Source organism: Cervus canadensis, chromosome 22, assembly GCF_019320065.1.
Source record: "Cervus canadensis isolate Bull #8, Minnesota chromosome 22, ASM1932006v1, whole genome shotgun sequence".
Taxonomy (NCBI): Eukaryota; Metazoa; Chordata; class Mammalia; order Artiodactyla; family Cervidae; genus Cervus; species Cervus canadensis.
The window spans coordinates 41,035,768-41,107,856 of NC_057407.1; positions in this window are offsets into that span (position 1 = coordinate 41,035,768).

Genomic DNA, 72,089 nt, shown 5'->3' on the forward strand with positions numbered 1-72,089 from the left:
GTGGGGCTGGCAAACACCATTTTGGAGTCCTCACACTAGTCTATTAGCACTGGATGCTCACCCACCCAACAGCCAGTCAGCACCAATCCCAGGACACCAAGGCCAAGCAGCCAGCAGCACAGGGACCACATCCCCCAACACACCTGGGGACTGGCACCAGGCCTGGGCCAATACCACTGATGAACACAGATGCAAAGATTCTCAAAGAAATATTATCAACCTGAATTCAACAATATATTGAAAGGATCATTCACCATGATTAAGTGGAATTCATCCCAAGGATGCAAGGATGGTTCAATATTTGTAAGACTGTCAATGTGATGCAAAACATTAGCAAATTGAAGAATAAAATATCTTCTCAATCATATCAATAGATGATGCAGAAGCATTTGACAAAATTCAATATCTACTTATGATTTTTAAAAACCCTCAATAAAGTGGTTACTGAAGGAACATACAGCAACATAATAAAGGCCGTATATGAGAGGCCCATAACTAACATCATATTCAATGGCAAAAAATTGAAAGCATTTCCTCTAAGATCAGGAACAAGACAAGAACACCTACTCTCATCATAAATACTCAACATAGTGTTGGAAATTCTAGTTATAGCAATCAGACAAGGAAAAGGATAATAGGGATCCAAACTAGAAAGATGGAGGTAAAACAGTCATTGTTGCCAAATGACATGACACTATATAGAGAAAATCCTAAAGACACCACCAAAAACCATTAGAATTAATAAATGAATTCAGTAAAGTTGCAGGATATAAAATTAATCAACAGATGTACTGCATTTCTAAACACCAACAACAAGCTGCCAGGAAGAAAAATTAAGAACACAATATCATTTACCACTGCATCGAAAAGAATAAGATACCAAGACATAAATCTAACCAAGGAGATAAAAGCCTTATACTTGAAAAACTATAAAACACTGATGAAAGAAGTCAAAGATGACACAAACAAATGGAAAAATATGCCATGCTCATGAGTTGGAAGAAATGATATTGGTACAGTGACCATACTACCCAAGGCGATCTATAGATTCAATGCAATTGCTATCAAAACACCAAAGGCATTTTTCAGAGAACTAGAAAAAATAACTTTAAAATATGTATAAAAACACAAAAGACTGAAGATAGCCAAAATGATCTTTAAAAAGAACAAAGCTCGAGGTGTGGTGCTTCCTAATTTCAAACTATACTTTAAAGCTACAGTAATCAAAAGAATATGGTATTTACACAAAGATAAACACATATATCAATGGAACAAAATAACCCACATTTATTTACTGTGTAGTTAAACTATGACAAAGGAGGTAAGAATGTGCAGTGAGGAGAAGACAGCCTATTCAATAAACAGTGTCAAGAAAACTAGACAACTACATGCAAAAGTAACAAACTGGACTTTCTTATACCATATAAAAATATTAACTGGATTAAACACTTAAATGTAAACCTGAAACCATAAAACTCCTAGAAGAAATCATAGGCAGTATTATCTCAGCAATATTTTTTTTTTTGCCTATGTCTTAGACAAGAGAAACAAAAGCAAAAATAAATAAGACGAATACAGATTAAAAGTATTTTGCACAGGGAAGAAACTATCAACAAAATAAACAGATCACATATTGAAAGGGAGAAGATTTTTGCAAATGATATATCTGATAACAGGCTAACATCCAAATTACGCAAATGACTCAGACAACTCAACATCAAAAAGAGAAAAATCAGATTTAAAAAAACACATATTTTTCCAAAGAAGACATACAGAGGGTCAACAGATATATGGGAAGATGTCATCACTAATTATCAGGAAAATGCAAATCAAAACCACAAAGATATCACCTCACATCTGTCAGAATGGCTATTATCAAAAAGATAAATGTTGGCAAGTATGTGGAGAAAATTGAACACTTGTTCACTGTTATGGGGACTATAAACTGGTGCAGCCACAATGGAAAAGAGCATAGAAGTTCCTCCAAAAATTAAAAATAGAGCTATCATATAACTAGCTATATCACTTCTGGGTATTTTTTTTGAAGAAAAAAATGCAAATTTAGAAAGATATATTAATCTTATGTTAGTTGAAGCATTACTTACAATAGCCAAGTTATGAAAGCAACAGTAGAGCCTAGGTATGCATCAATACATGAATGGAAAAAAATGTCACACACACACACACACACACACAAAGATGGACCTAGAGGGTAATATACTAAGTGAAATACATCTGGAAGAGAAAGACAAACACTGTATGATTTCACTAAATGTGGAATCTAAGAAATAAAACAAAAACAAACAAAGCAAAACAAAAACAGACTCACAGATACGGTGAACAGGTGGTTGCTAGAGAGGAGGAGGTATGGTATGAGAAAAATAGATGAGAGAAATTAAGTACAAACTTGCAGTTACAAAATAAATGAGTCACAGTGATTAAATCTACAGACAATGATAATATAAAAACTTTGCATAGTAATAGATGGTAACTAGACTTACGGTAGTGATCATTTTGTAATGTACGGAAATATCAAATCACTATGATGCACACCTAGAGCTAACATAGTATTGTGGGTAAATTAGACTTCAATTAAAAACAATAAAATAAAAATTCAAAAAGTAGAAATAGAAAAAATTCATGGCTGATTGCACAAATTTATGTCACAACAGTCACACATTAAACCCCAGCTTTGCCACTTAAAAGTTAATGGGTAACATCTACCGTCAATTAATCTATGACAAAGGAGGCAAAAATATACAATGGAGAAAAGATAGTCTCTTCAATAAATGGTGGCAGGAAAGCTGGACAACTACATGTAAATTAATGAAATTAGAAGTCACTCATACTGTAGATAAAAATGAACCCAAAATGGCTTAAAGACCCAAATATAAGACATGACACCAGAAGAGAACATAGGCAAAATATTCTTGAGTATAAACTGTAGAAATAGTTTCTTAGATCAGTCTCCCAAGGCAAAAGAAATAAAAGCAAAAGCAAACAAATGGGACCTAGTCAAACTTAAAAACTTTTTTACAGCATAGGAAACCATTAACAAAATGAAAAGACAATCCACAGAATGGTAGAAAATACTGTCAAACAAATGTTACTGACAAGGGGTTAGTAACCAAAATATACAAAATCTCATGCAACTCAGTACTGGAAAAAAAAACAAACTGAATCTAAATAGTCAGAAAACCTAAAGAGATATTTCTTCAAAGAAGACACACAGATGGTTAACAGGCACATGACAGGATGTTCAACTTTGCTAATTATTAGAGAAATGCAAATCAAAACCACAATGAGGTATCACCTCCTACCTGTCACAATGGCTATCAAGAGTAGTGAGAGATAAAATGCTACCTTAGAGTAAAACATAACCATACATAGTAGTAGATCAATAAAGAGTTTGTTGAGTTTATTCTCACCATGGCAGGTTAATCACCACGAGGCTTTGAGCTCATTCATAGTCTAAGAAAAGTGAAAGTCGCTCAGTTGTGTCTGACTCTCTGTGACCCTATGGACTGTAACCCACCAGGGTCCTGCGTCCACGGAATTCTCGAGACAAGAATACTGGAGTGGGTTGCCATTTCCTTCTCCAGGGGATCTTCCCAACCCAGGGATCAAACCCCAGTCTCCCACATTCCAGGCAGATTCTTTACCATCTGAGCCATCAGGGAAGCCCCTGTAGCCTAAGAGAGAGAATTTAACTTTCCAAAACAATAATATGTCATGTGCTTAGTTGCTCAGTTGTGTCTGACTCTTTGAGACCCCATGGGCTGTAGCCCGCCAGACACCTCTGTCCATGGAGATTCTCCAGGCAAGAATACCAGAGTGGGTTGCCATTTCCTTTTCCAGTATGTCACAGATTATAATAACAAATACATCTTCTAATAATAACTATGTTTTTTTTTTTTTAAAGTTTGTTTGGTAAAAGGTTACACCCCTTGGTAGCAGCACAAAAACTTTATAATTAAACAATGAATATTTAAGGAGAAAAACAAAGCATGTAAAGATTTAAACTTCTGTAGGACTGTTACAGTTAGATCTAGACATGGAACAATGGACTGGTTCCAAATTGGGAAAGGAGTACATCAAAGCTATATATTGTCACCCTGCTTATTTAACTTATATGCAGAGTACATCATGCAAAATGCTGGGCTGGATGAAGTACAAGCTGGAATCAAGATTGCTGGGAGAAATATCAATAACCTCAGATATGCAGATGACACCACCCTTATGGTAGAAAACAAAGAAGAACTAAAGAGCCTCTTGATGAAAGTGAAAGAGGAGAGTGAAAAAGTTGGGTTGAAGTTCAACATTACATAAACTCAGATCATGACATCTGGTCCCATCACTTCATGGCAAATAGATGGAAACAGTGACAGATTATTTTTTGGGGCTCCAAAATCACTGTAGATGGTGACTGCCGCCATGAAATTAAAAGACGCTTGCTCCTCAGAAGGAAATCTATGACCAACCTAGACAGCATATTAAAAAGCAGAGACATTAATTTGCCAACAAATGTTCATCTAGTCAAAGCTATGGTTTTTCCAGTAGTCAGGTATGGATGTGAGAGTTGGACTATAAAGACAGCTGACTGCCGAAGAATTGATGCTTTTGAACTGTGGTGTTGGAGAAGATTCTTGAGAGTCCCTTGGACTGCAAGGAGATCAAATCAGTCAATCCTAAAAGAAATCAGTCCTGAATATTCACTGGAATGACTGATGCTGAAGCTCCAATACTTTGGCCACCTGATGCGAAGAACTGACTCATTTGAAAAGACCTTGATGCTGGAAAAGATTGAAGGCAGGAGGAGGAGACAATAGAGGATGAGATGGTTGGATGGCATCACCAACTCAATGGACAAGAGTTTGAGTAAGCTCCAGGAGTTGGTGACGGACAGGGAAGCCTGGCATGCTGCAGTCCATGTGGTCACAAAGAGTTGGAGAGGACTGAGTGACTGAACTGAACTGAACTGAGGACTGTTACACCTCTCGACAGTCTGTTGATAGTATTCCCCTTTCCTTCTTGCCAAGGATGGCAAGATTAACAGCATTTGATTATGTTGTTAGTAAGTTTATTGTCAAGTTGTCCTATCAAATACAATTATAATTCTTTAATGAGTCAGTCAAAGAATTTACGTTCTATAATCCTTAGCTTCCATAAGTCATCTGACGAATTCATTCACACTAAGGCATAATGAAGGGCTTCCCTGGTGGCTCAGCTGGTAAAGAATTCGCCTGCAATGCGGGAGACCTGGGTTTGATCCCTGGGTCAGGAAGATCCCCTGGAGAAGGGAAAGGCTGCCCACTCTGGTAATCTGGCCTGGAGAATTCCATGGGCTGTATATTCCATGGGGTTGCAAAGAGTTGGAAATGACTGAGCAACTTTCAGTTTCACTTTCAAGGCATAATGATGCAACTCCACCAGAGCATATTCGACTTTGAACAGCAAGAAGAAAATGCCTAATCTCACGTTGGAGTTTACCACTGGAGGAATTTCTGAGATCATTTCTAAGACAAGCATGAGTAGATCAGTGTCCGTGGAACCTGCCAAGTTACTTTGGTAATTCCTGCTTTGACCATTAAGACACCTCACGGGAAAAAAAAAAAAAAAGACACCTCACGGGAACATTTTGCTTGCTTGAATTTGTGAATATACGTGTAAAATGGGGAAGAAGTAAAGAGGAAAATAAAAGTAAGCTCCCTCCAGAGAGGCTAGAAATCAAATTGTAAGATTATTGGATGAAGGGAGTGTTCCATTCTCATGGCAATACTGTGTCACTCTAAAAGGCTCTAATAGAAGGTATGCAATGAATAAACAGCACTACCTCCACTGCCATAGCATGTTCTGGAGTGCCATTTTTCACCATTGATTACTTTGCTCTCCTATGTAAGTACACTGCTGATGGAAATACACACACAGATGGTATGTGGCATCTTGAGGGAATGATGGGAAGTGAAGATGGCAAGGGGAACATCCTCACATTTCTCTATTCCCTACTGTGTTTGTATACCAGCCTCTGAGCCCTTCCCAGCTCTTCTTCCTCCCCTGACAGTCTGGTCCCCACTAATAGCCACATCAATAATAACCCTTTGGAGATTCCATTCTTCTACCCTACAACCTTCTGCTGTGTCCTTCTCTTGCCAATCCTCACCTGAATCCATCCTGTATATATGTATGTATATATATATATATTTTTTTTTTTCTCTGAAAATTCTCCCAGGATGTCCACAAAATGCTAGAAAAATCAAAACGAAGCCATCTTGGCTGTATCACATTTTCTGCTTTGACAATGTTCTCAAGTCTTCTCCTTAACCTCTATTCACATTTCATTGTCCAATGGGGGCTGCTCCAAAACTTACTCATCTAGTCAAGTATCCAGTATCCACCTGTACAGACAACTTATTGTTTGCCACAGAGGAAATTCAGGCCAGGATGCCACCACCTCCAACTTTAGCATTCTCCTATGTGTTTTTATTTTCCTCCCTCCTGACCCAGGGAAGATGGTCTCCTCCCCCATCAACAAACAATTTCTCTACTTGCAGTTTTCAATCTACTCTTCTCTAAGCTCTGCAGGCATCTGCCCTCTCTTTTCAACCCCTCTTTCTTAACCAAACCTCTTTAAAAGCTTTGGAGCATCCCAATCTTTTTAAGTTATTTAACTTCCAATTCACACTGCCCCAAACTTACTTTTGCCTCTTCATCCCTTAGTCCCCAGCTCCTTGAAGAGTTGTACACACTCACTACTTCATTTCCTTTCCGTCTCCCCCTCGCCCTTTTTTTTTTTCAGCTGTAATCTAGGACTCCACTCAAACTGCTCTAATTAGACCATCAATGAACCACTAATTGCTTCAATTTCTTGGCCTCTTTTCAAGTCTCAGCCAACCTGGCATCCCAGTGGTATCTGACAATGCTAACCCACCCCATCCTCCCAGAAACATCCTTTTTCCTTGTCTTCATGAAGCCTGATCTCGCTCCCTCGCTCTGATCCTAGACCTGTGGTGGCTGCCCTGCTATCTCTTTCATTAGTTTCAGTGCTTATTTTGCTGGCATTTCTGAAATATGGGGTTCCCTAAGTCTTTATCATTGATTCTGTACATTTATTTGTGGGAGCCCTTCTCCCACCCCCCTGGTGTCAACTGCCATTCAAACCCAGTGGTCTCCTAATATGGATTTCTAGACACAAGCCCCTCAATAGTCTCCCTGCCTCGGAACTCCTTCCCTCCCCCATCCAGTGTCACCCCAGCAGATGTGACCGTCACCATATAAATGCCAAAGGGTCCTGTTGCCTTCAGGTTGAGGTTACTTTCTTCACTCAGGTTGTCAGTTCTTTTCAAGCTTGTTCCAGTCTTCTGCTTTAAACTCCATCTCTTCCCATTTCCCAATACTTGTCAGATGAATCTGGTCTATTAAACATCATCCACATATACATGATGGTCTTGCACATCTTCATGTCTTTGTCACTCTGCCTGCAGTTCCCTTTCCCATCCCCACCTCTAACCATAACCACTCCCGTTTACCCCACCCCAAATGAGACTCCAAGGAAAATAACCAAAAATAGCTGATATTTATTGAGTGCTCACTATATGTCACAGACTATATCAGTGTTCCACATGTATCGTCTCAACTAATCCTCAAAACAATTTGATTGATAGGCATGATTATTATTCTCCTTTTTGTATATAGGAAAACATAAGCTTATAGGGTGAGGGAACTTCTTTAAGGTCACATTCTCTCCAGGGGATCTTCCTGATCCAGGGGTCCGACACAAGTCTCCCTCATTGCGGGCATATTATTTACCCTCTGAGCCACTAGGAAGCCCTTAGTGTCACATAGATAGTAAAGAAATTTGATCTGACTCCAGAGGCTTCTCTCCCTACATGTCCCCAAGACCTGTGCTTCTCCTACACATTTCTGTTTCTATTCAAGTCACATTCCTCCTTGACTACTCATTCAGCTCTCTGTCCTCTGGTACCATACTGAGAACTTCTGGAGCGAAGTTGGTTTTCATCTATTCCCTATTCCTACCCCTGCAAAATGCCTGACAAATTCTGGTGGTTCAACGAATGCCTTTACGTCTGAATTTGAAACACATGCACTATACATGTAGACTAAGGGATGGAGCCCGGAGAAGGAAATGGCAACCCACTCCAGTATTCTTGCCTGGAAAATCCTATGGACAGAGGAGTCTGGTGGGCTATAGTCCAAGGGGTCATAAACAGCCAAACACAACTGAGTGACTGAGCAACTGAGTGGAGACAAACTTCAAGGCCAAAGATCTAATTAGTCTGAATGACTGCCAGCATTCTGAATGATCCACTTTTCACTGCACCCCGGAAGAGGGCAAATATCTACAGCTCATCTTCTGTCTCTAAAGCTCTTGAAATAGACTGTCTATGCAGAACTGTTCAAATCACAGTGACTTTACTTGAAAGAATGTTCTGTTTCTAAAAAGTGTGTTTTTCAATTTTCTACAGAATGAACACTTGAGCTAGTGACTTAGCAGTCCTGTGATAATGAGATGTTAAGACCAAGTGATCACCCATTCAAAATATTGCAAAGGTAGAAATGCAATTCTGACAGATTATAGTACCAATAACAGTTTCCTGTTCTCCCTAAACTATTCTGCAACAACTTAAGTTTACACTGGAATGAGAAGCCTGTGTACTATAAACGTAAAAGAAGAGAAGGGGTGGTTAAGTAAGCAGAGGCCATAAAATAGAGGCATCACCTTGCTCTCATTGCATCCATCTGTCTTCCTCAAACATAAAACCTGTAAGTCTCTCTATGGCTATCTTTGTAACAGGATGCTTTATATTTAGCTGATTTCTAATGCTAAGCACTAGCTTTCCAAAATCTGCTGAAGCTTGACTTCAGAAATTGGTGACATGCAGTTGTATTTTACTTGAGATGCAAACAGGCTGATTCCTTCATTTGGATGTAAAAAAATGTGACCTATTTTTAAAGCACTGGGAGATATTCCTGAGAAAGGCAAGCAAGGAGCCAAGGTGTTATAACAGCATGCCAGTCTGAACCCTCACTCTTGTCTTATGGAAGTTCGGTCCTCCATCATCCCTCCTCCTCACTCACATCACCCCAACCGAGTGGGAGAATGGAAAGCATCATATGTCTGCTTAAAGAGTGTCATAGTTGAGAGAGAGAATATGGAAATCAATAGTCTAGATCTTCAATCTATAGATAGGGGAGAATTAAAATCAGATAGCAGACTGACTTCCTCTGGATTCTCACCGACTTGACAAAGTCCTGCTGGATCTGGCAAGAGCCAGTACTGTGCATCTCTTCCCAACTCTGCATTCAATGATAATGTGTTTGTAGTTTGAAACTGGTCACAGTGGGAGTATTTACACCATGGAAACTGACAAATGCTACAAATCAGAGCAGTTTCTCCCCCTTTCAGAGAACTCAGTTCAGTTCAGTTGCTCAGTCATGTCCTACTCTTTGTGACCCCCATGGACTGCAGCACGCCAGGCTTCCTTGTCCATCATCAACTCCCAGAGCTTGCTCAAACTCCTGTTCATTGAGTTGGTGAGGCCATTCAACCATCTCATCCTCTGTTGTCCCCTTATTCTCCTGCCTTCAATATTTCCCAGCATTAGGGTCTTTTCCAATAAGTCAGTTCTTGCAGAGAACTGGTTCACCAGAAACCACTGTTATATATTTTCAAATATGAAACCCAATTATGTTTTCATATTCTTGTGAGTTGTGTCTTCTTTCTTTCACTCTCTTTCTTGCCAGTTTGCTTTCATTAATTCACTCAACAAGTAGTTGGTGACCACTTTTTATACACCAGGCACAATGCAGAGAGTTGTGGACAAAGTGATGAAGAAAACAAGGCCCTGCCTTGACTGAATCGAGTGGGGAGCATAGGCCTTAAACATATGACAGTTACAGCTATAAATAAAAGACTTCATATGTGCTACAAAAGCATGTAACAGAGGGGCATAATCTAAGATGGAAAAGTGACATATTGAAAGGAGGTCTTCCTACCATATTAGTACTGAATGGCCTATGTGATTCCAGAGTGTGATTTGCAGCCAGACAAAACTGAGTTTGAATCCCAGCTTTAAATAGTCTTATTGGTTGACTTTGGACATGCTCTCAAAGCCTTGGTTTACTCTTAAGTAAAGTGAAGATAATCTTTGCAGTTACTCCATACAGATGATGTGAGAGTTGACATAATAACATAGGGAATGTCTAGCCTCCAAGCCTGCCATGTAATTGATGTTGATAAAGAGTGCATATCTTTTCTTCCCACTGCATGCCTAGAATGCTTACTCTGTCCATGCCTTTAAAGGACATGTTTTTTGCCTTCATGTATAATTTCTCTGAGAAAGCAGGAGACTTGTGGAGGCCATCTGGTAACGGTGGACACTAGCCAAATCATCACTAATTGCCTAAGTGCGCTGGCTCTCCTTGGTGATGGGTTTGGCGGGTCTAATTACTGGAGACCACATGACATTTTTGAGCTGCTTCTGTTGGGAGCTTGAGCCCAGGCCAGCAGCTCCAGGTTCCTTCTGAGTTTGGAGAGGAGCTTTCAGAGAATCACGTTTAACAAAGAGCTGGCAAAGAGGGGTCCTGTCTGCTCCCATGTCCCCCAGAGGTGGGAGCTTGCTGTGACTGAAAAAAGCACAGGGTCTGTGATTAGAGTGACAGATGGAAAATGGAAACACTCACTTAGCAGCATTTAGTGACCTCTGAGGATTCATCTTCAAGCAGCTCCAAGCCTTTGGCCTGGGTTTTGATTTGCAAAATGAAGGCCAGGGCTCCCTAGCCGAGAGTAGGAAACAGATGCTTTTTCCAGGATTTACCTACCATATCGCCTCACAGCTGCCTCTCTGAGCACGGCCATATGTCATCATACCTCAGTCTCAATAACAAACATGAAGATACATGCTATGCAGGACAGTGTCTGGCACATAATAGGGACTCCACAAATATTAGTGGAATAAATGAGTGCTATGTCAGCCTCATCCACCTTCACTGTGGTTGACTTTGTCATTGTTTCTCATTCCATCCCCCTCCCCGTTGCTTATGCTGATAGAATACATGAGGAATGTATAGAAAACTCTTAGCATAGAACCTGACACATGGAAAATGACCAAACAACTTTACTATCATGAGTTATTTCCCAAAGACAAGAAAAAAGACATCATTTCTCGCCACTCTCTGGGTTTAGCCTTGGGTAATGTGGGCACACACCTGGATGATATAAGTCTCTTCTCCCACATTATAATGGCCTTGACTGAGTTACAACAGAAATTCACACCCTTAGCTTTTCTTTTGTTGAAGGTCAAAGAGAAAAAATGTTATCATTTGCCGAATCTCAGACAGCATGGCACTTAACAGTTTACAAGGCACTTAACAGTTTACAAGGCCTTTTCCAATGCACTTGCCTCACTCTGCCCTCCCAGAGCCCCTGAGAGTGGGGTGGAGATTATCAACTCTGTTTAACATTTGTAATCAGTGGAGTTTTTCAGTCTCAGCAACCTACCCAAGGTCACAGAGCCCACAGAAGAGATGAGAAAAACACAATAGAGGACAACACGAAATTCTGCCAACTCTTCCTTCCACAGCACTCCAGAGTGGCACTTTTCTTCCAGACAATTCTCAGGTTGCTAATATTTACCTAAACCAAAGCAGGAGCAAGAGGCAGTTACCAACGTTGCTTGATTTCTTATTGTCAAAGCAACCTGGCCAAGGACAACCACATGAGGCTTTTCCAATGGAGCATGAAAAGGATGCTTAGACTTATAAATATAACCAGAGAAGAGAAGCCACAGGAACATATGTGTATATAATCTGCCTCAAAGGTATGCCACAGAAATGAATAATCAGGAGTGAACGCATTCCCTGGCCTAACCTGTAAGTCCCCGGAGAGGAATAATTAAGGATTCAATGGTCCTCCAAGCACCCACCTCATCCACCCCAGCTCAACTGCACAAAAATTCAGAAAGACAATTTGTACACTGGTGACAATGGGAACCAAGCTGTTTTCATGTTTCCCTTCCACCAAGACTTAAGTTTCCACAGCGATTTTGTGTAAGGCAGTTTTCCCCCTTTCCCAAAGACTCCATACTCACTTCCACCATACGTGCCGGCTTTAAAGAGAAGAGGAGAAAACATCCTGAAGCTATTTTGGTAAAAGCTGAGTGTATGTGGGTTGGGGGTGGGGGGAGGGAAAGGAACGATGCTTGTAGGGTTATGAGATCAGATGATACTTAGATAATGAACAACTGATAATCTGTCGCCTCTGGCTGAACCATCAATATTATACATTTGTCACTGGGGGTTTTTATTGTTGGTATCAGGTAAATCCAGCCACTCTCCTTCTGCAATCATCAGGTTTGGCTCCTGAATTCTTTCCCTAAGCAAGAGTGCGAGTTTAGAACTGGTCTCTAATGAAAGCAACTGAGGAGGTAAAATATGTGAGTTCAGAAGGCTGTCCAGAGAGACAAACAGGGGGTCTGGGGCCTGAATCTCCTACTGAGTGAGCTGTATGTCCTTGGCCACAGAGTTCACCCCTGCTGAGCCTCAGCTTTCCCATCTACCTGTGTGTGTGCTAAGTCACTTCAGTCGTGTCCAACTCCGCGCGACCCTATGGACTGTGGCCCACCCAGGCTCCTCTGTCCATGGGATTCTCCGAGCAAGAACATTGGAGTGGGTTGCCATGCCCTCCTCCAAGGGATCTTCCCAGCCCAGGGATCGAACCTCTGTCTCCTGCAATTCCCGAACTGCAGGCAGATTCTTTATCACTAAGCCACCGGGGAAGCCTCCCATCTACCTATGTGGGGTTATTTGGAGGTTTGACAGCACACTTAGAAAGTTCACCCAGGCAAATCCTCAGTCCCACTTTTTATTTTAGCCACTGCTGAGGCAAACGGGTTCATGCAAGCTGGGGACAGGTGTGAGGAAAGGTGACCTTTCTCACTTCATGAAGCTAGCACCATGTCCCTCTACGTCCCAGGCTTCCCTGCCACAGTCATGTGGGACCCCTGTAGGAAGTGATAGGTAGTCAAATGTGCACCCCAGAGTTGTGGTTTCACCCTTGAACAATGTGGGTGGATGTTATGAGCAATTCCTCAGGGGAAAATGAGTGCTTTTCTGGAAAGGGAGACATCACATTGTCTAGACCCTGGAGGATACCTTTTGGGTTATATGATTCTACAGAAGCTATTCTATAATACTTTACACATACACACACACGTCCATTTCTAATGTGATATCTGAAAAACATGATGTTCAGATGCCTTCCTTAATCTACTTAGCTGGAATCTTTCTAGATTTAGTCCATAGGAAATCTCTCTTTTAAGGACTTGGGCTATAGGGGTATACCTCTTCTTTTCTGACCTCCTTGTAATAAATTTTCCCACACCTTGCAAAACTGTCTTTCTCCAGGTCATTATATCCTGTCATTGTTGGTTGCACTTTCAGGAGGTATTTATATGGTTATAAACCAACCAAAAAATAGTACAACTTAAGGTTAGGATGCTTTTATGTGAGACTGGAAATAAAAGACAGAAATCAAAGTATATGTCTTCCCTAGCTCCATGCAGCTTGGATGATGAGTTCTCAGCTTTGATCTTGCACGAGATATTTACAGCTGTGCTTCAATCCATCTAACCAGTAAAATTAAGTGCCACTGAATCACTATGGTCTTTAGGAATGGTTCAACTGGGTGGTGAAGAATTGAAATCGTGCTTACTGCTTACACTGTGTTATGACACGCAGCCAGTAGGCCTAACCCAAATTGTAATCTCCACACCCACTCATCTGCAGTCATATGAGGGGTTATCGTCTTTTTGTCTACCTTTTCTCCCAAGAGCTAAAACCTTTGGATTCCATTTGTCTTAAAACTTACTGATTGCTTCCTCGAGTCCTTTAAGAAAGAATACAACCCAATGCAACCTTACAAAGGTTTTTCAGAAGAAGGTACCATTCCCCCTTCATTCCACACTTCAGCAGGCTTGGCCAACTAGGAATCAAGAAAGCCTGTCAACTTTATTTAATTAAAATGAAAAGAAAGAAAACTCACTTTAACATTTCTAATCAACAGGAGTCTAATAAGTCCTGTTGGTTCCTGGAGTTGAGACACAGTAGGGCATTTTTGGAGCTAATTTGCTTCATTAATATTCAAAGGATGTAGATCACCAGCATTTTCTAGGAGACTCAAGAACCAAATATGTCAAAGGGAAAGTTTTATTTTGTGTATGATGTTAAACAGATGTCCCACATCGAACCAACTGTAGCATCTAATATAAAATGTTGTCAGTTAGAATAATTATATTATTTCCTGATGCAATTCCACTTTCAAAAATGGATTTGTAACTCTCGCCTCTAAGATCCCTCCTCTGCTCTAATTTTTAGAGTTGACACTGGTGCTAAGACCACCAGGACTTGCTCTGGACTGGCGGAAATAATTTTAGCTCTGGAGCTTGTTCAGCTTGGGCTCAAATTCAGGTCTGTGCAAATTCAGGTCTATCACCTTCTGGGTGATATTTTTAAAAAACAATTTAGTTAACTTGTCTTTTGTTCAGTATTTAACAAATATTTATTGAGCTCCTCAGTGCTAGATACTAGCTAAGCACCAGAGAACTGGAAGAATCAAGGCATTTGGAACCTCTATTTTCTTTTCTATAAACGGGGGATAAGTTCTCTTTCACAGGGCTATGGTGCTGATAAGATACAGACATTCATGGGGCACTTCAGACATTTAATACACAGTAGTTTTATCTCCTCTATGCCAGGATAATCTATACAGGTATAACCATATTGAGGCATTTAATTGCAAAGCTGGCATGTGATTTTTTGGCATGTAACAGCAAGGTTGAAATGTAGGATTTAAAAGGCACATCTGTGGAGGACAATTAAATGAAAACCCTCTGTGAGAATTAATCCAGACTTTGTTATCATGTGTAATACAATCTAACAAATTATAAATCAAATGCTATGAATCCACATTAATTCTTGAAGCAATTACTCATGAGCACAGAGCCTTACAGATAGCATGCCTTCAGTAAATGTCTTCATGAATAAAAAGAATACATCATGAAAGAAAAAGAGTGGACTATGTCTTTAGCCAATAATAAAAATAATAATCTACACAAGCTACAAAGTCCTTTCACATTCATTCATTTCATTCCTGAATGTATGTATGTATGCCCACACATAAAGATCTACTACGTTTAGATATACTTCTACACAAGGGAAATATCTAGTAAAGACAAGAATATCCCTGCCTTCACTGAGCTTATTTCCAGTAGAAAAGACAGTGAGCAAAAGAAAGTAGAATGTCCAATAGTGACTGGTAAGGGAAGAAAACTAAAGTTTTAAGATACTTCACATGTTCTCATCCCACAGTCTTTTTGAAGAAACTAAAAAATATGAAGAAAACTAAAATAATGATAGAGGGCAGACTTTCTTGACTTGTTTTTGATGAGATGGTCATGAAAAAACTCTAAGAGTTGGTGTCTGAGTGAACTCCTGAGTGAGGTCAGTGAGCAAGTCTAAAAGCTAAAGTAAGAACATTCCAGAAAGAAGGAACACACTGGAACCCCAGCATGGGAGTACAATATGCATATCTGAAGAACAACAAGATCAGTATGGCTGGAGGGAAGAGAAAGACGAGAGTATGGAGGTGTTGGGAGATGGGGACAGATTCCCAAGAAGCCAGGGTAAATATTTTAGATTTTATTCTCTATGTGATCAGGTGACATGGAGCATCCAAGGGTGGCCCCCCAAATTCTTCTCCACCTCATTTACACATGCTGCTCCTCAAAGTAAGAGATGGAGCTGTTTCCCATTCTCTCGTTTCCCATTCCCATCAGAGGTGGCCACGGGAGAGTGATGGTTAGCAGAATGCAGTGATGCAACAATCAGGGGCTTTTTAATTCCACACCTCATGAAGAAAGGTTGGTTTTGTTTTCTTCCCCTTTGAGCACTGGGAGCACTCTCTCTCAGAAGCCAGCGGTCACATTTCATGGAGGCCACATGAAGAACCCAGGTCGGCAGCCACAACAGATCTGCTGACAGTAGTGACTGCCAACTGAGAGAGGGAGACACCTCGGATGCTCCACGCCACCAAAGCCTCCGTATGATGCCACTAATAGCACGGGGTTGAAGAATTACCTGGTCAAGCACGGCCAACTGCCAGAATCATGGGAGACAGTAACCCAGTATCACCTTAATGTATGGAACCGGGAGGGTTATATGTTACATATCAACAGATAATCAAAATTGATGAGAGGCCATGGGATATGATTTCCAACAAAATATGTATTTAATGTTCATAGTATCCCTAAAATGTAGGCGTCATTATGGTACCTATTTTCTAAATGAAGAAACAGATGTTGAATACAAGTTTCCAAAACTTATTTACAGTAGTTAAGAGACAGAGCCTGGTCTCAAATTTGGGCTTTCTGCAGAGTTCTCTCCCTTGGGTATTACTGAACATAGATCCAAGCAAACAGGCCAATCTAAATTTCATGAACATAATGCATAATTTCAGATGCTCCATTAATCACAGTGCTATATACCTGGGCCATGCCTATTAAAGTATCTAAAATTTAAATTTAAAGCCAGAATCCTTCTACCATCTGTATCAGACTATTTAATATCCAGACTAAAAACACTCGGGGGATGTCAACGTGTGAGCTAACTGAGAACTTAATGTCTACCAAATGCTTTGTAGCCGGGAAAGAAAAATGAACAAATTCACGAATTAGTTTCTGCTTGTTCTGAAATTCAAAAGACTTGGTATTAGCCACCCAGGTTTAGGGCTTCCATCTTGAGCAGACACGGTCTTATTCAAAAATGTGAGTGAAGTTCTTCCTCAGCGGAGATGTGACATTTGTGAAAATCCAAAGGTGTGAAGAGTAATGACATTTGGCTTGGTAGGTTGAGAAATCAACATTCAGTTTTTCGCTGGGTGAGTAAACTGAAAATAAATACCTATGTGTATTTTCTTTCTTTCTAGTACATGAGAAAATAGAGAAAAATGGCTGTGTACTTTCTACCACGTGTCTTGTGCTAAGGATCTTTGAAATACTTTTCCTTCTTCTGAATAAGGCATGTAAGTGCTGTGGAAGATGATGCTATATGGTAAATGGCCTAGAGCATTGTAGGCCTCAATAAATGTTCATTTATTGAAAGTGTCTCTTTGCCAACACTGAATTTCATCATCTGTAGATGAGGATACGGCCCGAGAAAGCAAGCATGTCATCTGACAACCTTCGTCTGCAGTGGCCACTGTCTGTCCTGCTGCTAAGCTAAGTCACTTCAGTCGTGTCCAACTCTGTGCGACCCCACAGACGGCAGCCCACCAGGCTCCCCCGTCCCTGGGATTCTCCAGGCAAGAACACTGGAGTAGGTTGCCATTTCCTTCTCCAATGCATGAAAGTGAAAAGTGAAAGTGAAGTCGCTCAGTCATGCCCAACTCTTAGCAACCCCCATGGACTGCAGCCCACCAGGCTCGTCCGTCCGTGGGATTTTCCAGGCAAGAGTACTGGAGTGGGGTGCTATTGCCTTCTCTGACTGTCTGTCTTACTTTTTCACTAATCAGACTGTACCCAAAACCTTTTCAAGACAGTGTCATGAATGCCCTCAGTTACTCATAATTGCTCCTTAGAAAGAATTATTTTATCCTTTGCTAGACAAGTATATGCTGCCCTCAAAGCTCTCAAGTTTATGACTCCATGGTCTCAAATCTTTCAAGAAAAAATAACCCAGATTTCTCTTACAGTGTTGTCAATGTAACAAAAGGAGAATGATTTTAACATCGGCAACTGCACCAAAGCACCCACCATGGACTGAGCTGGGTGTTTAATTACTGAGGTATTAATTATCACATCATTCTTCACTGTGGTTTTATAGCATCTTCATATATTTAGCATGTAGAAAGGACTTTAACTTTTTGAATGACAGGAAGAGCAGAAGTATCTATTAAAATTCTCTCTATAATTTGTGAGTCATAACAAGTTATATTTTCATCTAGACTTTTGAGGCATCAAACTAGAAATTTGATATCTAAGAAGTGGTACCAATAGAGATCAAGAACTGGGTAGCAGTGGGACAGGGGAGAGAATATTAGTAAATAAAAGCAGACTCACATAGTCTTTGAAACAAGACCAACTGTATACAAATCACTGTGTCAGGATTTTGGGGAATTCAAACTAGAGTAGAACATTCTCAATGAACCCACTGTTTAGATGGGGAGATGCCTAGTATCTAACAACTCTTTTTGACCCCCTGGACTGTAGCCCACCATGCTCTTCTGTCCATGAGATTTCTCAGGCAAGAATACTAGAGTGGGTTGCCATTTCCTTTTCCAGCGGATCTTTCTGGCCCAAGGATTGAACCCAGGTCTCCTTCATTGAAGGCAGATGTTTTACCACTGAGCCACAATGGAAGCCTGGTACCCAACAAATCCAACAAAGATGAATACAAATACCAGGAGTCATTGTGCTAAATGTCAGACATTAAGCAGGATATACTACATAGCTTAAGAAAAAAGAAAGGTCAGTGGGGCTGGGGCTTGGACAATATTGTAAAGACCCATTTCTGTAGTATCTCAAGCTAAGTGCCCAGTATGTGGCTCATGATAAAGAAACACCTGGGAACTCAGCCGCCATCTGGTGCACTTAAGTAAAAAGAAGATGCCAAAGGCGGCTGGAGAGCAAAAACAGTGCAGAGGTGGCAGCTCCAGGTGGGCTCTGGAACACAGGTCCAAGAGGAGAGAAGAAAATGATTCCCTTTCCACACACTCTGCCAGAGCAAACTCACTCCTGCCTCTGGCTTGACCATGCCTTCCAGGCCAAAGAGCCCCATCTGTCAACTCCACTCCACTCCACTCCAGCAAACGTCTACACTCTCCCCCATGCCATCTTAGAATACTCCCTTGGAATGACCCACTGGGGTCCTCAAAGTCAAGTTGTCCAAAGCTCTTCTCCTAAAGCCCCTCTTGATTTCCCTTTTGTTCATACCAGGAACACTTTTGTGCCAGACTAGAAAATGTACTGGCATCTTTAATGTTCCCTTCCTCTCGGATAATCCTGTTGATTCTCTACCAGTTTCTCCATTTGTGGTTGTCTGCACCTTTTTCTCACCGATGATCCCTAAAGGCACCCGTGGTTCACACCTCCCTGCATCTCCTTTGATCAATTACATGTTATTTCCTTATGTAGAGCCCAGACCCAATGCAATCCCTTCTATCTTATTAACCTCTCAAGAGAACAGCTTGGGCCATCCCATCTTCCATCCATGTGCCTATCACAGTGAGTAGGCACCTACTACGTGTGCATAACTGAGTTGTCTGGTCACCACTTCCCATACACACACACCACACAATCAGAAACCATTTCTCCTTCCTATGCTTTGGACCATATTTATCTTATCTCCCCTCTTACACTTGTAAGCTACTTGGAACCATGGTCAAGATGATCACAGTATTGCTTGCAGTACCCCAGCATATAGTATACAGCTGGTGTTCAATCAATGTATGTAAAGCAAATTAATGCAGGGGATTGGCACCATATAGCTGGAGGATCCTAAAAATGCCATGTTCAGGGACTTGGTGTCCATCCAATAGGTATTGGGGAGTTTTGAAAGGCCTTGGATTTATGAAATGATTTCTGCAAGCCTATGGATGAGGGAGATTGTTCCAGCAGACAAAACAATCTGGAGGGAAGGGTCATATGGGGAGGAGCAGCCTTGATTATCTGAGGAAATGTGATTCATTAAATACATGAAAAATTAGCTAAGAAAAAATAAAAGTATAAACATTAAAATGAAAAATGAGAGAAAAGAAGTATATCATCTAGAGTTTCCATATCATAAATGGATCCCATAAAGATATCATTACAGTATTTCTCAACTGCCTGTGGTAATGAGACAGATTAGGTAGTGTTTGTATAAAGCCATCGTAAATCTTTTCTGGGATAAAGAATAGTAAATATAAATAAACTATATAACTATGTAGTAATTGAAATAAACCTTTGCTATGTCAGGATTCTCTCTCTCCCACACTCTCACACATGTCCAAGGCTACAAAAGTACATTTAAAACAGCAGTGTAGCTTCATTTATTTTCCCTAACCATCAGGTGTTAGAATTATATATAAATAAATACTCAAATAAAACAGAGGTACATTAAGACATGTGAATGGACTACAGAATGTACTACCAGACACCAGGTATATTTAGAAAGTTTGGCCAACTTCACACCCACGTGGCATGCACTGGGCAAGAAGCTTCTCTCACTGATCCAACACCTTGGCTAGAAAGCTTGGCTCCATTCTCCACTGAATTAGGTGGATATAAGAGTGAATAAAGATTCCCCTTATTGTCCCTATATGAAAGAGATGCTGACTATCTGGGCAGTACAATCAATAAACATAATGTTAACATTATGAATAATAGTAATACTATGAATAATGAGAAAAACTATCAATGAAGCAACTACTGCTAAGTCCCAATGCTTTTCCATATGCTGTCTTATTAAATACCACAAGAACCTTCAAAGGTAGGCATTTCTAAGTCATTTTGCAGATGAGGAGCCAGAGGCACATAATATTCACTGGGCAATGAGGTAAATAGGTCAGCCAAACTCAAAGTCTGATCTCTTTCCACTACAGTATGCTCCCAGGATTTAACCAGTCAAACAGAAAACGGAAAAGTATTCCCGCAAGGTGGGAACAGCAGGAGCAAAGGCATGGAGCAAGGGAGACCATGGAAATTTTTGCAAAATGAATGTGGTCAGTCTGCATGGAGAGAAATGTGTGTTGGGGGTGTGATAGGAGAGTAGCCTGAAAAGATAAGCTCAGGTCATATACTGAGCAACCCATGGGCTGGCCCTTTACTCATTATTAAGTCAGAGGGGCAGCCAGAGGAAATCAGCGTTTTATAAAAGGTTCCTCCATTTTCACCCAGTGGAGGGGACATGGAATTGCAGATGGTGAGCATGGCTGCAGGGTTCCAGAGGAGACAGGCCATGGCCCCTCTCAGGAATACTGGTAGTAATGAATGTGACTAAACAAGCAAAAGTGGGTAGAGAAGTGACTAGTAAGCAAAGCAGAGGGTGACTCATATTTTTCACTCCTGAAAAAAAAATTAAAAGCCTTGAATATTGCTCTTAGAAAGTTTTCATTTTAAAGGTAGTGGTAAAATCAAGTGAATAAATATTTTGAGACGTATCTATTACATAACTATGCATATGAATGAAAAGAGCACACACTTAAGTCATGTGCGTGTGTGTGTGTGTTGTTTGTGTTTCTGGCATCAGTAATACATATCTAGATCGCTTATCACACAATAGGGAGTACTTTGACCAAATATATCAATAAGTCCAAAGCAGCCTCCCTCTATCCACATAAAATTCTGCCAGTGGCCTAAGAATCTAGCATATCTCAAAGGCAGATGATTTTATTTGACAATTTACTATAAAATGAAATCTATTTTCACATAATGATATCTCTAAATCGCATCGACAATGCTTCATCCATAGGCAAGAGTCAGAAGCAATGATTCTGAGTAATTTCAACATTCTGGAAAATCAATCTTGCCAGAACTCAAGGAATCATTTTCACCACTGCCTTTTAAGAAGAAACAGTAAGAGTTTGGGGTTAGAGGTAGTAAGTTGCTTTGGAATTGAGGGCATGTGACGTCACTGAGCCTTCAGCTTTTCTCTTCTATGGCTCTGATATTCTACTCCCATTTTATCATGTTCTTGTGGAAAGAGGCAGAGGATTAAAAAAAAAAGCAACACATTTTTTCTAAGGATTGATCATGGCTAAAAAGCAAGTGGAAAATGGTAGCTGGCGAAAAGAGAAAGCAGGTGACAGAATCCTGTCATGAGACAAAAAATGGGTGTCGCTGCCTCTCAAAGAAGGGTTCATTAGCGTGATTTTCTCCACCCTATCAAAAACCCTTGAAAACGAGAACCAGGCTTAATGATGCCCTCCTCTATCCTGAGTGTCTACCATGGTCCTTGACCCAGACATTAGACTAGACGGATATCTCACCTTAATACAGAGATAGGAGTTAACATTCCAGTATCATCAAAGTTACAACCTCCACCCATAGTGTTTGAGAGAGAAAGCTCTCCAGTGAGACTTGGAGACCTAACTTGTCTGTGCCCCGGGAAGACATTTTCAATTTTGTCACATCATGCCTTATTTATTCCTGTATTTACTGGAATTTTGTAAGCAACTATAATCTGTACTATTGTTTATGGTTTAGAAATAAATAGAATATGGTCACATTGGTTGTCTTAAAGCAGTTTATGATTATTCAGATAAACCTCTGCAAGTAGCTTTTTTATTGTAGTAAAATGTACATAGCATAAAATTGACCATTTTAACTATCTTTAAGTGTACACTTCAGTGACATGAAGTACATTCACATCATTGTGCAGTCATCGCTATCACCCATCTACAGGATTCTCCATCACCTTGAACTGAGACTGTGCATACTACACATTAACTCTCCATTCTTCCCTCCCCCAGCCCCTGGTAACCACTATTCTACTTTCAGGATCTATCAATCTGGCTAAGTACCTTTTGTAAGTGCAATCATATAATATTTGTCATTTGGTATCTAGCTTACTTTGCTTTGCATACTGTTTCCAAAGTTTATGTATGCTATGACATTTATCATAATTTCATTCATACTCTAGTGTATGCGTGTGTATTTAGTTTATCCATCCATCCATGAGTGGACATTTAAGCTGTGTCCTCCTATTGGTTACTGTGAATAATGATATGAACATTGCTATACAAATATCTGTTCTTTGATTTCAATTCTTTTAGATGTATATCTAGGAGGGGAATTTCCGGCTCATAAGGTAATTCAACTTGTTTTGTTTGTTTGTTTTTGAGGAACCACCATACTCTTTCCTGTACCATTTTACATTCCTACCAGCAATGCACAAGAGTTCCAAATTATCCACAATTTGACAATGGTTATAATTGCTGTTTTGTTTGTTTGTTTATTTTTGATAAAAGTCACCCTGATGGGTATGAGCTGGGATCTCACTGTGGTCCTGATTAGCATTTCCCTAATCATAGTGATGTTGAGCATCTTTTCCTATGCTTATCGGTCATTTGTGTATCTTCAGAGAAATGTCTATTCAAATTCTTTACCCAGTTTTAATTGGGGCATTTGTTTTTGTTGTTGCTGAATTGGAAGTAACCTTTTACAATGACAAAAATTTCTTTTTGAACCAACTTCCAAGACAGAGAATAGCAAACCATGACGGTAGGTTTTCCACCTATTGTTGCAAATAAAGTTTTATTGGAACACAGCCATGCTCATTTGTTGATGCACTGGCTGCTTTCACACTACAAAGGCAGAGCTAAAAAACTGTCATTAAGACAATATAGTCCCCAAAGCCTAATATATTCATTATCTGGCCTTTCACAGAAAGTTTGTCAGAAACTCTGCTGAAGATATCGTCTGGCTGGTCTGATTTTGAAACAGAACTCAGGGCTAACAATCATAATTTTGGTCTTCTTTTAAGACATCTGCTCTGCATAAAACAGTCTATGATCAGCCCTTTGGTTTTGGGTTGCAAGACAAAACACAGCACGCTCAATAAAAATTGGATTTCTCAAAAACAACAGATAAGGTTTTAGTGTAAGTGTGTCCCAAATATCTCACGGGCCAGACTTACACTGTAGCCTTATTTCTCATTTATTTGGATATTGAATTTAACCAGATGTCCTGTATTTTAACTTACTTGTCATGAAAGTCCTATCATTGTTTCGTAAAATCAGGGTTACTAATATTCACTGATAGCTCAGTTGGTAAAGAATCCACCCACAATGCAGGAGACCCTGCTTCAATTCCTGGGTGAGGAAGATCCACTGGAGCAGGGATAGGCTACCCACTCCAGTATTCTTGGGCTTCCCTTGTGGCTCAGCTGGTAAAGAATCCGCCTGCAATGCAGGAGACCTGGGTTTGATCCCTGGGTTGGGAAGATTTTCTGGAGAAGGAAAAGGCTATTCACTCCAGTATTCTGGCCTGGAGATTTCCATGGACTGTATAATCCATGGGCTTGCAAAGAGTCAGACACTATTGAGCGACTTTCATTCACTCACTCAATAAGCCCTAAACTCTTTGGAAAGCAGGAATAGTTGTAACAAGCTATAAATCTTTCCCACAACATTTCCAAGCACTTGTTCTTCTAGTCTTTCTCCTTGGAAGGCCCTCTGCCATGCTGCCTGGTCAAGTCCTGTTTAGCTTTAAGACCCAGAACCATGCGAAGCTTTATTGGCTACATCCCAGGTGGAGCTGGATGTCCTTTCTCTATGACCCTATTGACACTGTTAAAAATATAACAATTAATGATATCAATGAGCTACGACTGACTTGTTGACTTCTGCGTGGGAGGCACTCAAGAACACAGAGCAGATTCTCAACAAATAGTTAGCTGTGGAGCTCTCCCAGCAGCCTTCCATTTGATTCTTGCTCCTGAATTTTTTCAACCAGCTCTGCTTCACTGACTGGCCTAGTAGACGGATAAAGCTGCCTTTCAGGAAGACGAACACAGAAAGTCAGCCATATGTCCCAGGGCAGAACTAGAGCCAGGGGTAAAGGGACTGCTCTGCGATCCCAGGAAATCCTAGCCTTGCTGATACTCTCGCTAGATTTTGACGGGACAGGGTAACTGGTGGAGGATTAGGGAGAGACGACAGGGATGAATGTCACCAATATACATTTATCAATTGAATTTCTAGGATTTGAAATTCATCCTTAAAGCAGAGCTTTCAAGTGAGTATTACCATCCTCAAAGACTGAAGACCAACATCCAAGTAAGCAACCAGGCGCTGTGACTTTAAAAGGTTAAGCTGAATTCCTAAGGTCACACAGCTAGTGAACCTGGCACTATGACAGAAACCCAAATACAGGGGTCTTTTTCACACTGCCTGGCAACCCACTCCAGTATTCTTGCCTGGAGAATCCCAGGGATGGGGGATCCCGGTGGGCTGCTGTCTATGGGGTCGCACAGAGTCGGACACGAATGAAGTGATTTAGCAGCAGCCTGACAAGATATATAATTTCTTTAAAAGGTAAAAACTGGAATTCACAAAAATCAAATCATGTAAAAAAAAGGGGAGTTTGCTCAACTCTGTCATGATTTTGAAATAATTCCTCATGCCTTTTTTTTTTTTAAACACTAATGTATAATTAAGAATTGATGTATTTTCTGCAAAACAACCAGATTCACCTAGATAGACAACCTCAGACAATGCTTCCATGCTCTAAAAGATCATTTTCTAACCAGAAACCATATTCTTTCATGGAATTTGATGATGCTCTCAGGTGGCATCAGGAGCCACTGGGTCAGTTCCTGAAGCCCTAGCAGATCATGAAATTAGGTCCATTTTGAGCTGACCACTGGGGGCAAGTCAATGATGGACATGAAGAGTCAAATTCCATGGGACATCGGAACTCGAAGGGCAGCTTTCACACCTTAGAGATCAAGTAATGTTCTATCAGTTTAGTTTTGCTCATGTTAATAATTATTCTAGTGAACTCTGAGACAAAAATAGAAACTTTACCACATTGTAAAGTTCAAGTTAAGTCTACAATTACTGCAACATTTCACAGCCACTGAATAAGTAAAGACACTCTATCTTATCATTAAAAGCAATGGAAATATCAAATATGGCAAACAAAAACTAATTATTAACCACCTATCATATACCATACCATATGTATATGCAAAAATACAGTCTACTTACTAAAAACTAGTAGAGTTGGAGTATTAGAAAGCATATATCCCTAACTTTACAAGTAAAGACACTTGACCAAGAGAAGTCAAGATATATACACAAGATTTATATGTATAGTACATGTGTGTATGCACAGACAACATACATATGTATATACATATGTACATACACACATATACATGATGAGGGAGGGAGAATGAATGGATAAATATGCATTTGTACATCAATTAAACTATATGTCAGTGGTAGAGTAGGAAACAATCATTTAAACAGCAGGTATCAGAGTTCCTGTTGGATGAGAGAGTCTTCAGATTGCTGAGTCTTTGAGAACACGAGGTCCTGATGGAATGGGGTGGACAGGAGTAAACTGCTTTGAAGAGGAAATAAACAAGATGTGTGGGGAGGACAAAAAGAGAGGGGAGAGAAGACTGGAGAAAGGAGAGTGGGATGGTGATGAGCAGCGTGACAATCAAAAGCAGAAATGTTCAGTATTTAACTTATTTAATGTACATCACCCATCTGTGGCCACTCTGATATACAGTGTCCAGAGCCTCTAACTCGCAGCCAAGTTTGTAGTGTACACAGATTTGTGTGTGGATTTGGGATGAAATCAAGGTAAAGAGGCTGAGTTTCAGGAGTATAATAGGCCACAGGAGGTGAGCGTGGGGCAAGGCCATGTGCTCAGGGGGGGGCGGAAACACGGGCAGCAGGAAGCACGAGGCTGCAAAGTCTGGCAAAGATCTGGAGAAGCTAGGAAGAGCAAGGAGCAGGGCCTGAGCCGCCTGGTGGGCCATGCCCACACATTTCATGGACGTCCCTCTGTGGACACACTGGGGATTTGGGTGGGTGTGATCTTTCCTTTCTGGGTCGCTGGCAGCAGAGTCTGAAAAGGTGGTAGTGATGTCTGAGAACTGAGGCTCCTCGGGAGTGGTCAGCTGAGAGGACAGCCACAGTCCTATGTTCCCCAGAAGCTGACCAGGAAGACTTGGAAGACTTGACAGCTGGGGCAGGGGGCAGGGGGGTGGGCAATGGTGCAAAGAACACCAGCCAAGGCAGGAGAAAAGCTCTATCCTGACACCATAGGGGCTGGCTGAGGACGGCAAAGCTATTGAATTACTGCCCGAGCATCTCAGCTTCCTTGAGTCTTAAACCCTTGCACAGCCTTCTGTTATCGATGAGTACCAACTATCACCTCAGTAAATCAGCAGATTTTGTGTCCTAACAACCCAAGTCAAAGTCTGAAAGTCATATGCTACTATCAGCAGAGAAACAAAGGGAGAGGGAGACAGGCATGTGTAAACTGAGTTAGTGTCCACTCCAGAGGACTGGCCAAGAATGGCCATGAGGCAGAGGGTGGGCCACATTTGGAAGTCTGAGCTTACCCCAGCATTCTAGAAAAATGTCTGTGCTTAATCGGTTGCCTTCTCAACTTGTAGGTGCACTTTTTGGCTCTGTTCCGTTCCTTTACATCACTAGGAAGGTCTGATATAAGCCTTTTTTAAAAAAAAAAAAACAAGTAACAGGAAACTAAATCAAACCAGCTTAGGTGAAAAAGAAATGCACTGGATCATGCAAATTGGAAAGGAAGGTATGGCGCCATCTTTAGGCAGGACCAAGACACAGGTGGTGGAGGAGGGCTTGGTCTCTCTCCTGCCTCACCTTGTCTTCCTCCCTGTATCCTCAGACTGTCTTTCCCAGGGGGGAAGATGGATCCCAACACCCCCAACTTCACCTCCCCTAGGCTCAGCCCCTCCTCTGGCAATCAGGAACTTCTCCATCTCCCAACATCCTTTTACAAATTTACAAATGGTTTCTTAACTAATATTTGAGACTCTTATCCATTCCATAAGTACTTGGTGAGCTCTTCTGACCTTTGAAGCACGAGAGAAATCCCTTCCTCTTGGGAAGCATCTACTTATATTCCTGTGCTATTCCCAGGGGCAAGAGGTTCCATGCCTAGAACAATCTGAACGAGAGACTCATCCCTGGAGGGCCATGGGGGAAAGTGAATGCTATGACTGACAGCCCCACTGAGGCATCATGGAAAGCGGGAGGGGCACCCTGCCAAATGACACAGGTGAGTACAGCGTACAGAACACCAGATGCCCTAAACACCACCTCACTTCCTGTTTTCCCTCTAAATAAATTCCAGAACTGTAATCTCCAGCCCACCAGCTGTATTTAAGTATTCAGACAGGAAAGGATGCCAATGTCAACCGAACGACTCTCTCAATCCCCGGTAAGGCAGCAGACACACAGGTGCAGAGCAGGCATGAAGAATATTGCCCACAATCTCCAAGTCTGCAAACTAGGTAACTGTGTTGGCATCTTGGCAGCTGATCTTGTTTGCATTTATAAATTAAGTTTTTAATACTCACATTTGTAGAGGTGAATTTTTTTTTGGCATTTGACTTTTGTCTCAGAAGCAAAATGTCATGGTATTTTTTAAAGTGCATAGATTTGAAGCAAAAGCAGAGCGAGTGCCTTCTGGCTTGGAAAACAAGTAGACTACATTCATCCTAAAACGAGATGCAAGGAGAGACCCGAAGAGCACCTACCGTTTCTTCCCACAGGGGCCACCCTGGGCTCGCCCTTTTCTGTGAAATTCCAAATACGTTTAGCTGTGTATGTCTGCAGGAATGTTCGAAATATAATTCACAATGCCTGGGAGACTCAGGAAATTTGAGATTATATCCAGAAGGGGACAGGCAGGTCTTAGAGGTGTCACAAATGCTTGATGGGAGGCTGCTAAAGACATAGGGCGTCAGTTTCACGGAATGTCAAAGAGAGTCACGTGGCCCTGAACTTGAGGCAGAAGGATGATGGGAAAACTCAGAGCACGACACAGGGGGTGACACTCATCAGCAGCCAGGCCATCGCCCTTTTCTATCTGCTTGACTACTTCTCTCTTTCCTACGCTAGCTTCTCAATTCTGTGAGGAGAGTGAACAAACGATTCCCAGTTATCTTCAAAATCCCAAGGCCCAGTAAAATGCTTTGTACATGAGGGTGATGAGGAGACAGAGGAGTGAGGGGAGGAGGGGAGGAGGAGAGGGAGAAGGAAGAGGATGCAGGCAGCTTGCATTTACTGAGCGCTCATAACATTCTTGCCTAGAGAATCCTGTGGACAGCGGAGCCTGGTGGGCTGCCGTCTACGGAGTCACAGAGAGTCGAACACGACGGAAAAGACTTAGCATGCATGCATGCATGCATTGGAGAAGGAAATAGCAACCCACTCCAGTATTCCTGCCTGGAGAATCCCAGGGACAGAGGAGCCTGGCAGGCTGCTGTCTATGGGGTCACACAGAGTCAGACAGGACTGAAGCGACTTAGCAGCACAACATTCCAGACACCATACGGACCCCTTTAAATGAATAATTCTTTTAATCATCATAACATACATGAAGGTATTATTAAAAATACTTTTCCATATGCTATAAAAAACAAAACTAAGGCACAAAGAAGTATAGTTATTTGTCCAATGTCACACAGCTATGAAAGGAAAGAGTTAAGATTGAAGTCGAAGTAATGTGACTTAAGAGCTCAAGTTCTTTCTATCTACTGAGTCTATAGTCGATGCGTTCGCAGAGTCAGACGCATCAGAGCACAGAGACTAATACACCTCATGCATGACTATTATATCCTTTCATCTTGTGGAGACACATCCTCAAGTAACTTTCTAAGAAATGCAGCACGTAGGTATTAATGTCTAACATTGCATGTCTTCAAACTGAAAATTTTCACTCTCAAAAGTTAGTAAGAGTATAGAGGGCACCTACCTCCCTAGCTCACGTTATTACCACAAGGAGGTGCTAGCCAGACAGGGGAAGTGGAATAAGCTTCAGGAGCCCAAATAACTGAAAAAGAGAGCAGATAAATTCATGTTCCTTTAGTTTGGCTGTAGAAGAGCAGATTCAAACATTTTTTTAGGGCAAAGATTGACAGCTAGAAGGTTGTATAAAAAACCTCTCCAAAATAACTTTCTGTGGTGATGGAAATATTTTGTAATGTGCAGTGCTGTCTAATATTGTAACCACTAACTCACTGTGGCCATTGAGCACCTGAAGTGTGGTTGCTCTGACTTAGGAGACTGTGGTTAGTGGGACCAGAGCGGACAGAGTAGTTTTAGATTCCCCTAAAATGCAAGCTCAACAGGATGATCAAAAAAAAAAAAAAAAATCTCAAGAAAGGAACAAAAGAATTACAAGACCACCTTGGGCCCATAGTGGCACTCCATGGAGCTCACAAAGTAAAAATCGTAGACATACAAGATGGAAAGAGAGGCTATAAAATAAAATAACAAAATCAGTGTTGAGAGTCCAATGGCATATGCCAAGTTACTGGATTAAACTTCTAATAATAACAACAACAAGAGAATTCTGACTGTCTTTTGATAACACAAAGGAAGAAAACAAGTAAGGATGGGATGAGGCTGCAGGGGGGATCAAGGTGTGGATAACCACATCAGGGAGAGGGTATGTGACTTCCTCTTCACAAGCAAACAGAATTCGTTTGGTTGAAAGATAAGAGGGAAAGCTTATAGGAAAGATCCTACATCTTCTCAGGGAATTCAAACTCTCTGGCCCACAGCTAGGATAGAGATTCCAAACAAGAGAATATAGAAGAATCTCCTAGTCTTTGTTAACCATGCACATTATCCAAGAACAACTTGCAGAGGTTCTCATTCAGAGGGTCTGGGCTGGGTCTCAGGGGTCACCATAGGAGTAGGGCAGAATAGGTGCTGGAAATTCACTAACAATATGCTTGTTGAAGGCATCTCTGAAACAGGGTACATGCACTGTCAAGAGGAATGCAGGAAAGAAATGTTCCTCACACTACTGTTACCTATCTTTTCCTCTAACAGAGAAAGAAGCTTTACTAATGATTAATACATGCATTGACAGTAGCACTTGTGCATAATCAATAAGCAAACATACAAAAGTTAAAGCTACATGTTTGAGAGGGAAATTTTTTAAAGAAAATAAAAGTAGTTGGAGCTACAACAAAAGATCACAGAACAAAAATGCATGTCTTCTTCCACTTCCGACACCGGTTTCTCGAACGTCCCTCTCTGAGTTAGCACTGGTGGCTTCTCTCCCCTTACGAGAGTTTGTGCGTGTTCAAACATATCTGAATCTCTTTTTCTCTGGACATAATGGTATAATATTCAACACAATGGCCAGTATCTTGTTTTTATATTTTTCATTTAAAAATCTAAGTTGTTGATATTTTATATTATTGACATGCCTCACTCTTTCTAGGCAGAGGGAAGCCACACAATCAAGTGATTTTGAGTGCTGACTCTAGGGCTAAACGGTGTGAGTTCAAATTCACCTCAGCCAAGTACTAACTGTGTGACTTTGGACAAGCGACTTAACCACTCTGAACCTTAGTTTCCTTATCTGGAAAGTGAAAATAATAATAAATAGTACCTACCTATCTCACAGGGCTGAGAGAAGATTAAATGAAGTAATATGTGAAAAGTAATCAGAACAATGTCTTCTACATAGTAAAGGCTTATTATTTAAAAGGATCAGGCGACCTGATGGAAGTGGGCAAAGGAACATACTTTGAGAAGATACAATAATGTGGTTTCATCCATTAATTTATCCATTCATTTATGTGTTTAGCACTTACCATGTGTCAAATAATGAGTATACACTGTTGTTCAGTTATGTCCGACCCTTGGAGACCTCATGGACTGCAGCACACCAGGGTTCCCTGTCCTCTATTATCTCTCAGACTTTGCTCAGATTCATGTCCATTGAGTGTAAAGAAATGAACAAAAAGAATCCATTCTTGCCTTCATGGGGGTGATCATGCAGGACTGCTTATCCCTCCATCTACTCATTAGTCCGGAAACCCGTACTTTTCCTTCTCTGTTTTCTTAACAGGATAACAAGGTATGCACAGTAAATGCTTCACTATTGCAGTAATGGTAAATTTGCTACCATACAGACACCTCAGATATTTGTTATGCAGCAGGGACTTAATGATTCAGAAAGTAAATGAAATTTTCTAAGAGCTGGCTCTATCCAGCAAACTTGTGAGGTTGGGCCACTCCTTCAGGTTCAGCCTTGTCTTCTTTTTCTTTCCTCCCTTTGGCCACAATTTACTCTGAAGATCAGGGCCTGATACTCTATTCCAGTGGAGAATCACTGGCCCTTATTAAAATGTCCTTACCTTTCCCCACATAAAGATGTCTTGGCTCTTGCTCACAGTCAGAGGCACCAATCCTCAAAGTTAACACATCAAATATTGATGAGTTTTTGTTTTTTGTTTTTTCTTTTTCATTTTTTGAATGCGGAGTTTTATTTTTTTTTCCTTTATTTTTATTAGTTGGAGGCTAATTACTTTACAATATTGTAGTGGTTTTTGCCATACTTTGACATGAATCAGCCATGGATTTACATGTGTCCCCCATCCTGATTCCCCCTCCCACCTCCCTCCCCATCCCATCCCTCTGGGTCATCCCAGTGCACCAGCCCTGAGCACTTGTCTCATGCATCCAACCTGGACTGGCGATCTGTTTCACACTTGATAATATACATGTTTCAATGCTATTCTTAATAACTGTTCACTGTACACGTGCCATTCCAGGGGAATGGACTCATTAAAGAAGCAATTTAGTCCAAAGAAATGCAGATCTAAGAGTAGAATTTTAGTAAGTATACCATTCATGGAAGGTTTTCACAAGGAATAGTCTAACATGGTTAGCCTTGATAATAACCTTTCTTCCCCGTGGTTGCTAGTCCCTTAAGACTTACAAAATCCTCCAACATTTTATTTATCAAAATTTCTGCAGGCAGAGTTCACTCTTCCTGCTCTATAGATTAGGAAAGAGGAAGAAATCAGATGTCAGTAACTTACTTTAAATTGGAGGTTCCAAGAAAGCCAGAGCCAAAAAGTTCTGATCTAAAAAAACTCTAGCCCCCTTTCCATCTTACTGTAGCGAGCTCATACTGGGAAGGGAGGTGGTTTGAAGAAAGAAGATTTATTACCAATTGCATAACCTACCCATTGTCTCTGAAAATTGCACCCCAGATTCCTCTCTGGCCGGTTATGAATCCAGCCGTCTGTTTCAGCATCCTACCCATGGCTGTGATGAGTGTAATTCACACTGAAGTCCAAAAGGGGTATCTGTGATCTCAACTGGAAATGCCATCTCCCTGCAGTGAGCTTCCTAATTCAATAGCTTTGGGCCAAAAAAAACACTTTGCTATTGTTCCTGTGGTTGCATTGCCCTCTAGTGGGAAAAGCTGGCACCGCGGCCTGCAAAGCCACGCTGAGTGAGAGAATATCACTCATAGCCCTTTCGTATGGGGTGTAACAATTCCCAGGCAGAAACTCTGATCCACCTGGGCATAACTCAGCTGGGTCCATTATTGAAGCAGTGGGTCATGTTCTCAGATTAACATATAAGAACCTCTTTAAAGCTTCAGCATGCTTAATTATATCACAGTTAATATTGCCCTTTTTTATTATTTTAAATCATGTATATTTTCTACATTTCAAGGGGATAACATCCTTACACACACACACACACACACATATGCGTGTGCAAACACACATACTCCATAGAAAATAACAGTTGAACCTAAAAAGCATCTGGCCCAGAGATTGCACTAAGATGATCAGATGAGATTGGGACAGTGGGAGCGTTTATCTGGTCCACCTAGAGCTTTTTGCTTATCTGCCATTTTTCTAAAATGAATGGAAATATTTATAGGTAGACTTGCACTCTGCAGTTATCCTCAGTTTTTAATCACTTCCTATTGTCTTGGTTCAGGTTCCTCAAAGCAGACGCAAGACAGAGACTTGGTTACAACTGGTATATTTGGGAGAGGACCTAGGAGGGGGTGGGGAGACAGACAGGCAGGAGAGAGATGTCATGAAAGGGTGTGTTATGGGATGGATTGTGTCCCCTCAAAATTCATATGATGGAGTCCTCACCCCAGTACCTCAGAAAGTGTCTGTCACTGGCAATAGGGCTTTCAAGAGGCGATGAAGGTAAAATGAGGCCATATGGGTGGGCCCTGATCCAGTATGACTGGTATCCTCGTAAGAAGAGTTCATTTGGACATAGAAAATCATGTGAAGATGTAGAAGAAGACCAAAGAGAAAAGGCTTGGAAGGGACCAAACCTGCCGACTCCTTGGTCTTGCACTTCCAGCCTCCAGCGTTACACAAAGATAATATACATGCGCTATTTAAGCCTGCCAGGCCATCGTGCATTTTTATAGTGACCCCAAGAAACTAATACATATCAATGTATGACAAAACCCACTGAAATGTTGTGAAGTAATTAGCCTCCAACTAATAAAAAAAAAATACTGGGTGTGTAAATAAGGGGGTCACCACTGTGGGCAACCAGAGCTCAGCCCTGCTAGGGATCCTCCGAAAAACTGCAGGGAACACCCCTCAGAACTGTGCCACCAGAGACCAGGGAGGCCGGGCACTTATCCTGGGTGGGGTCCCTCTTGGCTGAAGGCTGTTCCCAAGAGCATATCCAGTTTCCCACTGAAAGACAAAGCAGGTTCTCCTGCTGCTGGAAACCACCACCTGCAGGCAGAGCAGAGACAGAGCAGGCATGGAGTCCAGCAGCTCTTGTGCGTTGGGGGAACTGTCCACCCTCCCTGCAGGCAACTCAGAAGCAGGTCAAGGGACTACAGGCCAAAGACCAGCTGCGCTGAGTGTCTAGGATATGTGTTCATGTCTCTGAATATGCCGCGCTGCTACCTCACAACCCATTTACGTCAATGACACGGCTCGCAGAGTGACCAGGGTGCTTTTGCATTCACTTGTCCCTTGCCCTGAGCACCCTCTCCTCAACGCCACCATGGCTTCCTCCCACCACTCACGTGTCTCCTCCAGAGAGCCCTCCTCCGACCACACCAGACAGTGTCGCTGCAGCGACTCATCCAGCTTAGAGTCTCTGCCACTCACTCCATCCACATAACTGGACGTGATGCTAACCACCCCTGAGCCTCTGCATGTGATCCCTTTTATATGAAAATTGATGTTACTATGTGACATTTCTGAATCTTAATGGGAGGACCATGTTTGCCACTGCTGGACAAAATAAGGTAAATGACAGCTATCACTTTACTGTCTCCACCTGTCAGTCTGTCACATCCTCTTTCCTACGATGTGCCTTATTCCTTTAGTATTTGGGACAAAACTAATGAGGACGCCCTGCATCAAGTGATGCTTCTCAGCTACAGGTCACTTTCAGATGCAGAGTATCAGGAGGTAAGTGTTAATCACTCAGTTGTGTCTGGCTCTTTGCGACCCATAGACTGTAGCCTGTCAGGCTCCTCTGTCCATAAAATTCTCCTTTTCCAGGGGATCTTCCCAACCCAGGGATCAAACCTGGGTCTCCTGCATTTCAGGCAGATTCTTTACCATCTGAGCCACCAGGAAAGCCCAAGGAGAGCCTCTCAGGAGGCCCCCAAACACGCTGCTGAAATGGGGTGGAGGGGCCACACCACCCCCACGTCCTACAGACCTGCAGACCAGAGGACGGAGCTGCTGCATGATGTGCCCCAAGGTGACCTGACAAGGCTGTGATGGAGCCACACTGAGATTCCAGGTCTCTGGATTTTTAGCTTGGAGTCCTTCCTTTTCCAGAGGCTGTTAGCGAACATGAACTCCCATTCCCCATGCAACAGGAAGACTCCAAACAAAAGTAGAGCAGCCACTATTGGCTTCCAAGGAAATTCCCCATGAGAGCCTGACTCTTTTTCCATGGCTGGAGCTTCCTCTCTCTAAACTGAAATTGTTTTATTATTTGGTTAACAATGGTCTTCAGCTGCCACTGTGCAATTAAGCTCCTTTCTGGTTGAGGAAGAAATTATATGAAAGAACACCAGAGAGGCATATTCCCCCCACCCCACCCCCAGTCCCCCACAGGGAAGGATCTACTGACTTATTTTTCTTATGTTTGTTTTGTATCTAAAATGATGTCAAAGATTAATAACCAACTATGACACTTGTAATCATGCCAGAGGCATCTCAGCTTGTATCCCTGCCCTTTCTCCCACTTTGCAGCACAGGCAGAGTGACCCTTTGAAAGCCAACGACTTTCAAAGCAGGATGCTGCTTTGGTCAAAAGATCCCAGTGGCTTCACATCGCGTGAGAGTAAAAGGCAAAATCATCACACGGCCCTCACCTGACCTGTGGCCTACCTCCTCCTCACCTCTCAGACCTCACGTCCTGTGCCTCCTCCTTCATCCTGCTCCGCCTGCCTCTCAGGCCTGCCTTCTACTTTGTGAACCCCTCAAATGTGTGTGTGTGTGCATGTGAGTGTGTATGCACGCAGGCCCTTTGCTGGCAATTTTCCCAAGATCCATGCATGTCTACACTGGTGCCTCCGTTAGGTCTTTGCTTAAACGTCACCTGTTTAGCGTGCTCTTCTGTGCAGGAAAGGATTTCCTTGTTGGATTTGCTGCTGCATTGCCAGCTTCTACAACACTCAATAAATAAATATTTGTTAAACCAATAGACTGAGTAAAAAGGGGGAGGGATATATGTGGTGTTGGGTGTTTGTCACTTACTTTGAAAGAATTATAATAAGGAATCAAATTGATGTAATGGATAGGTTACTGTCCACTTTACGTAAAAATCTGAAAGACTGGCCTCACATACTGGAGGGAGGTGGGTACAGGTCTGACAATGGCAGAGAGAACTGATGGTCAGTGAAATTTCAAGCTCGAACATTAGCAATGACATAGCACTGTCAATAAGGCAAGTAAGAAAGACAAGGAGAAAACAGGTCTCAGCAGATTTGCAGCCCGTGAAGCTGATCTTTTTCATAACCTGAGTTGCATAATCCTCTATGCGTCTGACTTCAGTCTCTCATGGTGACTGTCTGTCAAGCACCTATGATATGATTAAAGGAAAAAAGGCTCTTGGGAGGGACACTGTTTTGAGCATCCTAAGAGAAGTCCCTGAGAAAAGGACTGGAGGAATGCAATTTACTGGGGAGGTGATGCCAGGAGAGAAAGGAAAGGAAACCAAGGGAAGGAGGCTTAACAAGCAAATCATCACCAAAGACAAGAGGAATGCAGTCACACTGGGCACTCTGGGGGAGAGAGGTTCCTGGAAAGGAGAACCTGTGGGGTCTGAGTTACAAAGACACACAGAGGCGTCCAGAGGAGGGAAGGTCATAAGGGGGGGCCTGCCAGGCAGAGATTCTGGAGCCACAGTGGTCAAAGCACAGGTGTCAATTCTCACACCCGGGTGTTTCAGACACGTGACTATTTCTCCAACAGCTGAATTTAAGTCTTCCTTTGAGCCCCCATCTCCTGGGTGGCAGATTATCTACTTATGTCCACCCTTCCTTTCACCCCAGAGATGCACAGAAGCACCAAGGCAATACAGGAAATGGAAGCTTTGGGGATCTGGTTTGGGGTCCTGATGGTTAATTTTATGTCTCAACTTGGCCAAGGACACAGGACCCAGATATGTGGTCAAATATCAGTCTCGATGTCATGGGGAAGGTAATTTTTGGATAAAAATACCAGAATTGAAAGAGATACGTATACCCCAATGTTTATCGCAGCACTGTTTACAATAGCTAGTACATGGAAACAACCTAGATGTCCATCGGCAGACAAATGGATAAGAAAACTGTGGTACATATACACAATGGAATTTTACTCAGCTATCAAAAAGAACACATTTGAATCAGTTCTAATGAGGTGGATGAAACTGGAGCCTATTATACAGAGTGAAGTAAGTCAGAAAGAAAAACACCAATACAGTATATTGAAACATATATATGGAACTTAGAAAGATGGTAACGATGACCCTATATGCAAGACAGCAAAAGAGACACGGATGTAAAGAACAGACTTTTGGACTCTGTGGGAAAAGGTGAGGGTGGGATGATTTGAGAGAACAGCATTGAAACATGTATACTACCATATGTGAGATAGATCACCAGTCCAAGTTCAGTGCATGAAACAGGGCACTCAAAGCCGGAGCACTGGGAACAACCTGAGGGATGGGATGAGAAGGGAGGAGGAAGGGGGGTTCAGAATGGGGGACCATGCACACCCATGGCTGGTTCATGTCAATGTATGGCAAAAATCACCACAATATTGTAAAGTAATTAGCCTCCAATTAAAATCAATAAATTATTTTTTAAAATATCATGTAAAGCATTAGAATTTGAGAAAAGCAGATTGCTTTCCATAACAGGACTAGGGATCCAATCAGCTGAAGGCATTAAGAGAAAAAAGACTGAGCTCCCCTGAGGAAGAGGGAATTCTGCCTTCAAACTTGAGGTTGCAACATCCGTTCTTCCCTCCATCTCCAGGATGCCAGTCTGCCCTGCAGAATGTGGACCTGCTGGTGTCCACACAGGACCCAGTGCCTTAAAACGCAGCTCTCTCTCCCCCTCACTCTCCCTCTACCCCTCCCTCCCTCCCCTCTTTCTCTCTCCACAGACAGCCACACGCATGCACACACAATCGGTTCTGTTTCCTTCAGTTCAGTTCAGTTCAGTCTCTCAGTCATCTCTGACTCTTTGCAACCCCACGGACTGCAGCACACCAGGCTTCCCTGTCCATCACCAGCTCCTGGAACTTACTCAAACTCATGTGCATCAAGTCAGTGATGCCATCCACCATCTCATCCATTCTCTCATCCTCCCTTCTCCTCCTGCCTTCAACCTTTCCCAGCATCAGGGTCTCTTTTAGTGAGTCAGTTCTTTGCATCACGTGGCCAAAGTATTGGAGTTTCAGCTTCAGCATCAGTCCTTCCAATGAATATTCAGGGTTGATTTCCTTTAGGATAGACGGGTTGGATCTCCTTGCAGTCCAAGGGACTCTCGAGTCTTTTCCAACACCACAGTTTGAAACCATCAGTTCTTTGGTACTCTGTTTTCTTTACAGTCCAGCTCTCACATCCATACATGACTACTGGAAAAACCATAGCTTTGACTAAAGAGAACTTTGTTGGTAAAGTAATATCTCTGCTTTTTAATATGCTGTCTAGGTTAGTCATAGCTTTTTCTTCCAAGGAGCAAGCATCTTTTAATTCCATCTTCAGTGACTTTGGAGCCCAAAAAAATAAAGTCTCTCACTGTTTCCACTGTTTCCCCATCTATTTGCCATGAAGTGATGGGACCTGATGCCATGGTCTTAGTTTTCTGAATGTTGAGCTTTAAGCCAACTTTTTCACTCTTCTCTTTCACTTTCAAAAAGAGGCTCTTCAGTTCTTCTTCACTTTCTGCCATAAGGTTGGTGTCATCTGCATATCTGAGGTTATTGATATTTCTCCTGGCAATCTTGATTCCAGCTTGTGCTTCATCCAGCCCGGCATTTCACATGATGTACTCTGCATATGAGTTAAATAAGCAGGGTGACAACATACAAGCCTTGACATACTCCTTTGCCAATTTGGAACCAGTGTGTTGTTTCATGTCTAGTTCTAACTGTTGCTTCTTGACCTGCATACAGATTTCTCAGGAGGCAGGCCAGATGGTCTGGTAGTCTCATCTCTTTAAGAATTTTCCACAGTTTGTTGTGATCTACACAGTCAAAGGCTTTGGCATAGTCAATAAAGGAGAAGTAGATTTTCTGGAACTAGCTTTTTCTATGATCCAATGGATGTTGGCAGTTTGATCTCTGATTCCTCATGTACTGTCAAAGCCTAGCTTGGAGGATTTTGAGCATCACTTTACTAGTGTGTGAGATGACTGTAATTGTGCAGTAGTCTGACCATTCTTTGGCATTTTCTTTTCTTTGGGAGTGGGATGAAAACCGACCTTTTCCAGTCCTGTGGCCACAGCTGAGTTTTTCAAATTTGCTGGCATATTGAGTGCAGCACTTTCATAGCATCATCTTTTAGGATTTGAAATAGCTCAACTGGAATTCTATCACCTTCACTAGCTTTGTTCAGAGTATTGTTTCCTAAGGCCCAATTGACTTCACATTCCAGGATGTCTGGCTCTAGGTGAGTGATCTGTTTCCTTACACAAATCTAAAACTGAGCATCACTTATTTGCTTAGTAATTCTTGTGAACATCACCAGTCCTTCCAGCCTCTGTTCACACTTGCCCATGATGTAAGGCAAGGTCTATCTGGCTCTAGCTGTCACTTAAGGACTCTGTGCCCGGTAGGAGGGATAGAAACAGCTGGCTGTTCTCTCAGGTGTCTCTGGGACCAGAAGAGTCTCTCTGAGGGTGTGTGGCCTGCTCCCCCCGAGCACACCATGGCATCTGTTTATGCAGTACAACCAGTGACCTACTAAATACAGAGGAATTCGACAAACAAGATCTGCTATCTCTCCAGCCTCAGACCAGGGTGCGCTGACTTGGAGATCCCAAACTTAAAATGCTGTTCACCCTACTCTTTGCCAAAACTGGGTGGGGAGTGGGCCTGGAGAGTGGAAGGGGAGAGAGCAGGGCTGTTTCTCAGGGGCTCTGCTAGCAAATGTCCCTGGCTCCCCACCAGGATCAGCCTCTCTCTACAACGTTTGTCATTTGTTTCTCCTGCTGTCTTCCTGTTTATGTTTTACTCTTGTAGGATGTTTTTATGGTTTTGTGCTAGTTTCTCTTAATTACTCATCTTTGAAGGAGATAAACTCTTATGAGCCAGATATGGATAAGAGATGAAGAGTGTGTTCCAAGCAGGCAGGAATTTTCTTTGACCCAAGTTTTGGGGAGTTTGTTCAGCCTTTACATCTCTCCAACAACAACAAAAAACAATGGCAACAACAACAGAAAAAATGGCTATGAGATTATTCATATTATAAATTTCTTCCGCTGCCTCAGTGGCAGAATGCTGTCAGCAAACATGGCTGCTCTGTGATGCTTCACTTAGACCCACCTCTGCGATTTCTCAGATTGAAACTGAATCCAGGGTGACTCCATCTGTCTGCCCACATTCCTCTTTCCCAAGCCCTACCTACCCCCAAGGCACTTATGTTTTTCACACCAAAGTCAAATTGCTTGTTACTTCCCTGGTGGTCCAGTAGTTAGGAATCTGCCTTTCAATGCAGGGGAGGTGGGTTCAATCTTTGGTGGGGGAACTAAGACCCCACATGCCATGGGGCAACTAAGCCCACGCACCAAGCTACTTGATCCATGTGCCTCAACTACAGAGCCCACACACCACAGGCAGAGAGAAGCTTGCGTGCGCCACAACTAGGACTCAATGCAGCCAAAAATACATACATACATGAATGCAGGGTCACCAAAAGAAGCCTGCTTGCTCTTTTCTAGGTGTTTCCTAAGATCTGCAATTTCTTAAGATACCCCTAAGATCTTAGGAAACTGTATCTTAGGAAACTCTCACACATACACTCCTATGAAACTTGGATTTCTTTGGTCTGCCTTTCCAACCATGTCATGCTTTGGGTTTCAACCATCTCCTCCTTCCACTGAAGGTGGGATTTGTCTTTCTATTTCTTCAGGTGATTTTCTGCTGCTTTGTTTAAACCAGATGTTTCTTACAGGCTCATTATCTATTCTGGGAGGGCAGGGAGACTGGCTCCACCCAGCCCCATGTTCTGCAGGGCCTGACTATTTATGTTTGAAAATGTAGGGCCTCAGTGCCCTGGACTCAGAAGCTCCAAAGGTCAGGTTCTGCCAACTGAAAAGTTATCCGTCTCAAAACTTTTCTATCTGTGATGCACTTGAAAAGTCTGCTTTAAAACTCAAAGGATTTGACTTTTATGTTATTTGAGATGTGCCTCAACTGTGTATCCTGAAACAACAGATGCTGTAACTTGCCTGGAAGGGCAATAGATTTAAAAAAAAAAACACAACTATTTACTGGGAATTAAGACACACCAGCAAACACATCAAGTGATTATCCTGCTACACCATGCAATGGATAACGTTTCCGAGCCAAAACACTAAAGTGCAGGCTAATTATCTTATATATTGGTAGAGTGAACTGTTACAGACAAAATAAAACTTAGAAATAAACAAGTGCCAAGTAATGGCTAAGGACAGCATTTCAGTAAAGGATCTTTAACCATTTTTCCTAGACCAATCAATCTGTCAGTCTCTTGCTCTCTCTCTCTGAGGCTGTGCTGTGATTTAAAATACTAAATTTTTTATCCCCATCTTTCAATGACCGCCATGTCACCATGGTGTCAGATTTGTTATACACAAGACATGATAAAATTTGCTATGATTTTGTCAGAGGCAGTATTATCTAGAAATCAGTGACTGTATAAATAAAACTATTTTGATAGGCATCTACTCTTGAGACACATATTACGTTTCTCCTCTCTCACAGTAAGCTATCATTCCCAAGGCCTGCAAACTATACTAGTTTTAAAAATACTATTTTTAGAGACAAACTAATAAGTTCTTGGTGGTAAAATTAACTAGTATCAATTAACATTTTTAAATGTTACCCATTCGTTGACACAGACATGCAAAGGATTTACATTTCCGCCCACACTATCTTCTCTGAAAAATAAAATTCTGAGAAGTTGTTTGTCTATGCAAAGATTTTTTGTATTCTGTTTTGCATGAAATATCATACACTTTCCTGCAGAACACATTTTAACTATTCGTCTTTGGTCTGGAAGTTCTGCAGTGACCTGTGCCCAGAGCAATAACACTCTGACATTTAGATGGTATCAGCCATCTCAAATGGGTTGTTCCATTTTCGCTTTCTGGTATACAGAATCCAAGGTGATCCAGAAACTTCAGTGTTTAGAAGTGAATGGCACAGCAATGTCAGTGATTCTGCATCCACAAAATGAAGATTTCAACTAAAAGAGCACATCAGGAGAGAAAGACCAGGATGAAGAGGAGAGACAACGATGAAGAGGAAAAAAGAATGGCACCAGAGGACCTGGGTTCATGAGGTCATTCAAGCTGGTAACCAACCTGGGTTTTGTTTTTCTCATTGTGAAAATGGGGGGAAACAATAACCCTTGCTCCCAGTGGAACTATTTTAGGGGAAAGTTGGCAAATGAAGAACACAATACAAATGGAAATATATATGCCAGCTGCCATTATTTAACAAAGCACTGTCTTACATTGAAAACCATACAAACAAGACAATACATCTCTTTGTTGTGGCTCAGTCCATCTCTAACTTAGGTTGGGACCCCTAAAATCAGAGTCTGAAACTAGGACCCTTATCCAGGAAGGAAGATGGAATAGGGCAGGGAGAAAAGCCCAGCTAAGATGTGGTTTTGACTGTGGTCCAGCCTCAGCCTGATCCACGGGGAGCTCTGAAGTGGAATGACACCACAGAAGTCAACTTTACTTGCAGCAAAGGGAACTTTGGTGTCGCAACATCTGCCAGCGGCTATGAAGAAGGTGGAGGCAGACCTAATGTCCCAGGTATCTCCAGGTGAGACAGTCCTGTCTGTGAAGGGCAGTTCTCCAATGCAGGACACAGCTGTGAGCTGTCGGCAGCCAGCACTCCCTGCCCTGGAGGAAGGATGCCCCAGCTGGGCCAACAACATCTGAACTGGGCATCTTCTACAATCACCATTTTGAATCAGAAACATAACATTACCCAGATATTTCTTACACTGACTCCCTGTGAAAAATCAAACTCTAGGTTCATCTACTGAAAGCCTTCAACTACAAAACCAGCAGCTGCTTAAATAAGAGAAATAAATGCTGGACAGGGTGTGTAGAAAAGGAAACCTTCTTACACTGTTGGTGGGAATGCAAACTAGTACAGCCACTATGGAGAACAGTGTAGAGATTCCTTAAAAACCTGGAAATAAAACTGCCATATGACCCAGCGATCCCACTGCTGGGCATACACGCCAAAGAAACCATAAGTGAAAGAGACACATGTACCCCAATGTTAATTGCAGCACTGTATACAATATCTAGGACATGAAGCAACCTAGATGTCCATCGGCAAACACATGGATAAGAAAGCTGTGGTATATATACCCAATAGAACACTGCTCAGCTATAAAAAAGAACACATTTGAGTCAGTTCTAATGAGGTGGATGAAACTGGAGCCTATTATTCAGAGTGAAGTAAGCCAGAAAGAGAAACACCTATACACTGTATTAGTGTATATATATGGAATTTAGAAAGATGGTAACAATGACCCTATAAGCAACACAGCAAAAGAGACACAGATGTAAAGAACAGACATTTGGACCATGTGGGAGAAGGTGAGGGTGCGACGATATGAGAGAAATAGCAATGAAACATGTATATCACCACATGTAAAATAGATGACCCGTGCAAATTTGATGCATGAAGCAGGCAGAGCACCCAAAGCCGGTGCTCTGGGATGACAGAGGGATGGCGCGAGGAGGGAGGGGGGTTCAGGATGGTGGGACACATGTATACCCATGGCTGATTCATGTCAACGAATGGCAAAAACCATCACAATGTTGTAAAGTAATTCAGTTCAATTCAGTCACTCAGTCATGTCCGACTCTCTGCGCTTCCATGGACCACAGCACACCAGGCCTCCCTGTCCATCACCAACTCCCGGAGTTTACTCAAAATCATCTCCATTGAGTCTGTTATGCCATCTAACTATCTCAACCTCTGCCATCGCCTTCTCCTCCTGCCTTCAATTTTTCCCGGCATCAGGGTCTTTTCAAATGAGTCAGCTCTTTGCATCAGGTGACCAAAGTTTGGAGTTTCAGCTTTAAGATCAGTCCTTCCAATGAACAGTCAGGACTGATCTCCTTTAGGATGGACTGGTTGGATCTCCTTGCAGTAATTAGCCTCCAAATAAAATAAATAAATAATTTTTTAAAAAAGAGAGAAACTTAATCAGTTTAAAAGTCACTAGCTATGTATTGCTTATAATATCATTCACAGGCAAAAGCTAGACCTCAAAATAAGATCTGCTTGACTTTATCGAACCACCTGACATTTACTGAATTCCGACTATGTGCCGAGGCCTCTGCCAGTTACTTCCACATGGTAACTCACACTACCCTTGCAACTGCCCTATGAAATCATTAGATATTATCTTCCCTCTGCCCAACTTTGAGTTTTATGGTTCAGGAAAACTGAGGTTCACTTGAACAATATTCATTCGGGAGACAGAACTGAAAACGTTAATACTTCACATTATGAGGATTTAAGGAGCTCTTTGAGAACCCCTGGTTCATATTCTGGGTATGCTGAAAGTAACTTTGGTACTTAACAACATTAAGTACCATAAACCGACGTCTTGGAGCCTCTATGTGCTCCAAGCTGCAGATGGACACAACGAAGAACAGAGCCGTCAAACCTGGTCCCTGCCTTCGAAGAGTTTACAGCAGGGCAGGGGATGTTGGAGCACACACAATTCTTCATTAACGGTGGAATCTCCAGAGAAAGCCAAGGAATTAAACCTAAATTCCATTACTGAACACCTACTATGTGCCAGAGCCTGAACCCAAAGTTGGAGGAAAGTCCAGGCCCTGAGCTTTGTTCCCAAAAAAAAAAAAAAAAAAAAAGTAATAAATGACACTCCCGGTTGCAAAAGATTCTATGGTCTAATGATCTAATTTGTGCTTAGTGTTAAACTTTCTGGCTCTTACATCTTATCTTTAAATCCTATCTCCACCTCAGTGTTGTATTTAATTTACTCCAGAATGGACATGATGGCAGCGGCCCCATGGGCTACATTATTCCACAAACTCATTCACATTCAAGGTGTCAGTTTCTTGCTGGAGAATAAATACTGACACTCGTCCTGCTGGGATCACATCAGGTGAAATAAAAACTAAACTAGATATATTTATTTCAGTAAAACAGAAAAAAACACGTTCCTAGAGAATGAGTTAAACATCAGTCATAATCTGGAATAATCTGAATTGCAAAAGCTGCCACTTCAAATGGATATGTTTAATTTATTGGAATAAGAACTTTGATTATGCCACACATTTCAAGTATCCCCAAATGTAAACACTAATTTAATTTAATTACTCTCCCTTTCCCATCAGATTTCATCCTGATTCTACCCAGGAAACCAGAAATCATTTCTCTTTCTGAAATGAGTGGGGATTCATCTATTTATGACTAATGGCACTGGTTGATTTCTCACATTAGATATTTTTGTACGTAACTGTTTCTTTCCCCTAAGACCCCCTCCTAGATTTTTAGCCTTCTGAAGTCAAAATACTTGTCTGTATTAGTCTTTGCCTTCTTCATGGCACACAAAGACGTTCAGTCAATGATGACTCAGGGGCTGGCTGCGCAGGCGAAAGGACAGGTGAGTAAGGAGTAAAAACGCTGCATTCCAATATCCTCGTGGGACTGACTGATGTGATTCATCCAAAATAGACAATGATGAGAGAAGAACTTAAGGGCAGAGCAGTGGACAGGGGGATGGACCACTGGCAGAGGACGTGAGCCTTGCCCACAGTGTGAGCCCAGGACATTCTCTCTGAATTGCACAACTGCAGAGTGGGTTAGGGATTTCCTGAACACATATATTAGCAACCACCAAAATGGCTAAAAGAACCCAGCAACTCAAGCATGGAGCAGGGTCCACCATCTCTTGGGCTATATTAGTGAATGCTGTCCACTATACTCTATCCCATTCCTGCTCCAAGACATCTAAAACACTTTTAAGAAATGACATTTAGAGCTAAATATTGACATGTCACTTTCTCAGGTGATTATTTTGGAGGTTTATTGGTTTCTCAATATCTATTATTCCTACTGCAGGGGACAGCCTCAACTTTCTTTTGAAGATCCAATTCTCCCCAACTTGAGCCCATCTGGCCTCATGGTGTGACTTAAGATTTAGGTCTAAGACAACTGACACAGCACATCACATCCCAAAGTTCAAAGGTGGACATATGACCTGAAGTAGTCCAGTAAGAATGAAGTTCACAACTTGTCTTATGCATTCTAACTTAACAAAATGTTCACTCTTCTACTGGATTTAAACCTAGAACATTATAGAAACAGGTGCTGACAGCAGCCACTTTTGACCATGAAAAAAGCCATTTTGAAAACAGGCACCACACAGAAGAAACACAGACAAAGGGCTCCTGTATCAGGGAACACCTAAAAGAGACCTCCCTCTGGAAAGCCTCTGACTGTGTGGATCACAACAAACTGTGGAAAATTCTGAAGGAGGTGGGAATACCAGACCACCTCATCTGCCTCTTGAGAAACCTGCATGCAGGTCAGGAAGGAACAGTTAGAACTGGACGTGGAACAACAGACTCGTTCCCAATAGGAAAAGGAGTACGTCAAGGCTGTATATTGTCACCCTGCTAATTTAACTTATATGCAGAGTACCTCATGAGAAACGCTAGACTGGAAGAAGCACAAGCTGGAATCAAGATTGCCGGGAGATATATCAATAACCTCAGATATGCAGATGACACCACCCTTATAGCAGAAAGTGAAGAACTAAAGAGCCTCTTGATGAAAGTGAAATAGGAGAGTAAAAAAGTTGGCTTAAAGCTCAACATTTAGAAAACTAAGATCATGGCATCCGGTTCCATCACTTCATGGCAAATAGATGGGGAAACAGTGTCAGACTTTATTTTTCTGGGCTCCAAAATCACTGCATATGGTGATTGCAGCCATGAAATTAAAAGACGCTTACTCCTTGGAAGGAAAGTTATGACCAACCTAGATAGCACATTAAAAAGCAGAGACATCACTTTGTCAACAAAGGTCTGTCTAGTCAAGGCTATGGTTTTTCCAGTAGTCATGTATGGATGTGAGAGTCGGACTATAAAGAAAGCTGAGCACCGAAGAATTGATGCTTTTGAACTGTGGTGTTGGAGAAGACTCTTGAGAATCCCTTGGACAGCAAGGAGATCCAACTAGTCCATCCTGAAGGAGATCAGCCCTGGGTGTTCATTGGAAGGACTGATGTTGAAGCTGAAACTCCAATACTTTGGCCACCTGATGTGAAGAGCTGACTCATTTGAAAAGACCCTGATGCTGGGAAAGATTGAGGGCAGGAGGAGAAGGATGACAGAAGATGAGATGGTTGGATGGCATCACCGACTCAATGGACATGGGGTTTGGGTGGACTCCAGGAGTTGGTGATGGACAGGGAGGCCTGGCGAGCTTGGTTCATGGGGTCTCAAAGAGTCAGACACGACTGAGTGACTGGACTGAACTGAACTGAACTGAACTGGACTTTCCTTCTATATGATCCAATAAATTCCTCCTGTACTCAAAGCCAATTTGGATTCAGTTTTCTTTTCCTTTTTCTAAATTAATTTTATCATAAAAAAATCTATAAACAATAAATTCTGGAGAGGGTGTGAAGAAAAGGGAATCTTCCTATACTGCTCATGGAAATGAAAGTTGGTACAGTCACTATACCAACTGAAGCTGAAGTCACTAAAGCTGAAGTTCTAATACTCTGGCTACCTGATGTGAACAGCTGACTCACTGGAAAAGTCCCTGATGCTGGCAAAGATTGAGGGCAGAAGGAGAAGAGGGCATCAGAGACCAAGACGGCTGGATGGCATCACTGATGCAATGGACATGAGCTTGGGCAAAATTAAGGAGATGGTGAGGGACAGGGAGGCCTGGCATGCTACAGTCCATGGGGTTGCAAAAAGTTGGATACGACTGGGCAACTGAACAACAAAAGTCACTGTGGAGAAGAGAATGGAGATTTCCTAAAAAACTAAAAATATAACTAGCATAGGATTCAACAATCCCACTCCTGGGCATACACCCAGAGAAAATCATAACTCAGAAACATACATGCACCCCAATGTTCACTGAACTATTTATAATAGTCAGGACATGAAAGCAACTAAAGCACGTCCATCAACAGAGGAATGGATAAAGAAGATGTGTGTTCAGTTGTCTGTCACAAGCAAGGGGCCTGAGAGAGGATAGCAAATGCCTTGAAAGAAGGGTTATAAATAATTAGAATTCACACAAAACAATAAATGGCTACAGCAGACAGTGTGCATACCCTCCACATTCCTCTGCCTAACCAGAAACCACAGCTTCAGCGGACAGAAATCATATATGCACACAGCTCCCTCTCTCAAGTGCTGTATTTCTGCCTGAGGACTTTCTCTGGCCCCAAGAGCATGGTTGCCAGCCCATCTGCATGGCAAAATAGTAAGTTAACACCCTCAGAAGCAAATGTTAACCAATGATGAACAGGAGTTGGCTACCTCTTCCTGGGCTCACTCTGAGATGGGTTTTACAAAGCATGTCTGGTAGAACTGAGACCTGGTTGCCCACAGCGGTAACTCACTCACTGAAACGCAATTTACTGATTTTCCTCCCACCTGACTTACCTCCTTATTCCCTCACTGTGCTACCTGGGTCATCCCCCAGAGAAACAGCTTGCACTCAAAACTTGTGTCAGTGTCTGTTTGGGAGAGGGGGACTGAAACTTAGAAAAAGATTAATAGAAAAGTGCTTCTAGAGAGCAGAAGGAGGAGGGGAAGGAATGCTGAGTAATCTCATGACAGAATATAAGGCAGAGAGCAAAGGTAATAAAGTCATTCTGTCACCCAGAGCCTTCCGGATCATAATGAAAACAGGAGGTCTGGAATCCTGAGATCTTACATCTCTATCACTTAATTTTTAGAAAGTGACCCAATGTCCTTAAACCTTGTTTTCCTCACCAGGGGATAACGATACCTTTGGTAAAGAATGGTTTTAGGATAAAGAACAAAAGACAGGGAAATTATTTGTAAACAGCACCACAGAAGGCAAAAATGATGATTTCTGATTCTTGAGTACAGAAAAGGCAACATTCCCAGACTGAAGCCACATCTGAACATATAGGAGGAAATCACATTGAAAATGCAAAGTGAAAACATTCTCTTCCAGACTACTCAGACTTGAAAAAGGGTAAGAACATGGCACAAACATGTTATGTTCACGTCGGACGGTGCCACCTTAGGAGTTACCAGTTTATGCTGATCCTCAAATAAGAAGTTGAGTATTAATACAAATCCATCCTCCACAGATCCCGCAAAAATGAGATTGGTTTAAAAGAAGACAGTAGACGTTATTCTTTGAAGGTCCCACCTGGATATTTTAGAAGAGGAAAGCAGCAGTAAAAGTGTTTTATGGCTTTTGAAATTTAACTAATTTAGAATCAGAAGTTTACTGCTTCACCAATATTTATAGGATTACAAATTTATCTAAAAATTTGTTTTTGTCCCACACACCCTAGGTTATTAATGGGCCAGCTGCTGGTTATTAATCTTCATTTCCTAAAACAAAACTAGCCCTGTGTTTCTTGCAAACTGTACATCACACACACAAACCATATCCTGGAAACCAAATTAAGTTTGAGTCAATAGCCCATTAGAGCCAAGAGTTGTGGGCAAAAGCTGGGGGGAATTGCATGTCTAGAGATACAGTGATCAGACCACATTTAGATGTAGGAAGGTTTTGGCAATGTATTTTTTCACTTAGCAGATAACTTTAACTTAGACTTTCCATCTGGTTTTTGGTTTTGTTTTCTTTTTATTCCATTCTATTTTTGTATAAGTAGGCTACAAAGAAAAGGTGAAAAGACAGACTGAGCCAGCATCCAACTACTGACAGGCCAGAAACAAGGAAAAAAGTTCTTATGAAGAGAAATACTAATAATATAAATACGAATTGTGAGTTTAGTATATTTCAAGAGGTGTTAAGTGTTTACCTACCATTTTTTCTTTTGTCCATTTCACAAAGGTAAAACCTGAGACTTAGACAACTTTAGTGATATGCCCAAGATCATACAAATTTTTTGTGGTACATCTCAGATCTGAATACAATTTGTTTCAGAGCTCTGCTCTTAACAACTATGCTGTCTTTGTCACCCACAAGAAAAAATCTATTTGACTCTAATAACCCTTGTTGACCATGAAGAATGGAAGAATGCACTATAAAATTGCTCAGGAGTTCACTGTTCTTTGCTAGAGTAGATGGTATTTTACATAAACTTTCAAAATGATTTTGAAACTGACACCCTGCAGTCTGTCATCTGCCACTGGGTGGTAGTTGGTCTTAGACTGTTTGTCACCAATGGTCTACCAGATGCCCAGAGCAAGAAGCAGCTTGGGTTATTTGGAATGAGGCTGGAAGAGGTTAAGGCAAAGGAAGTTGCAGAAATAAGTACAATTTTATCTTTTTCATACCAGGTAAGAAAGTATGCTGTATGTATGTGCCAGGTTGGAACACCAACTGTTAGGGCTGACAAGAGATCCAATACTGATCATCAGAGGGGCTTCCTCCCTCTCCTAGGTGGTACAGGAATCCTCAAGAGACTAATTCAGCATAAGAAATTTGAGGAAGGGCTTTCTGATATTCACAAAAGTGTTTGCTGATCAAGGGCTTTGGCTCATTCAAAGCTGCAAGTCTCAAATGCCCCAGTATTCAGATATTTCAGGTTCAGATTAGCTACTGGATTCTGAGGCTAAGTTTATCATCAGTCCCCACCTTAGAGGACCTGCACTGTCCTTGGGGTTACATCAGTCTCAGGACTGGCCACTCTTACTCTTCTGCCCTACTCTTCAAAACTGAAAATCTCCCCTTAAAATGAGGCTGAACTTCTTTTAGCTCTCCCTTTCCCGGGCAAAGAAATGCTTAATTTAACTTTCTCCTTGGAAATCCCTGGGAAAAAGCAAGGAAATATGGCTCTCATTCTTTCATGATAAGAGTATAAAAATTAAAGCATAGTTAATTTCTCAATCTTATTTCCTTGCCACATCTATTTATACTCAGCCTCATGGACTTTTCCCTGCCTTGTGATGGGGTTGAGGCAAGGATGAATTAGCATTGTCTATTCAACCCTTCTTAGCCCTGAGGCTGACTGCCCAGAGAAAATCACTTGCAACTTCTAAAATCAACCTCCACATTTCTGAGCAACATGTATCTCCTATGTGTTAATACTATAGTTTTTTTTTCTAGTATTTAACTTGATATTTTTAAAAATGAATGTTTGACTATTTTATATTACCCCCACAAAACAAGCACACCTCCCCCCAGTACTTCTTCAGTATTAAACCAATCTTCAGTGGTATGGCTTTGTAAATACTGCTCACAGTTCTCAGATTCTTGGAGCATTCTGTGATTTCACTGCCTTCCCTTGTATAACATTTTGCTTCCCCTGGAATTAAGCATTGCCTCAACTTCTTGTCTGTCCAGCTAGTTTTCAGCCTTCCTATTAATAAGCCATTGCTTGATCTTACAGCACAACCATAAATCTCCTCTCAATATACTTTTATCATATCAAGTAGCCTATAAGTTTCCTTTTATTCTTGGACAAATTTTGGAGCCTTCTTTGTTTGTATCCTCCTTAACCTTGGACTGGTTGCTTTCTTGGTGCCTATATACCTGCTGTTCTAACACTTCACCTTACCATGATCTTAGGGATTTCCTTCTTGTCTTCCTGCTGAAACATAGAGATGAGGATGGAGAAGGAGGAGCTCTGCTACAGCCATGAAGGAACAAGCATGGACACAGAGGCCGACACGCCAAGTAGGGCAAAAGGAAAAAGAAAGAAAGAGCCAGGGTCTCAAACCACATTGTCAGTCTACCCATTCAACCCGAGTCTATCTTCTTCAGATGCCTTGCTATTAGAGAGGAATAATCTTTTCTTTTTCTTCTTTTTGAGCCACTGTAGTTTTCTGTTACTTGTATTAATAGCAAAATGCATTCCGAACTAAAAGAGACACCGTAAAATGGAGTGACTTGTTCTGGTTCACGCAACCAGCAAGTCAAGGGCAAAAATGGAATTTGATCTGTATAGGTCACACAGAATACTGCTACTATTGTTAATTCTATCTACTATGCAATGAGCAACATGCTGAAAATGTTGTATTGTCTACCCTGTGAGGCAGAAATTATCTCCATTTTACAGATGGATACTGAATATCTTGTCCAAATTCTTATAAATTTGGACACTGTAGAGTTAGAATGTGAACTCCAGCCTGTCACCTAATTCTGTGTATTTAAACATCATGATACATTGTCTCTCTCTACACAGTTCAGTGCTGTTACTTTGCAATTAAGTCACCTTAGATTCGAAACAATTTTAGATTTTTGTTCTAAGCATTTCTGAGAAGCATGCTCTAAGACGGCCCTCAATGAGCCCTAGATCCCAGTATTCGTGCCCTTGAGAAACCCTTTCCCTTTGTGTGTAAATGGACACAGTACTTGTTTCTAACAAAGAGAATCTGGCAGAAGGGATGTCACTTCCAAGATTAGGTAACAAAAGCCTGTCTTCGGTCTTGCTCATACTCCCTACTGCGTTATTGTGTCTCCTTTCTCTGACCCTGCAGGCTACTTGTTGCAAGCTAGCCTGTAGAGAGACTCATGTGACAGAGAACCAAAGGACCCCGTCTGATCAACAGACGGGGAGAAACTGAAGCCTTTAGTCCAGCAGCCCATGAGGAAGGGAATCCTGACAACAATCATTTGAGTGAGCTTGGAAGTGGATCCCCTCCCAGCCAAGACTTAAGATGAGATGGCCATCTTAGGAAATAACCAAGATTAAAAACCTCGTTGGGAACGCATAGGACTCAGCTAAGTCATGCCCAGAGTTCTGACCCATGCTGCTGTGAAATTAAAAAAAAAAAGTTTTAAAAAAAATACTGCTTGGGTTTCCCTGGTAACTCAGTGATAAAGAATCCACCAGCCAATGCAGGAGATAAGAGTTTGACCCCTGAACAAGCGATAGAGCAACCAAACCTCTGTATCACAACTGCTAAGCCTGTGCTCTAGAGCCCAGGAGCCGCAACGAGAAGATCACACGCCTAGAGCCAGTGCTCCGCAAGAAGAGAAGCCACTGCAATGAGAAGTCCACACACCACAGTTAGAGAGTAGCCCCTGCTCGCCGCGACTACAGAGAAGCCCACACGGCAGCAAATACTCAGCACAACCAAAGATCATAAATAAATAAATACAAAATTATAAAAAATATGGTTTTAAGTCACGGATTTGGGGGTGATTTATTAAACATCAGTAGATAACAAATACAGCAGTGTTCCTACACGTGCACATCTGTAGAGTTTAGGAAATGCATGTGGGGAAAAAAAAAAAAAAACACACACAACTGAGGAGGTTATGAAGAAAGGCTTTCCATCAAGATTGGGATAGGCAGTTAAAATTAAATTTTTGCAGGAATCCACTTTTGAAACATGAAATTTATACACTTTTTTGTACATGGTGCATCTGGCTGAAGGCCTTGCCACAAACAAGGTTTCTCATCATTCTAGGAAAACTCTTGTAAGTAATTAGAGGCAGAAGTAGACTTTCACATTTACTTATGACTTAGGAGCGTCCTATAGATTCAATCATAAAGCTTTAATCCACAATAAAGCATAAGCATGGATTACTGAAATTCTTAATGAAGTGGTGTTTCCAGAATGGTGTGATTTCTTACCTGTTGATGCAATGCATCTTGGTCTCTTTCTAATTTCTTTTCATGGGATATTTGGAAAGATAACACTTCATAACCAAAGAATTATAGAGAGGACAACAATAGGTAAATGGCTTTACTAAATGCTTTCAAGCTTTTCCAGGATCTTAGCCTGCTTGGAAGATAAGTCAGGGTTGGTTCCTAAACCACAGCTTACTTTACAACACTGGTTTTTATTCCAAGTTAATGAATCGAGGGAGATGCACAAAGCCATAATCACTTACTATCCTCCACAAATCCTAATGATTATGTCTGAGCATTTTATTACCCAGTTTTCCTGTACTCGCTTTCATCTTCTAAGAGGGCTTTCTAACTTATAGGCAAGGTCTTGCTAGGAAAGTGAGTGGTAAGAAATTCACTGTGAACAATGCGACAGCTGAACTGTTAGTGACAGCAGTTTACATCAGAAAGGCAAGGACCTGAATCGTTGAATATATAACTTGCATCAAGACAGAGAAGGTGGGAGGGGCTGGGACTTCAAATTCAGTAGCACAACTCCAAGGCAGCAAGTGAGACCCAGTGTTTCAGGTGAGCACATATTTATACTCTATTCTAGATAAGACTGGGACAGGTGTTGAGATGGCTCAGCCTCTCAGTGGTCTGCCTGCTATGCAAGTAGACCCATGAGGACTATTTGATCTTGTCATTAGTTTTGAAGGGTCTGTTCCCCTCTATGGGTTTGCAGAAATCACACGTTATAATCACATCAGAACATTTCTACAGAAACTCTACATCTATCACCAGAGATGAAATCGTACTATGAGGTATCAGCTACCTGTGATGCTCATGGTTCAGCATCTGAGCCCCTCCCCACCAGGGAAACTAGCAAAGGGAATTCTGAGGTTGATGTGTTGATGAGACCATACACACAGCTACAGCTCTTAGCCCTGCTGAGATACAGATGCTTCTTTTTTGGGGTCTCATTTTGAGTTTCTGCAGAATTGCAAGGCTGTCACTCAAAATGATGCATGGTCATTAATTCATGGATAAGTCTAAGTATAGGGGTTTGGCTGGGAGAAAGTTATTAGGGAAGCTGGGTGAAAATTCATTGAGCTGAAAAGATAGACGGACTTGAAGACAAGCCAAATTAAAACCACAGCTGACTGTCAGTGTCCAAATTGTTACTGTGCACCTCCTGTTGTATAAAATCCTTTTGATGTTGTATCTCATTTAATCCTCAAGGGGCCCCCTGAAAAGATGATAGCTATTTGATATTTCTCTCTACAGCATTTTTTGTGGTTGAGGGAACTCAGGCTCAGAGAGGCAAAGTGACTCAGTCAAGGTCACGGTTCTTAAGTGGAAGAGCTGGGATTTGAGCCTGGATTCACCAGTATCTAAAGCCACACTGGGCTGACTTCCGAAAAAGACTGCTGGCTCAGAGACTGAGGGAGAGATGTTGACAGCAGGACAACACCCAGGAAAGGAGAGGAAGGGAAGAAAGCAGAGCGCAGTGGAAAGCTCTGAGCCAGCAACATGGTGACAGTGGCTTTATCCAGAGCATCAGGGTCTCTGGGCACAGATTATGCCCTCAAACTCCACTCAGCCAACACAGAGTCTGGGGAGGACCACTGTATCCCAAGAAGAGGACAGACCTGGGCATCGATACATTCAGTCTGCCATCCATTCACTCAACAAACACTTACTAAGCACTTATTTGTGTCAGGTGCTAGATATACAGTGATGAATAAGAGGAGTGGCAAAGTTTCCCACTCTGACAAGAGTATGTTCTAGTATGTGAGATATATAGGGAGGTTTGTAGACAGGTAGATGGTTTCCAATAGCAGTGAAGGCTCTAAAGAGACACAACAAAGTCATAACATAGATTAACATAGATTTCTAAGGGTACCATTGAACACTGGGATAAGAGGTTTCACCGAACTGAAAAATCAAAGAGAGAGCCTGCTAGGCTAGTGTACAAGGTAAGGGATGTGCATTCCAGGTAAGACTGAGATACTCAAAGGAGGTGGGGACAGGCTTGGCATGTCTGAGGAACAAAAGATAGCCAGTCTGGTTAGGGCACAATCATTAAGAGGGTGGCAGAAAGAAACCAGGCAGTGAAAAAAATCTTGTCATTTAGTGACACTGGAAGGTTTGAAGTAGCAGACCAGCAGAATTTCAACAGGGCCTGAAGGCTGGGACGAATTCAGGGCAGCAGCCAGAGCACTGGAGGGGCTGAGATGTAGGTCGCAAGATGCTGCCGTGAGTGTAAGGCTGGGGCAGGGAGGGCACAACATGGAGGGGAAGGGGGAAGAAGGCTGAGTGGCCACGTGGGAGAAACCTGGGGGTCCCGGGGTCAGGCTTTGTTAGCTACAACCGAACACCACAGCTTCCTGGCATCTGTACTGATACTGATGCTCACTCTGGATGCAAGGATTCAGTGCACTCAGAGTTGATTCTCTGGTTGGAGAGAGAAATTCAACAACTAAATGAGATAATTACACTCTAGACTAAGTGCTCCAAGACACAGTGGCTGGACGCTGAGCTGCTTTAGATCAGGGAAGGACCCGGTGAAGAGGTGACTCCTGAACAAACCAGCTTGCAGAGGAGAGCTGAGAGAACTTGAGGCAAAGAAAAGAGTAGGGACAGTAGGACCAGGGAGAACTATGCCATATTTGAGGAAAAGGACAGGAGCCAAGAGACCTGGAGCTCAGCCAGGAGGGCAGAGAGGCATAGTACATGAAGTACATAGTACGAGGCTGGCAGGGGCAGCTCATGTTGCCACGATCAGAGCGTGGAATTTATCTTCAAGCATAGAAGGGCTTTCTTAGAGGAAACGCACAATTCATTCTTTTTTGTTTTTTAAAAAGTAGTAATAGCTCAATGTTAACTGAGGACTTGATCTTGAGCGAACACATGTCTATGCTTCTTTTATTAGGAGCCAGTAACTACTGTAAGCACTTCACTTAAGTTAAACCTTTTCCTCTTCAAAGCAGCACTTTGAGCTAGGTACTCCTTTCCTCATATTGCAAATGAAAAAACTGAAGAACAGAGACTTCTGGCAAGCTGTTGAAGGCCACACAGCTCACTAAACAGCTAAGCTAGAATTTTAACACACACCTGACTCCCGAGTCAAATCACATTATGCAAGGCTTGTGCTCTTTGTAGTCAAAGACACTCAAGGGCAAGAAGTCAAGTGGAGAAATGAAGACAAAGAACAAGGGTGGAGTCACCATCTCGGGTCACCCGGACAGAACAAGCAGTTATTCTTTGATCTTTCTTTCTCCTATGGATTCATTTGAAAAGTATTTACTGATCATTTACTATATACCAGACACCATGTTAAATGTTACAGACCTAAAATAGAGCAAAAGCAGGCCTACAGAGATATCTTCTTTGTGGACTTTCTGTTGGGGATGGGGGAGCACGTATGTTTTAAAAAGGCACAGAAATACTATGAAATTAAAATAGGTGATGTATCAGGAGCACATGACAGGTAAAGTCACTAAGAAATAGTTAACTGGGGGAGGCCTGTCCACTTGTCGGGGGTGGGGGGACCCTTATGGAGGACGTACTTCCTACACTGGATGGCTGAGCAGAGCTGGGGGCAGGGAGAGGGGAGGGAGTGATTGTTAGCATAAGGACACGTCAGCCTCCTCAAGGTAACTCCGGGCTCTAGATTTGCACATGAGAAAATTTTGTCTTTAATCATTTTTTTTTTTTAATGTGGACCATTTTTAAAGATGTCTTTGAATTTATTACAATACTGCTTTGATATTTTGGTTTTGTGACTGTGAAACATGTGGGATCTCAGCTCCACCGACCAGGCATCAAACCGGCACCTCCCGCATTGGAAGGTAACATCTTAACCACCGGACCACTGGGGAAGTCCCTGATCACCATTCTTGATTTTTCCAGGTCAGCTCAGCCTAACACACAGGAAGATCAGATTCAAACAAAATTGGACCAGGATTAAATCTGCTCCTTGAATGCAGTGTCCTGCAGGCCTTATCTCTGGTCAATCTGCTTCTTTCCCTGGCGTCCAGACTAGGAACCCCAGTGAGAAAGAGGTCAGTTCTCCCAGAGCTATCAGCCCTCATGGAAATGCTGGCTTCTCAGCAGTGAATTGGAAAAAGGAAGGCAAAGAATGAGCTCCAGGAAGCAGGGCAAGGGGTGGGAAAAAGCAAGCAGAGCTCTGGACACTGGAGCCTGTCTTAGTTTGGGTCTCCCCAGAGGCAGACTGTGAGGCAGGACTGAGAGGTGATAGGAGGAAATACAGGTAGGAGTGTAGGGATTCAACAAAGGGAAGGCAGACAAAAAAAGGCACAGTTTCAAGTTCATTACCACTAAGGGGAACTGAATCCCATGAGCTAGATCCTAGTGGAAGATCAGTGTGAACATGCAATTCAAGGTGACTTAGTCTGACGGGTGAAGGAGATGACTAGGTATCATCCATTAACTCCCTCCCTCACTGGATGAGGGCATCTCCCAGGGGCTGCTAATTCCCCAGACTCTTCTCCCTGCCCTGCTAACAGAGAAAGCTCAGGTGGGCAGACAGTTCTACACATGCAGTCACAGGTATGGACAGATGTAAATCAGGTCACATGCACAGACAAGGTGAACACCAAGGGGATGTGGGCATGTTATCAACAGCAGCGCCTATACTGCTTCTCTGAGCCTCAGCTTCCATATCCACAGAAGGAAGAAAATCCCTTAAAATCTCTAAGGACCAAAGAGTCCAGTAGAAAGGCTGCTTTAAAGAAAGGCTGTGATTTCCCTGACATTTCAGCAACAAATTGTTCCCATAAATATCTGCTGAATGGTTGAACATATGAAATTGTATGCTGGAGCCAGCGTGTCCAGGCTCACTAGAGCAGATTGTTAAATACTCAGGAATTTTGCAAGTCAGTTGTTAAACTGTTGATAGCTCAAAACCAGCCATGCTGGGTGTCTTTACACACGACAAAGTCAGCAAACACTGCCAATTGGGTTTTTGGTTTTCCTTTTTTTTGCCTGGGAAAGTCAGTTTTTCAGCACTGAATGGATGTGAAATGGCAGTGTGTCAATCATGTATGAGGTGCTTGAAAATGTGCATTTCATTTTCTTCCATTGAATGCGACGTTGGCATTGAGAAAGCTACCCTTTCACTGTGTTTTGCTTTTCATTTCTGGTTACCAACATGTGTTCCTCAAAGTGGACTACAACTCTATCTGTAATCCTGTATTCAATTCAAGAAATTAAAAGGGGGAGTTACAGTAAGTATAATAAAATGTCAGATCTGGGTGATGAATTCATGGGAGTTTATCATCCCTTGTAATTTTCTGAACATTTAAAATGTCATTAAAAAAAAAAAAGGAAGACAAAAAACTGAAGATGCTCCTCAGCTCCCAGTCTGATGCCTGGGCCCCCTTTAAGGAGATGGAAGGAGGGTTTCAACAGCAACACATCTAGCACAACTGTGAACACATGAACAGCACAAACCCTGTCCATCTATCGTGGGACCAAGGCAGGCCTGTAATTAAGCCATCACCAGTCCGCAACCCTGAGCACAGAGAGTTACAAGAGCTCCCCAGATTCAGATGGAGCCTTCCTAACATCTATAATCAGAAGTAATGGCATAGAAACTATAATTAACACATGTCACATACACTTTGTAAATGTCACCAAAGAAGAACACATCTGAAAAATTCAAAATTATTCATTGCTTCCCTCACTGAAAAAGCTCTTCTCACTGCATGGTTATTCATAATTAAGAAGTGGTTAAACTGATGAAATCTTGCATCCTTGACCTGGTTCCTCCTGACTGTAGTATAGTCAGTAAACATGATATAGGCAGGCAAGCAGAGAAGTCATTTCTTTACCTCTCATGGACTGTATCCCATAGAACTTTTCAAAATAATGAATTCAAAATACCACTAAGTGTTTTTTTAATACTCACTTTCCTGCATCTCCACAAAAGAGTTATGGAAAAGACACTAGACAGTAAGAAACTCAACCCTCATCAAATGCACATGTCCCTGTTTGAGTCTCTGACAGAGGAAACTTCCAAACTCTGCTTGAATCTTCCTAACTTCAAACGCCTGATCTTTGATCAGCTGCCTGGACAGACCTCTCTACTTCCCCCATCCAAGCATCATTACATATATCCCCTTGGTCTGGGCTCTTTAGAAGTTTCTGAAGTGAGAAACTGTCTCGGTGTTCCACTCCTCTGACCTCCATGCCCCAAAGTTCGAAGGCACCACACCTTTCTTAGAAGTCAGTATCTGTCCTGAATATTCTAAGTCATCATACTTTTCTTAGAAGCCAGCATCTATCCTAAATAGAGCAGATGAAGTGTGACCACTGAGGGAACATGCAACTATTCTGTTTTCACACTAACTTTCAGCAAGTCCTTCACTAAGCCTGTGTCAACAATGTTAAGTTTTCAAATATGTTCAAAAAGCAACTGTGACAAAAGCAGTGTAAATATGGCTTTCTTCACTCTGGTAACCTGAGTTTCTTCTGAAACTAAAAGCAGGGTTTATGCTTATTGACATATTGGACCTCTGTGGATTTTGCCTGTCCAGTGTCTGTCTACCTCCTCCTCTTCCCAGAAAACACCCCAACTGTGTTTGGAGAACTGCTCTAACTCCCTCGTCCCCCATGGAGTAAAGTCTTGGTGGGACTATTCCTCAAGGCGCTCACCTTGGGGATGGGTGTCAGGAGCTCTCTTCTGGGAAGGTGAGCCTTGAGCTCAGAGACCCCGGCTGGGAAGGGCTGAGACAGGGAGGGACCAGGGCTGGCTTTCCATTTGCACCTTCAGCCTCGGTCCTCAGAGCTGCAGTTTCCGCATGCCCTCCCTTTCAAAACATCTCCTCAGCCAGTCTCAGTTTGTTTCTAAAACGCAAGGAATCCAAGACAATATAAGTGCCCAATAAGCCACAAACTACTTTGTTAAAAAGAGGTCAAAGATGGCAAAAAGCTATGGCACTCTTCACTTCTTTACTTACTGAATTAATCATTCATTCAACCCTTTGCCCAAACACCAGTCAATAAGTCCCCACTAAGTGCCAGAAACCAGAGACACCTTCTAAGCCAGAAAGATTTATTGGGAATAACTGTTCAAATAGCTTCAGATGTGCCAAATACTGGCAGCATCTGATATGTATGTACCATTTTATATTCTGAGAGTTATCGACAGAAACTCAGTCACAAGTGTTCCTTTGAGTCAGATCTCTTTTGAGAGCAAAGAACTCCACCGCCTCCCAAAAAAGAAGAAAAAAAATACACCTAATATTTGCTTTAACTCTGGCTTTTATATGATTTATAAAATATAAATTTAAACCAAACATATATTCTCTTTTACAAATGGTGTTTGAAAAATAAATACTGTAACAGACATGGTTAGGTTTCCAATTGCTACTTAGGCATGTGTAACTGAAAGCACCTCATCCGGCATATTTCTCCGACAATGAAATGTCCTTACCACCCCTCACTTAGCCCTGGGATCAACACCTATCCAGTCAGCTTAGGCGTTTGGCTCCCTGAGAGCCTTTTCTGAGAGCATGCTACCACAGTTAGATAGACCTATGTTTCAGCCATGTGGGATTAAATTCCTTCTAGCTCCTTTTTTTTTTTCCTTATAGGTGTAAATAAAGGTGTTTTGGTTTTTTTTTTTTTCTTTTTTTTGCTATGGTTGCTTTAACACCGTCCTTATGTTTTTTGTTTTTTGGAAAGGATAAGTAAAACTTTAATTGTCAACAAATGGTTTTATTATAGAGATACTCTAATGAACTGTAAGTATTAATAAGTTCTTAGCAAGGTTGTGTGATATAAGTATCAGTATACAAGGCCAATTATATTTTTATATTTCAGAGTCAATAAATATGAAAAAAAAACTTGAAAGACTTTATTTATAATAGCATCAAAAAGTATCAAGTTCCTAGGAATAAGCCTAATAAAAGATGTGAAAGAAAAAATTTGTTAGAAAAGCCTAATTATAAAGAAATTTCACAATAGAAGATTCAATAATGTTTAAATTGCAATTTCCCCCAAAATTGATTTGTATGCAAACCCATTCAAAATCACAAAAGTTTTTGTATAGAAATTTATGATGTGATTCTAAATGTTTTCTTTTTTGTAAATTAATTTATTTATTTTAATTGGAGGCTAATTACTTTACAACATTGTGGTGGTTTTTGCCATACATTGACATGAATCAGCCATAGGTGTACATGTGTCCCCATCCTGGACCCCCCTTCCCACCTCCCCCTGCATCCCACCCCTCAGGGTCATCCCAGTGCACCAGCCCTGAGCGCCCTGTCTCATGCACTGAACCTGGACTGGCGATCTATTTCACATATGGTAATACACGTGTTTCAATGCTATTCTCTGAAATCATCCCACCCTCGCCTTCTCCCACAGAGTCCAAAAGTCTGTTCTTTATATCTATGTCTCTCTTGCTGTCTTGCATATAGGATCATCATTACCATCTTTCTAAATTCCATATATATGTGTTATTATACTATATTGGTGTTTTTCTTTCTGACTTACTTCACTCTGTATAATAGGCTCCAGTTTCACCCACCTCATTAGAACTGATTCAAATGCATTCTTTTTGATAGCTGAGTAATGTTCCACTGTGCGTATGTACCACAGCTTTCTTATCCATTCATCTGCCAATGAACACCTAGATTGCTTCCATGTTCTAGCTATTGCAAACAGTGCTACAATGAACACTGGGGCACATGGGCCTCTTTCAACTCTGGTTTCCTCGGTGTGTATTATGTTTCATACATAATAATTCTGTTTAACTTAAACTGTCTCCTGAAACTTAGAAGAACTGGAGCAGGCACAGAGGTGTGAATTTCAGCTCTCGCAGCTCAAAGATTTAGTTCCTGGACCAGTCTCTGTCTCATCTCCCTTTGATCTTGGGTAAGTAACAAAAGCTCTCCAGGTTGAGTTTCTTCATTCATCTCGTGCACTAGACCCCAAGCTGGGCACAGTTTTTAAAAGTTTCAATTTCTATATTTTATCCCCTACCCATTGAACCAAAATTTCTGAGGTTAGGAAATCAAGAAAGCTTATTTTCCGAAGCTTCTCCTGGTCATTCTGGACAAACTCATCTATGGATGTGAGTTCAGGAAAAATTAAAAATATGACAAGAATGGCTAATACATATGGAGCAGTTGCTCAGTATTACCATGACTCCATCAGTTGGGGACTGTGGTTATCTTGCTTTCCTAGTAAGAAAACTGAGGCCCAAAAATGGCAGGAAACTTCCTTGTAGGAAACCAGTCAGAAGAAGTTGGGGTCCCAACCTAGGCAGTCCATCACCAGAGAGCCAGCTCCCTATCACTGCCCTAGACTAGACCTGGGAACCACTGTGTTAGGTTATGTAAATCATCTTTTTCAAATTTATTACCAGCTTTTACTCAGTAAGTTTTTACAGCTTTTGAACTGATTTCCAAAGGCTCTACTTTGTTTGGGATGTCTTAAACATATTTTAAAACAACTTACAGGGAGAATTCTTCTACCATGAAGAGAGGTTTTCTGCAAACGTTGTTTCTATGCCCAGAATACCTCCTACCCGATTTTAGCCATCTCTGATTTCATCCTCCGAGGCCCCTCAAACATGCCATTCCATCCAGGAAGTCTTAATGACACTCGGTCACTATCCAGTAGCATGCCAGAGCCAAATTAATTAATTAACTAATTCCCAATAATTTTCCATCGAGTTTAGCAGCCATAATTTGACCCAGAGTATATCTGAATCCTTGTGATAATATGTAACATTACAACGGGTTTTGCACACTTAGAGTAATGCAGGACTCAGCTAAATTTTATAATAGGGCCACAAAATGATACAGATTTCAAAGACTATTTCCTGGGTACAGATTTCAAAGACCACAAACAAAGTAAGGATTTTTTTTTCCTATTTCTATTTACCTTTTCAAGTAAGTTATGAAGAACAGCTATAAAGATACAATCATCCTCTACCACCTCAGGGACTATTAAGAGACAGGACACCTTAACACAGTACAGACTGGAGGCTTATATTAACCGGCATGCAAATTACACAGGAGTGACACCAAATGCTTCAGAGGAAAATGTCTTTGGTGTCTGAGTCAGATAGCTTAGCTGCACAGTTCTCGCCCCATCACCTGAATGACCAGCGCTTGCATCTCGGTTCATTTAGCAGCATGGGGACCTCATTAAACGCAGTGTACTCAAAAGGTCAACAATTCCTCACACTGGAAAAAGGAAAAAAGAGAAACCCCTCCAACCAAATAGCCGAATAATACTGTAAATGTTAGCAAATGAGACAATGCAGAGAAGTCCCTGCTGGAGGGCAGATACATGGCAAAACAACAAAAGCACAGAGGGAAATTCTCTGTTATCCACTCTGGTCTTCTGGTCAAACCATGTGTTGATTAATTAAAGATTTATCACCTATTCAGATGTACAGTTTTCAAAGAAATATAACAAAATTAAATACACTTAAACTCATTTACTTCCTTTGGTGCTTCAGGACAGAGCAAGAACTCAGAAATCCAACAGGGCAAATTATCGCTCCATTTTGTGTCTCCCTAAGATCAAGTTTGAACCAGAGCTCTGCCACCAGGAACCTTAGAAAATAAACTCAGAGAGTAAAGAATCTGCCTGCAGTGCAGGAGACTCAGGCATGATCCCTGGGTCGGGAAGATCCCCTGGAGTAGGGGATGGCTACCCACTCCACTATTCTTGCCTGAAGAATTACATGGACAGAGGAGCCTGGCGGGCTGCAGTCCATGGGATGTCAAAGAGTCAGACATGACCGAACAACTAAGACTAAGATCAAGTCTTAGCCTTAAACAAGAGTTCTGCCACCAGGAAGCTTAGAAAGTAAAGTAGGCTAGGCCTTCAGGCTACCACTTAAAAATGTCAGGGATGGAGGGTTTGTGTCCTTCCTCATTGTAACTCAATAAATAATATATTCTATTGAGTAGAAAGTCATACTAATACAAAAAAAACTCAGTTATTGGTTTCTTTAACCACAGTTTTTTTGTTTGTCTTTTTCTAAGCAGACAGTGCTAAGGTCTTTTACTGTTGCTCAATTTCTTAATAGAGTTGCTGGAAAATCAGATTTGGAAGACCGTGTGTTCAGCTGTTAGATCAATTAATTCAGGGAAAGTCATTTGGTGCTTTTAAGTGTGTTGAATTTTGAAGATGTATCCTCAAATACAGTTCCTTCATCACATCTTTGTGGTTGTCTTTAAAATTAATATTCTGATGCTAAAAAACCCACAGTAGATATAATGGGCAAAATATATTCCATAAAGTGAAAAAACACAGTTGACTGAGTATACAATCGCTAAGCTGTTTTTATTTCTTCTTGGCTATACCATCCATTGAATACTATTTCAAGCAGAGCAGTGCATTTATAATTAGCCACTGAAAACCAACCCTTTTCTCAAACTTTCCCTACTAATGACAGCTCCTAGGGACTACCCCCATTTAGGACGTTAGGAGTCATTATGCTTTATTATCATCCATGTCAACAAATATTATTAGGAACATGTGAATTAAATATTTGAGGCACTTAATGCATTTATTTACGAATCCCAAGAATGAATTTATTCATGGTGTTCCATATGGAGTCATGCTTCATCAAGCATTAAAAAGCCTTCTACCACATGCCTTTCTTACTTTGACAAATCTGTCAGCCTGGCTCTAGGCATGAGTGTGAATAGGTAAATCTGTAAAGACACAAGGTGAGCTAAAATAAAATCCAAGTTGTTTCCAGATGACTGCACTAATCATTCCAATTGTGCTTTTGCTGAAACATCTTCTCTGTAAAGAAACTGCAGAATCTCATGTCCACTCTGCCCAGAATATAAACAAATTCTCCTTCAACATCGTGTCAAGTTCAAGTTACCCATAAATTTGCCATTCAGTTTGTCTTTTCTTTTCAAATCTGTGGATGATTTCTTTCAAATGATCTACTTTTGAAAAGAGGACCAAAAAATAAGGGCAGTTATTTTTCAAAACCGGTAAGTGTCTAAATCACTGAGACATTTTTGCCATGTGGAAGGGCTGACACATGGAGTGCCAATTCCTTTTTATTTCTAAATTTAATTTGTTGAGTAGGCTGGAACTCTGTAAGGCAAAAATTCTTAGCCACCTGAAATGTTTTCAAAACAACATATTAGGGCCAGATTGCATCAAATACAGAAGAACCCTGAATGATCACTGTCTCTAATGGAATTTCTGGGGAATCCTCTGAAAAATGGAGGTCACTTCACTGCTCTAATAAGTTGAGATGGGCTTCCCTGGTGGCTCAGTGGTAAAGAATCTGCCAACAATCAGGAGACACGAGTTCAATCCCTAGCTCAGGAAGATCCCCTGGAAGAAGAAATGGCAACCCACTCCAGCATTCTTGCCTGAAGAATCCCATGGACAGAGGAGCCTGAGATGGGGAGCCTGCAGTCTATGGGGTCACAAAGAGTTGGACACAGCTGAGTACAGCACACAGCACAAGTGGAAACTTAAGATGATATTTTAAAAACAGCATATTTCCATATTAAAACATACTTTAAATATTTTAAAAACAGATGATACTTTGTCAACAGTGGGTCTCACAGAGGACTGCGATGAGTCTCTGCATTTCACATTGAAAAAATTCCCAATAAAGAGAAAAATCAGAATGAAGACCATTAACCTGCCAATGGAGATGAGAACCTTTGGGAAATATTTAAGACCTGCACTAAGATTTACTAGATAAAAACTGACCATAAGGACTACAGGAAAACCTGAAAATATTCAGGCAAAAACATCTGGAAAATGTGGAGAATCAATGGGAGAATTCAGGAAGACAAATTTTTCAGTAGTTCTTTTCTAAATATACTGTCAGGAGCACTAGTGATTATTGTCTCAAATGAAGCTTACGAATGCCCCACTTTGATGTCCTAACACTTTATTTCCTCAAGATACCCAGTAGATGGATTTCTGAAAAGCTTACAGACAGAACATAAAGGACAAAGCTGGAGGGAAATGAGACCCGTAACCACAGCAACCAGAGTAATCAAGCCGCACATTTTTCTGAGTTAGAAATAGAAAGATTCCAAACATTAGGAAAGTGGGGCTTGCAGGGACTCTGCTAACTCACTTTGGGGTGAGTAATGATGGAAAAGAGTAGGTTAGGATGGATTTGTGTAGATGAGAGAGTCAAAAGGAGTTGTGGCAAAGCAATGTAGGACATCAGAACGTTAGGCAGCCCACACTCACCCACCGAGCTAAGGCACAGTCACATGGGCTGTGTTTGTGTAGACAAGAGGAGGATGTTCAAATTGTAAAGCCAAGCCTCAGTGAGACGGAGAGAAAAGTAATGGCTGGCAAACGGGAACGGTCAGCTGAAATCAGGGGGGTTTCTACCTGGTCCTCCACCCAACTTTAGTCACCTGCAGCACTGGGACAATCCATCCAATCAGGATGATGGCTGCCTAAATGAGAGAATGACCTGCAGGTGACCAACTCTACCTAGACAAGACAAGACATGAGCTCTATCTAGAGAGAACAGGAGCCCTCTGTCTGAGCATGCAGAAGCAAGACCTGTTCTTCCCCTGGCATCTTCTTCCAGCTCATCAGAGCATCCTCTCCCTCTCTCCATCATCGAGTTCCTCTGTAGTATGGGTCGGTACATAATTGGGACTCTGACAAAGCTAAGAGCCATGTTTTTTAAATATTAGCATGCATAAGAATGGCCTGGGAAGTCTGTTATGGATTTAGAACTTTGAGACTCAAATTCAGCAGTTCTAATTTACTCAGTCTGAGGTAAAACCCAAGAATCTCCATTTTGAACTGCAAGGAAGCCTGACACCTCAATTTGGCAAACACTGGTCTGGGGAAACCACTCTTCCTTCTTGGAAAGATGTACTCTTGCAAAATGCAGATAACATCAGACACAATCTACTTCTTCCAGACTTTGTAGAGGGAACAGAGGAGAAATATAAACCTGTGCTTTCATTAATGAAAGGTAGTTAATATCTGGGATAATGGTTAAATTTTACATCCTGCTATTGTGACTATATCAAGCTTGTCATGAAAAAACTGGACACCTCCTATAATCAGTCATGGTGATTGTCCATGAGAGGACACGAGTGATGTCCTTGATCTGACACAATGGTGGTGGACATGAATGGGGCTCTGGGAATCATGCTTGGTCTTAAGAAAGCCCTCCTTGGTAGGCAAACTATTCCAAGTAGAAAGGGTTTACATACACAGTGGCCAAGCAGACTTGTTTCCTTTGTGAATGAAGAAATCATCCTTGGGGACAAGTCTGAATTCTCAACTAGGGAATCCTGTGATGGTCATGGCATGACCAACAGAAACATGGAAAGTACCTTAATGCTGGAAAGACAAGAGATGCAATAATAGGTTTCACTCTATTATCACTCATAGGGAATAGTCTTTGCAACTATTTGACTTCTACTTCTATTGCTCTAAGGAAATCTGTGGATATATGACATATTTCAAGTAGAAGAATTATGGGACTTTTACACCACTGAAGCAGAGAAAGGCATGCAACTACTATAGAAAGTCAGTAAGACTTTCACATGTCCACATTTTTAAATGCTCTAGGTGAGCTGTTATTTGGCTGAATTTTTGTGCAGAATATGAGTATCAAGTCCTGAACTGTTTTGTTAACTAAGTCTGGCTTTGCATATAACAGAGTTTGACCCTCCGACTTGTGAAGCATCAAGAAGAAACAGAGAAATGTGTTAAGGACACTTTTGAAAACTGAGAGTTTTGTTTTTTTTTATATACAGGAGATTATCCTTCTCTGTCTTTGGTAGCTTCATTATTCTTGCCCTACACTCCAGGCAGTGTTATTCTGACAGTCTTAGATTCTGAACTCCTATAAAATTGAAATTACACCATTTTTTAGCTTTGCATATTATCTTAAAAGGGATATAAGAAATATGCACTAATGATCAAAATACTCCAGACTGATTTCCATCCTACAGCTGGGACCTAGACATATAAGTTTCCCCCTACAACAGGTGATTGGAGGAGAAATAAATAACAAGCACTCACTTCAACTGTAAGTGAAATATTCATTTTAGATGTTATCTGTTGCTTCCTAGATTACCTTCAAGACAGCAGATCTTGATGGTACATCTAGAAAACAAGTTTACTAGCTACAGAGGAGACTAGCTGATATTTTCCAAAGTGCATTTATACTTTTTTCCCCCACCTACTCTAAGTACTATTCCAAGGCAACTAGAACAGAAAATAATATTCAAAATAGGAATGGAGGAAGCTTAGAGTCAAGGAAATGATGTGCTTTGTACAAACTAGTGATGGTAGACGTGGGTCTAGAATTCTGAGCTCTGGACTCCTGTATGCCCCGGCCAAGTGTCTTACTTTCCCACTTCTTTTATCAAATTTCCTCCTCCCAAACATTTATCATTAAGCATTTATCAAGCACTTACTATGTGACAAACATCTAGTTTAGCTGCACCTGTTAAGATCCCTTCTTGTCTTTCACTTTCCTCTATAGGCTTCCCTGGCGGCTCAGATGGTAAAGAATATGCCTACCAATGCAGGAGTCCTGGGTTTGATCCTTGGGTTGGGAAGATCCCCTGGAGAAGGGAATGGCAACCCACTCCATTATTCTTGCCTGGGAAATCCTATGGACAAAGAGGCCTGGCAGGTTACAGTCTATGGGGTCTCAAAGAATTGAACACAATCTGAGTGACCAACATATATCCGAGAAGGCCACCATATCCCTATCTGTGCAAATGGAGGGACAGACTAGATTTTCTCTGAGGTTTCCTTCTAACAAACAAGCCCTGTAGTTTGTTTTCAACAGATAGCAAAAAGGAGGAAGAGACAAGTTATTCATCATCAGAAAGTCTGCCTCAACAAGTTCCATTTTTATATCCAAAGAAGTTGAAAGACCTGGCATCCTCACCTGTTTCTGCTGGGCTAATTATTTCTGTGTTGTAAGAAATACTGGACTGCTTAATGAGACATTGTAATAAAGGGCTGTGAGAGCCAGTGTGTACTTGTTCTGACCATTCATCATGCTGCTGGCTTGAAATCATTTATTTCTCTTAGTCACTATGTTAATGCCCAGGTTTGCACTGGTTCTGCGACATGAATCAGCAGTTTAAACAGAAACGAGATCAGATCCTTATTAACTCCAATCATCTTTTGAGACACCCTCTCACAAAAAATTTTTTAAAAATCCAACAAAAAGCAGATTCAGCCTAGTCTGTATTAGGTCCTCATTTCAATCATTTCAGAAGAAATTGCTCTGACCTAGTACAATTCTGATATCAAGTCCATTTGTATACAACAAGTTCAAATACTTTTCCAACAAATGCCTATAATGAAAGCCTATTTCATGTATTTGCTGTCATGTAAGATCTGGCTTCAGAGGATTTAGCTTGTACCTCTGAGAAGGTGGATCGCCTACACTGTCAAGTATCCCTGACTTTTCAAAATGTTTTCATGCTTCTGATCTCAACAGACCCTTACTACAATCCACGGATATAAATGAAACAGCTGTAAATGAGGAAGGTGCGACATTCACACAGGACCCAAGGGGTCGATAGGGAGCGGTGGATAGTCTTAAGCCAGACTGTCAATGATAGAGACAGAAGTCAGACCTGGCATCCCTAACTACCTTCAAGAGGACCATGATTTTACCCAAAATTGGGTGGATGTCACATAGGACACAGGAGCTTAGTCTCCAGGCTCTGATTCAGGCCTCCCATCAACCAATCACCCCATCCTTCATCTTCCCTGGTGTCACCCCTCAGCCATCTGATTCACGCTCTGGAGCTGGGCCAGTGGCCAGATGTGAGTAGGCTGTTTAGAGTCTGAAGCGATGTCAAGGTTCCTGCACACACTTTTACCCAACCCAATGACAACCCAAATACCACACCGGAAAAGAAGCATGAGAACATCCAAGATGGTTCTTGGTTTTCCGAGAATGGCTACTTGGATGTCTTCTTTCACATATTACAACTTTTTCCGAGAAAACTTTGGAGGGGTCCCCCAAAGCAGACACCATAAGCATGAGCCCAATGCGAGAATCAAAATCAGCCACTTGAAAATGAGTGGCAAAGAATACACACACACACCACACTTCTCCTCACCCACGAATAGCCAGTGCCTATGGCAGGGGCCTCTGCCAAACCAGTGCCACCTGAGGCCCAGGGCCCCGCAGGGTCTACTGTCGGATCTGTAAGGAAACCTTCCATGAAAAAGCACAGTAAACAGCATGCTTCCCCGAGGGGCCATGCTGTCGCCTCCGTTTCCTTCCACCACGGCAAGAAACCCAGGTGCTCTTCTGATGGAGTCAGAATCATTCAGCTCAGGAGTTATCCTGTCACAACTAGTGACACGCTCCAAGAAATCATTCAGAGTTAATATAAGTCTAAGTTTAAGAACATGACGGAATCCAAACACAGCTTCCTTGCTGGAGCTGGCAGTGGGAGCAAAGAGAGGCGTTGTAGGCTCAATAACCTGATAAGAAATATGCTCCTTCAGTTGCCCGTGGGAGGGCACAATTCCCTTGGAGCCCATTAAAACACGGGAATCGTTCCTTTCATGTGTGAGGAAGTTTTAAAAGGAAAGATTTGCATTTCCAACCGAGGTGTCTGGAGCCAGAGACAAGATTTAATTCCATATCAAACTTCACTTTGCCAACTGCGTATTATCCTGTCCTCGCTCCTTGATGAGACATTTAGTTATGAGTCCACTTCCCTGCTGGTTGTTAACACTCTGAACACTCTGCAGTGGAAGGGAGGTAGACCAATGCATTGCTGTGGAGCACCCCCTTGTCTGCAGCTCTGAGTTGCTCATCTGGACACACAAATGATGTGCATGTTTGTGACGGCAGTTGGCCATAATGGCCCAGTTATGTTTACATTTCAAATACAAACTTTAACAAAAATTATTCATGATTTACTGTGGAAGAAAGCCAGGGTTGACAGCTAGTCCCTTTCTTTGTAAATAAGCAAGATCATGACTGGGGCAGCCAACGTCAATGATAGTCACTGCATATTTTAAGCAGCTTTGGTGTCACTGCTAAAACAGTATTTTA